This window comes from Saccostrea cucullata, unplaced genomic scaffold, assembly GCF_032062105.1.
Source record: "Saccostrea cucullata isolate Sc308-1 unplaced genomic scaffold, CSIRO_AGI_Scuc_v1 ctg1803, whole genome shotgun sequence".
NCBI lineage: Eukaryota > Metazoa > Mollusca > Bivalvia > Ostreida > Ostreidae > Saccostrea > Saccostrea cuccullata.
In genome coordinates, this window is record NW_026917940.1 from 72,391 (window position 1) to 136,659 (window position 64,269).

At 33.4% G+C, this 64,269-nt stretch overlaps 3 protein-coding genes and 2 pseudogenes across 3 annotated transcripts; all 5 read left to right on the plus strand.

Moving 5' to 3' along the window:
• Nucleotides 1-4,236: 4,236 nt before the first annotated feature.
• LOC134264840 (uncharacterized) lies at nt 4,237-21,714 on the plus strand. The gene is made up of 4 exons (XM_062747131.1): nt 4,237-4,346; nt 5,360-5,489; nt 7,674-7,780; nt 21,624-21,714. The coding sequence occupies exons 1-4, from the start codon at nt 4,277-4,279 to the stop codon at nt 21,698-21,700; spliced, it is 384 nt and encodes a 127-aa protein (XP_062603115.1). The 5' UTR covers nt 4,237-4,276; the 3' UTR covers nt 21,701-21,714.
• Nucleotides 12,331-14,566, plus strand: LOC134264740 (ATP-dependent DNA helicase RecQ-like; annotated as a pseudogene).
• Nucleotides 14,654-15,697, plus strand: LOC134264941 (uncharacterized; annotated as a pseudogene).
• Nucleotides 21,715-27,542: 5,828 nt separating the features above from the next.
• LOC134265434 (uncharacterized) lies at nt 27,543-37,320 on the plus strand. Its single transcript, XM_062747672.1, is given in 14 exon segments — nt 27,543-27,726; nt 28,148-28,349; nt 29,200-29,655; nt 32,948-33,416; nt 33,820-34,007; nt 34,220-34,379; nt 34,506-34,617; nt 34,730-34,886; nt 35,085-35,196; nt 35,199-35,225; nt 35,336-35,510; nt 36,180-36,262; nt 36,265-36,369; nt 36,661-37,320. Coding segments are annotated over 14 exon segments (2,280 nt in total). The 5' UTR covers nt 27,543-27,718; the 3' UTR covers nt 36,687-37,320.
• Nucleotides 37,321-46,234: 8,914 nt separating this feature from the next.
• LOC134265330 (uncharacterized) lies at nt 46,235-63,355 on the plus strand (the record flags this gene model as incomplete). The annotated part of the gene is made up of 7 exons (XM_062747583.1): nt 46,235-46,390; nt 49,974-50,040; nt 51,979-52,230; nt 54,768-54,917; nt 61,584-62,021; nt 62,651-62,821; nt 62,927-63,355. Coding segments are annotated over exons 1-7 (1,663 nt in total), but the record flags the coding sequence as incomplete, so codon positions are not given.
• Nucleotides 63,356-64,269: the final 914 nt, after the last annotated feature.

The window sequence follows — 64,269 nt, forward strand, 5'->3', positions numbered from 1 at the left end:
ATTCTTTCAGGGGGAATCATTCTTGTTCATGTGAAGAACATGTAATTTGATAGTAAAATATACATTATCAAGTGAATATGTAAAATAAATTTTAACAATGTAAACAAAGAACAATGATGATTATCTTACCCGTGTTCTCTTGTCTGTTTTCTCCGTGAGCTCCCTCAGAGTTTTATCTCTACTGGTCAGAGACCAGAAGAGCTTGTTGGAAAGTAATGCGTCCGTCTATCTGGTTGTCTGTAAACAATTTTTCATAATGCTACACTAAGACATAATTCTGTGTATCGGTTTTTTATTTCGATGAACGGTGTTTCCGTGGTTACTAAAATTCAAAATTTCTGTGAAATACTTAAAAAATGCTACTCCTCCTATAATTTTGGTATGTTTTCAGTATAACTTAGCAAGAAATTAGACTACACTAAGATACATAATTCTTTTTATCAGTTTTTGATTTTGATGAATGATGTTGCCGTGGTTACTAAAAATAGAAATTTCTGTGAAATACATTTAAAATGCTACTCCTCCTACAGTTTTGGTCGGATTTCAGTAAAACTTGACACAGAAGTAAACTACATTAAGAAACATAATTCTGTATATCGGTTTATTATTTCAATGAACGGTGTTGCCGTTGTTACTACAAATAGAAATTTCTGTCTAAAAATGCTCCTCCTCCTACAGTTTTGGTTTGATTTCACTATAACTTGACACAGAAGAAGACTACACTTACGATACATCGTTCTATTAATCGCTTTTTGATTTTATAAACAGTGTTGCCATGGTAACTGAAAATAGAAATTTCTGTGAAATATTTTCAAATATGCTACTCCTCCTAGTTTTAATCTGATTTCAGTATAACTTGGCACACAAGTAGACTACTCTAAGACACATAATTCTGTGTATCGGTTTTTGATTTCGGTGAACGGTGCTGCCGTGGTTACTAAAAATAGAAATTTCTGTGAAATACAATATAATTTGGCATGCAAGTAGACTACTGAGATACATAATCATCATTTTATGTTTTTGATGAACGATGTTGCCATGGTAAATAAAATGGAAAATACTGTAAAATTTTATGAAAAGCTTCTCCTATGAGGGGTGATCAAAAAGTTCGCAATCTATCTCTATATCTACAAAACCACAATTCAGATTAGAATGAAATTCGGTACACACATAGCTATACACAAGGTCTATAAATAGCATATGCTGAATAAAGGTTCTCTCCTTGTTTGTGACGTCACAATGTGTCACTAGGTAAAAATCTTCTTCTCAGGAACCACTGGGCCAGGAAAGATGAAACTCATGTGGAATCATCCTCAGGTAGTGTAAATTCAAGTTTGTTCAAATCATGACCCCCGAAGGTAGGGCGGGGCCACAATGGCCGATCAAGGATTTACATAGGAGTATCTGGGAAAAACCTTTTAAAATCTCCTTCTTAAGAACCACTAGTACTGGGTCAGGAAAGATGAAACTCATGTAGAATCATCCTCAGGTAGTGTAGATTCAAGTTTGTTCTAATCAAGACCAGGGGGTAGGGTGGGGCCACAATGGCCGATCAAAGTTTTACATAAGAGTATATAGGGAAAGTCTTTAAAAATCTTCTTCTCGAGAACCACTGGGCCAGAAAAGATGAATTTAAACTCATGTGGAATCATCCTCGGTAGTGTAGATTCAAGTTTGTTCAAATCATGACCCCTGGGGGTAGGGTGGGGCCACAATGGCCTACCAAAGTTTTACATAGGAATATGTAGGAAAAATATTTAAAAATCTTCTTCTCATGAACCACTGGGTCAGGAAAGATGAAACTCATGTGAAATTATCCTCAGGTAGTGTAGATTCAAGTTTGTTCAAATCATGACCCCTGGGGGTAGGGCGGGGCCACAATGGCCGATGAAAGTTTTACAGAGGAAGATATAGGGAAATCTTTTTAAATCTTCTTCGCAAGTACTTCAAAGCCATGATTTGTGATATCTATATGGAATCATCCTCCTTAGTGTAGATTTTATTTTGTTCAAATCATAACACCTCCCCCAAGGATAGGGTGGTGCCACAAAGGTTAATCAAAGTTTTACATGGAAAAATAAAGGAAAGATCCCAAGAACAGAAAAGCTATGTTTAGTCATACTGACATGTAAGCATCCTCATGAATTGAGATTTAAATTTGTTCAAATCATGGCCTTTTGGAATATGGAGGGTAGGACACAACCCCCCCCCCCCCTCTCCCTTCAGTAAACTTTTCAGTTCTAATCTGATCTGTGCTTTTTCCTAGCCGATGTGCTCTGATGAGCGATGTGGCCCCTGGACCTCTTGTTTGCTTTTGTAAAGTTTTATGCTCCAACTGCTACTTTTCTCTTCCTTTATTATAAGTACAAACCAGAAGAGATACAGTCTCGACAGAGACTTTTGGTTTCTGTCGGCAATGGGGATGCATTGTGTGTTGATGATGCACTTTCCATCCTCTGGATCAAATCAGGTAATGAAAGATATACCTTGAATATCAAATTAATCAACATATGAAACAAAACCTGATTAAAATATTCAAAAAAGAAGATAATTAATGAATGATAAATTGGCTGATTATTTGATAATTAAAAAAAAATAGATAAGTTGGAGGCTCCAGAAATTTCTCCCTTGCTGGAAAACTCTCCCACCATTTCATTTCCTCTGCACTTAGATCTAGAAGATCAGATGCCAACAATTTGGGACGGATCACCTTGATGATTTTTTTCAAGGTATATACCATTTTCCTTTGGAAGAACAAAAGGTTGAATTGATGTCTTCAGGAAATGCAAATCCTAAAATTTCAAAATAAGCAAATGTCTACTACTGATATATTTATTAGCATCTTTCAATACAATGCCCTCTGGCAAATGAGATACCCATTTTTGTAAGTGACAATATTACTATTGACCAATTAAAAAAAACCCATTCTATCACCTTAAAAATGTGTATGCCATGTTGGTCCCGCTCGCTTTCAAAAGTTGCAGAATCACTTGAGTCAGGCAACCATTTCTCTACATCACCTTTCCGATAGTGGAAAATTGGAATACGACTTCCTTCAAATATTAATTGTTCACTAATGAAGTTACATTATTTTAGGCAATGCCATGTTAATTCCTTGGTTCTCAGGCCTTTTTTCAAGAACTATGATGAGAGAGGGAGGCCCCCAAAACATGATGAGGCAGCGTTTTACATTGTACAAAACCTGAAAAAAAATGATGAGAAAGATGATTTGTTGTATTTATTTTTATTGATTTAGCAATAAAAAGGGTCAATGAGGCATCCTTGGAAGAGATGAGGGAGGGCCTGAGAACCAAGAAATTAAATTTTATGGCCTTTTTATGTTAGTGTATTGAGGAAAATTTAAACTTGTATAACGTCTTTGAAGTGTCCATTAACCTTTGTCCTGTGTATGGATACGGAATTCAAATCGGTCTCCAAGTCAATGGTTGTTTATCAAATGGCCCTGCAACCACTCCTTAAAGTTCCATACCAGTGTGACAAATCTTCCATTTCTCATATAACTGATTTTCTTGAAATAGTGAAGCAAACCTGAAACAAAAAATACAATACATTAACATTGCAACAGAGCATTATAATTAAAATTTTAGGGGCCAGAATGCTAAATCTTTGACTCAAAAGTGGGAAACATTTTGATAAATAATTTTGAACAAAAGATGCTCAAATTAATGTTCTAAATAAAATTAAACCTTTCAATTTTGTTAAACATCTTCATTAGGGAGTTGAACGGCCAAGCCCCTTAAATTCCTTTTGTATATTTTGTATTATTGGAATGACAAAATACCCCGAGAACTCCCAAACAAGTGCCTTTACATGTAGGTAAGATCAAGAGTTTCCGAATCTTTTATTTTCTTGGTTTGCACTTTATCAGCAGTTAAATGTATGTGGAAAATTAATTGAGTAAATACTATATTTCAGAACTTATTAAGTAACATTTCCTGTACAGAAAGGGCATTTCATTGAATGAAATTTTAACAAAGTTAAGCAATACTGGATTTATTTTTCACATTTTGACAGGGACATTTATTTCGAGAGAGATTAAAGAAATCGACACGACCGTGTAATAAAAATCAGAAAGAATAACACTTTATAGCACGTTATTGCACCTTGATAGACTACTTAATAAATCCAATTTCAGTGAATATAACACTACATATTTGATTAAAAGTACTCACATATCATTTTCAAATACCACCCTGACTTTCTGAATAACTCAATGTTGCAGAAGGAAGACCCGATCAGCTGCAAAGTAAAGACGATGGTAATTTTAGGGAGATTCTGTGTTGATACCTTGTTCTTTATGGCCATTCTGATCAGCAGCTTCAAAGGTAGATATTTTATCGTAAATGAACTTTTTTTTCTGAAACGTGTACGAAATTGTGTTATTTTAAAAAAGGGTGATGTCTTTTATGGAATTTTATATTAAAAGTAAAATCAAGACAGATTGGTTATCAAACAAAAACAATTTAGTTATTAGGTGTCAATAGATAGAATAGGCACACTTTTAAGGAACGACTTTTCTTAATTTATGTATAACTAAGTTTCAAAGAATCTTTTCAAGATTGATTTATCAATCTATCTTTATTTTTTATTGATTTATTTATTGATTTATCTTTATATTCATATACGTATTTAGGATTATAAGTAATATTTTTACCGCCATTTTTCTTTGACTTCACTTTTTAGCTCACCTGAGGTTTACCTGAGCTGAGAGCTGAAGTGAACTTTTCTGATCGACCGATGTCCGCCCATTTATAAACGTTAACTTTTCATATTATCAATTCAATTTCTTCTCAGGAACCACTGGGCCAATTTTAACCAAACTTCTTACAAAAAATGGGGGGGGGGGGTTCAACTGTAGAAAATGAAGGGCCTTCAGAAGGGATAATAAAAAAAGTGTGGGGTCATTAAAAAATCTCAAGAAAGCTGAAAATTGTGTGGAAACATCCTGGAATAGTGCAGATTCACAATAAAATTATTTTTCAAATCTTGACCCACGGGGGTAGGGCAGGGTCACAATACAAAATTCGAGTTTTACATTAAAATATTTTCTATTAAAACAATTTGCAAGAGCCACTGGGCCACAATTGGTATTACAAACTGGAAATCGGGTGAAGAAAGGCATGACCAATATCTTACTGAGATGAGCGTTTTCCCATGGGTCTCTTGTTTTATCTTGTCCTTTAATCATAACCTTTGAACAGGTGGTGCTAGGGTTTTACTTTAGATACCAACATATTTATCTGCATTTGAGAAAGCTTAACCTTTAATTCGCTATGTTGCCATACGGGGGCATCAGTGTGCTACAAAAACATCTTGTTTTTATTTTAATTTTCACCAGGTGCTCTTACTCAAGGTAGTCCATGTATTTCTTCCAAGAACTGTGACTTTACCTCCTCGAATGGTGTTTTGTCACATAAAGTATCTGATGGAATCCAAAAGCTCAATCCCTTAAGTGACTCTTCGTGCAGGTATAGTAAATATATTTGGTTAAAATATTAATGTAATTATTACAATAAGTAGAGGAACTACATGTAAGACATTATACAATTTTAATACATCTGGCGCACAGACACTTGATTCTGTATTAATTTTTTGAACCCATAGTGTAATAATAATGCACGGTATCCAACTCCAAAATACATTTCCTGATTGAATACATTTCTATTCTGCAAGCTGAATTTTGACGCTTTTTAACGGAGAAAAATGGAAAAAGAATGTCAAACTTGCCATATATGGTTGTGTAAGAAGGATATGGAGATAACGAACAGTATTCAACACCAAAGTCCATAAAATAATACAAAATAGGAGCAGAGCAAACACGGACCTTCGAAACATCAGAGGTGGGATCAGGTGCCATGGAGGAGTGAGCATATACCATGCTGACCGGTCACACCCGCCGTGTGCTCCTTGGCATGATCGGGTAATAAGGGAAAATTCCGTCGTCCATTCTGCATTTTTCTCAATGATAAATTGTATTTGCTGACAAGGTCATTGTATTGACCATAGAATTTATGAAATGATGACTTTAAACGAGACTGTTGATATTGTTGTTTCATCAACTTGCTTGTCAATAATTTACCTCGTTTTAGAAATTGTTCATACGTAGAGCATGTTCTTGCGTATCAAATCAACTGAGATACATACACTCCGTGTGCAGGTGATGACGGTATATTACTGCATAAGTAAGGGAAGTTGACGATAGAAAAGTTAAAGTCATCAAGTTTATCATATGCATAGAGCCTGGTTGTTAGATTACCATTAACGTCTTTTTCAAGTAAAATATCCAAGTATGAAACAGATGTGTCAGACTCTGTGGTCTCTTTTTTTCTCAAGCTCACCAGGATATATCGTATCGATGTAGGAATGGAAATGACCATTGTTAATTGAAAATACGTCGTCGATATATCTAAATGTGGAGTTGAAGGCCACAGCAAGTGTTTTCTTCTTTTCACGCATAAGATTTTGCACAAATTCTGCTTCATATGAATATAAAAATAGGTCTGCTAATAACGGATCGCAATTGGTACCCATGGGAATTCCAATAGATTGTTGGACATAGTCTCCAAAAACCACTAAGATATTGTCAATCAGAAACTCAAGCATCTCTTTGATGTCAACTTCAGAGTACTTGTTTGTGCAATCAGAATATGTTATAACAAAATAATTTTGCAAATGACCAATGACCAGTTAAGGAAATTTACAGTTCCATTTTTATTGAAAAAGCAACTGTCAAGAATATCAAAAAGCCTGGAATTTAAGTTATCGTGGGGAATGGTTGTGTATATAGTTGAAAATGCGTAAGTTTTTAAGCTGTCGATTTTGGTAAATTCTTTTGATTTCAAATTGTCCAAAAGTTCTTTGGAATTTTTGAGTGTCAACATCTGATTCACACCACTTCTTGAATATATTAAATATGTAAATAAGCTATCGTAAAAAGCAGTGGTTATGAACAGTTTCCAGTGCATTTCCTTTGAATGTGTAAATAAGTGCGATTTTGACCATGGAAGGGGGGGGATTACTTCATTGAACCAGCGTTCAACAGCTTGCATTCTTTAAACTAGTGGTGAATACATATACTTTCAAAGAACTTGGACCCTCACTCCCCAACTTCCCTTCTCCTCTGAAAATAAAATTTCGGAGTTAGGATTACACTTCCTTTTGTTTTAATAATCATAGCACCTTTCAGATGCCGAAAAATACTTAAAGGAGTAAATCTACATGTATGCAAAAATAAATTTGCATCTTGCCTGAGTGGATGCAAATTTACACTGGTTTATATGTGCACAAATGTATTTAGCATATGCAGTTGCGTTCACTTGCTCAAATATACGCCCATGTGCAGATCGAATTTGCATGATGCAAAATTTACACCTGGTGAGTAAATCAGCGCATGTGAAGGTGTTTTGTTACTGCGTTCCCCTCGCAACGAGCATATCGATCCCAATGCAAATTACGTCACTGTCACTTCTGTTCCCTGCGTGAAAACTATATCCCTTTTCAAATCTGTTGCGAGGGATAACAAAAGATGTATATCAGTACCATGAAATTCAATTACAGAGCCTCAAAATAACAATAATTAAGGTATATTAAATTTTATTGCTTTCAATCCATTCATGATGATGTTTGAAAAAATCTACCATTTGGTTTTTCAGAAACCTGCTTTCGGAGCTGTTTTGTAAAACAACTGCGTACTATGAGTGCAATGAAGATGGCCAGAGTGTACTCGGCGATATAACGAAAAGACTCTTAGATCGTGGATGTAAGTTAGTAATATGAAGCTTAAAGTTTATATTGTAAAGAAATCGCATGTTCATTAAATAAGCAGCACGCGCCTCTAAACGAATCACTATACTGACCAGAGGGTGTTTGTAAAAACCACTTTTGTTCAAAAGTTTAATTTTGAATAGAATGCATTTTTTTTTAAAATTCAGTCTTTTTAATTATATGGAAAATGACAAAAATCGTTGTTATATCTAGTTTTATAATAAGTTAGGGAGGTTAAAATAAAGGAACTTTCAAAAAGCTGGGACTGATGCAAAAATATCAGTAATTATAAGTTACAAAATTCATAAATTATCAAATAGCATTGAAAATTTTATCTTGATAAGTTAAACAATTTAACAGTACGCTTGAGAGCCAAATTAAAATTCTGTGGACATTTAAGAGATTTATTAAGATATAAGACATATCCAAAGGGAAATAATCTCAGAAGTCCTCTCTCCATACCCGAAATTTACCGAGATATAAGATTCAAATATCCAACTTCCAAGACAAGCTTGGAGACCCTACACTTCCTCTTTCACTTACCAAGCAAGACATAGACTTCTGAAATTGTCTCGGCTCCTGTTCCTCTTGTCAAAGTCACCTTTAGAATCTTAACAGACTTAAATTCTTTTCTGATGTTCTCACCCCCTTGAATGGTGCCACCATCTTTCAATTAAAACTGTAATCTAAAATTTCCATGCCAATTGCAAGTAACATTGGAGTTGAATTTTATGCATGTGACTACAAAAACAAGAGCTCTAATATAAATACTAGAGGTATTATGAGCAATGAGCTCACTAAATGAGACCCCCCGTCTCCCATATGGTTATAATGGTAAATTCCATATTTTGCTGTGGCCGGGAAATCCAAAATATGTGTCGGATTGAAAAGTAAAATATAAGGTGCTCAATGGCAATACCGGTATGTAATAAAGATTCTGTGAAAGTTTCATTAAATTTCACTCAGTGGTATAAGAGGAGTTATGGATAAGTGATGGGTACCCCACAGCTTAACAGACAGGCGGACGGACATACCGATTACTATATACCCTCCCGTTTTTCATATGGGGGTATAATAACTACACGCTTATTCAGCCAGTGTCTCATGTTGACAAGTCTCCGGATAGATCTTGGTCCCAGCTGGTTATACAGCTGGATGGACAATACTGCCCTCATCCAAATACCTTGAACTTACAGACTAACAGTAAAGCCAAAGAAAGGCGGTGCTGCCCAATGGATTTAGAAGGTTTCTTCACCGCAGGCAAAGGCAACATCAAATCAAAATTACCGGATACATACATCTAATCACACAAGGACTAGGATAGATGTATATTAGGCCTAACCTTGACTGATCTTAGCTCACTGGCTCCTCTTCAATGGTATCCCCTCACGCCAAAATACATTCAATGAAAGAAGCGATTCACGAATAAAAATAGACGATTAACCTACACTGCTAGCACTTACCTGTACCTTACAAACAAAAGGGGAAAAACTAGTCCCTGCTCCTTTAATTCCGAGTCTGTCTTCGCAGTCGGATGTTCCGGGGTCATCACATACGAGGTCTGAAACAGTACTTACTTTGATCTACCGGAATTTCTTCTCGTCTTTATTCTTCTCTCTTAAGAAACCGACCATCGTACCTTATCGCCATATGCATTAGGCTTTTGAACTTGACCCATAAAAAGCTACTAACTTCCCTGTAGCTTTTGTGGAGCAATCTGAAATGATCTACCTCTCTGCACTAAAACACACAGTGGGCTTCGGATCTCACCCCTTCCTTCCACCTGGGCCTTTTCAGGATGCAGCCTCCTGCTTCAAGCTTAAGGCATCCTCTTACATTTCCACCCTGCTCAGGAATATTTAAAGCTCAAAACTTGTTCAGTCGCACGGCCATCAATGCAAGAAAATACAAACCAGTTTATTGATCCTCGATTTCACAGCACGGGCTTAGTATTGGTACGTGTGCTCATTAGTAAAAGCTGGAATAGTCCTTTTAGTTCACTGTCGGAGCAATCTCCAGAGTTATAGCTGGCTGATTGGAAATTCAGCTGATGGATGAGGTCTAGTGCAGAGAAACTTGAGCCTCAAACCTCTGCAAAATGTCACAAAGGCAGAGATGACAGTTCGTTCTGTAACATATACCATACTATCTGCCATTTAAGAGAAAAACAAATCTGTAATTACTGCTCTTCCTCTGTGCACAACTGGCAACTTTTCAAACATTAGCAGGAATGCATTCCACCTCGACCTTCCATTATACTGCATGACGGCTTAATCCAACTCTTACCGAACACTGTTCTTGAAGTACCTATACCTAGGTAACCATGTTTGCGAGCTAAAAATGTTATGGTCAGTTGGCCAAAGCTTACTGACTAGCTGAACTTCATGCGTATTTGACTGGACATGTGCCCTCTTTTCACTTTCTCTTTCTGCCAACAGGGTACTGAGATGGTGGGGATAACAATTCCATGATTCTGTTTTCCTTACACAAACATTAATAATCTCTAGCTAACCTGAGCTGAAAGCTCAAGTGAGCTTCTCTTCCTTTTTCCGTTTTCCCATTTTCCGTCGTCCGTCCGTAAACTTTTCACATTTTCAACTTTTCTTTAGAACCACTGGGTCAATTTGAACTAAACACGGTACAAAGCATCCTTGGATGAGTAAAATGAAGAGCCAAGTCCACTTACAAGGGGACATAATCAAGAAAACACAAAAATAAGGTGGGTTCATTAAAACATCTTCTGAAGAACCACTGGACCAAAAAAGCTGAAACTAATGTGGAAGCATCCTAAGGTAGTGTAAATTCTAAATTGTTCAAATCATGACCCGCTGGAGTAGGGCGGGGCCTATCTGCAGATCTGTAGCTCTTTGGTTGAAAAAATTCGGTTAGACAAACCAGAGAGCTACAGATCGAAGCGTTGTAAAAGCCTTCGATTTAGGCGGATGTTTTTTCGTCGCTCGCTTCGGGCATGATATCTGAAGTTTTAAGCATTCAACCGCCTAAAGATTTATATTTATTAATTAAACATATATTTTACCACAACTCTGATTAGTTTATTTACCTTTCAATGGTTCCAAACGGCCATCCTTTGCATTGTAGTGTCATTGTTTTGAAAAAATGGCCTTCTGACAGCCATGTTTTCTTATTGGCAAGATCTCGGTATTTGGTCACGTGACGAAGGGGCATAACTCTAAATAGCGTTTCACGTGTTTACCTTCACAACAATCGGCATACGATTTGATTTCGGTCTCTATCTAAACAAATAAACACTGACAACTATTTTTAAGAGTTAACTTATTTGGTTTAGACATTAGTCGACGATATTAGCTCTTAATCAAGCATACTTTCTGTTAACTTTATAGTTCTATGCTTGTCTGAAAATGTATACACCATTTTTAGACGGGGTCACGTGACCCCGTCTATTAGTTTATTGTCAGAGCCCTCAAAACGGAAGACGGAAACCATGGTGATAACACAAATTAAATCTACGCTGTATGAAAGAGTGCAGAAATTGTTTTGATCAAAATATAAACATTCTGTATCAAACTAAAGAAAGTGATGTGAACTTTTTTCTAAATCAAATTAATGAAGCATTTTGTAAATGTAAACTCAAATTATTAATTGTAAAACACACTAGTAAACAAAGTACTCTCCTGCGTAGTATTACGACTGCGTAGGCATCATCCATTGTTTACTTTCGGCAGAATATTAATTCGGACGAGGTGAAATTCGGACAATTCAAAAAGGTTTCTAGACTTAACAATTATTGAAATTTCTACTTCATATTAAATGAAAAACGCGAATTTATATTATTCACAGTTTTGTTTTTAGTTTGTTAATTAAAAAATTTATCAAAACTCGTTAAAAAAATCATATTTGTGAAATCTAGCATGAAAATCATTTTGACCCCGTCTTTCTATATGAGATATGGATGCTGCTCATGTGATAAGCGTGCTACTATGACGTAATACTCAATCATTGAAAGACCATGCCGTTATGGATCCCAACAAGTGCATAAATTGTGAGCAGCCAATTGAAATGTAGAACAAAGGTTTTAAAAGACAATCGATTTAAAAATTGCCAATACCCTTAATCAACCTCAATGACATGTTAAACAAACAATTATCTCTTCCTTTCACACCAACCCAAAAGTTATAGTCTGAAAATGTGAACACATGAGCTATTTCTTGTGAAAGCAGAATTTATGAGGTTTTGCACAATTTTGACAAAACCATTTCACACTAAAATTAATCATAGCTGCTTTCAATGTGAAGAGGGTTTTCGATGAAAAGATTAAACCACGATTTCATTTCGAATTTGTGGGTGCTTTCCCTACCGGCTTCGAAAAGAGTGCATGTTTTTTACTGCCCCCTCTAATTTTTGATCAGCAGCATTCACGTTTGTATTGAAGGTATGACTTAATGTGTCCAGCTTTGAATAAATTGTACAGATTGCTTGAAAAAAAATAAAACACTTGCAATTTGAACTGAAAGGGTATCTTATATCTATATAGGCATAAAGACGGGTGCATATTCGATTCTATATATGTCTCCAGAGACACTTCTGAATTTTGAGTCCTAGGGAGACATAATACTGAATTCCAGCTTGTATCGTGACAGAGTTCCACTGATTGCCATAGATGAGGCACACATTTTGGAATCCTGGTAAGAGTTTTTATTAAATTTTGAAAATTTGACAAGTTTTCTGATTATTGTTAATTATCACACATTACATACTTTAACGGTCTTCTTTATAATTTGCTGGATCCTTCTCTATATTTTCCTATTACATATATCTAACGTCAAGAATATTACACATACTCCTACCCTTCTAAAATATATTAAATTAAAAATACACAAATCTGATGCGAAAACATTTATTAAATGTTAAAAGGGTGAAACTTTTCGACCAACATTTGCGAGGCTTGGAGAGCTTCGTTCACATTTTCCAAAGACTCCATTTCTTATGCTTACTGCAACCTGCACACCCCAGATTCTGAAGCACATAACCAGAGGAATCCATCTACCTGGTCTTAGATGTACACTGCATTACCTCCTGAGATGTAACTTTTCTTTTGTGTAATGCAGCAAATAATCACAACTTAAAATTTTATAGCTATAATATTCTTGTACTTTCAATGTGTTTTAAATCTTTTGCTATGATGTTTATGGTTTAATCTTTATTATCAACAGACCTAACATTTACCTTGGGTACAAAAGGTAAAAAGAAATGATTGAAGAGCTTGGGTGGCTATTTGATGACATAAAAGAAAATGGTTTCAAAACCAGGAAGACTTTAGTATACGTCAAGTAAAATATTAATAAGTCCTATAGCAAGATGTATGATCAAAGTCATTTGTAAGATAAAAAAGTTTGGGGTCATTCTTTAATTTATGTTTTTAAGTATTTATACTCTTCAAAATTGTAGGAGCTTGAGTCATGGTGCCGCCTCTACCGAGCTATATTGGGCCATTTAAAAGAAGGTGCCTATTTTCAACAAAGAAAAGTGCAGCGCAACAGCCATAGCCATATTGCTTTGCATCATGCTGGAATGGCCACCAATGATCTTGAGTACATACTGGATGTCAGAGACCAGAAGAGCTTATGCGATAGTAATGCGTCCGTCGTCCGTCCGTCTGTCTGTCTGTAAACAATGTTTCAAAATGCTACTCCTCCCACAGTTTTGGTCTGATTTCAATATAACTTGGCACACAAGTAGACTACACTAAGATATATCATTCTTTTTATCGGTTTTTGATTTCGATAAAGGGTGTTGTCGTGGTTACTAAAAATAGAAATTTCTTTGAAAAATATTCAAAATGCTCAAAATGATCAAAATATAAACATTCTGTATCAAACTAAAGAAAGTGATGTGAACTTTTTTCTAAATCAAATTAATGAAGCATTTTGTAAATGTAAACTCAAATTATTAATTGTAAAACACACTAGTAAACAAAGTACTCTCCTGCGTAGTATTACGACTGCGTAGGCATCATCCATTGTTTACTTTCGGCAGAATATTAATTCGGACGAGGTGAAATTCGGACAATTCAAAAAGGTTTCTAGACTTAACAATTATTGAAATTTCTACTTCATATTAAATGAAAAACGCGAATTTATATTATTCACAGTTTTGTTTTTAGTTTGTTAATTAAAAAATTTATCAAAACTCGTTAAAAAAATCATATTTGTGAAATCTAGCATGAAAATCATTTTGACCCCGTCTTTCTATATGAGATATGGATGCTGCTCATGTGATAAGCATACTACTATGACGTAATACACAATCATTGAAAGACCATGCCGTTATGGATCCCAACAAGTGCATAAATTGTGAGCAGCCATTTGAAATGTAGAACAAAGGTTTTAAAAGACAATCGATTTAAAAATTGCCAATACCCTTAATCAACCTCAATGACATGTTGAACAAACAATTAACTCTTCCTTTCACACCAACCCAAAAGTTATAGTCTGAAAATGTGAACACATGAGCTATTTCTTGTGAAAGCAGAATTTATGAGGTTTTGCACAATTTTGACAAAACCATTTCACACTAAAATTAATCATAGCTGCTTTCAATGTGAAGAGGGTTTTCGATGAAAAGATTAAACCACGATTTCATTTCGAATTTGTGGGTGTTTTCCCTACCGGCTTCGAAAAGAGTGCATGTTTTTTACTGCCCCCTCTAATTTTTTATCAACAGCATTCAGCCACAAGACACGTTTGTATTGAAGGTATGACTTAATGTGTCCAGCTTTGAATAAATTGTACAGATTGCTTGAAAAAAAATAAAACACTTGCAATTTGAACTGAAAGGGTATCTTAATATCTATATAGGCATAAAGACGGGTGCATATTCGGTTCTATATATGTCTCCAGAGACACTTCTGAATTTTGAGTCCTAGGGAGACATAATACTGAATTCCAGCTTGTATCGTGACAGAGTTACACTGATTGCCATAGATGAGGCACACATTTTGGAATCCTGGTAAGAGTTTTTATTAAATTTTGAAAATTTGACAAGTTTTCTGATTATTGTTAATTATCACACATTACATACTTTAACGGTCTTCTTTATAATTTGCTGGATCCTTCTCTATATTTTCCTATTACATATATCTAACGTCAAGAATATTACACATACTCCTACCCTTCTAAAATATATTAAATTAAAAATACACAAATCTGATGCGAAAACATTTATTAAATGTTAAAGGGGTGAAACTTTTCGACCAACATTTGCGAGGCTTGGAGAGCTTCGTTCACATTTTCCAAAGACTCCATTTCTTATGCTTACTGCAACCTGCACACCCCAGATTCTGAAGCACATAACCAGAGGAATCCATCTACCTGGTCTTAGATGTGCACTGCATTACCTCCTGAGATGTAACTTTTCTTTTGTGTAATGCAGCAAATAATCACAACTTAAAATTTTATAGCTATAATATTCTTGTACTTTCAATGTGTTTTAAATCTTTTGCTATGATGTTTATGGTTTAATCTTTATTATCAACAGACCTAACATTTACCTTGGGTACAAAAGGTAAAAAGAAATGATTGAAGAGCTTGGGTGGCTATTTGATGACATAAAAGAAAATGGTTTCAAAACCAGGAAGACTTTAGTATACGTCAAGTAAAATATTAATAAGTCCTATTGCAAGATGTATGATCAAAGTCATTTGTAAGATAAAAAAGTTTGGGGTCATTCTTTAATTTATGTTTTTAAGTATTTATACTCTTCAAAATTGTAGGAGCTTGAGTCATGGTGCCGCCTCTACCGAGCTATATTGGGCCATTTAAAAAAAGGTGCCTATTTTCAACAAAGAAAAGTGCAGCGCAACAGCCATATTGCTTTGCATCATGCTGGAATGGCCACCTATGATCTTGAGTACATACTGGATGTCAGAGACTAGAAGAGCTTATGCGATAGTAATGCGTCTGTCGTCCGTCCGTCTGTCTGTCTGTAAACAATGTTTCAAAATGCTACTCCTCCCACAGTTTTGATCTGATTTCAATATAACTTGGCACACAAGTAGACTACACTAAGATACATCATTCTTTGTATCGGTTTTTGATTTCGATAAAGGGTGTTGTCGTGGTTACTAAAAATAGAAATTTCTTTGAAAAACATTCAAAATGCTTCTCCTCCTACAGTTTTGGTCTGATTTCAATATAACTTGGCACTCAAGTAGACTACACTAAGATACATAACTCTTTTAATCGGTTTTTGATTTCGATGAAGGGTGTTGTCGTGCTTACTAAAAATAGAAATTTCTTTGAAAAACATTCAAAATGCTACTCCTTCTACAGTTTTGGTCCGATTTCAATATATCCCAGATAGCAAGACATAATTGGGCCAACGTTGGCCCAATTTATTCCAACGGTGGCCCACTGTTGGTAACCTTACGTTTGCCCACGGTAATTTTGCTCCTCGGCCCAACGTTGGTCCAACATGTTGGCATATTTTGGGCTAACGTAGGTATAATTGTATGCTAACTAACAGCCAACCTTCATAACTGGTTGGTTAGGTTGGCCCATTGTTGGCCCTTTGTTGAAATGTCAGATGGCATATTGTTGGGTCAACGTATGCCAACTAACAGCCAACCTTAACAACTGGTTGGTTAGGTTGGCCCTATGTTGAAATGTCAGATGGCATATTGTTGGGCCAACGTAGTTTTTAGTGTATGCCAACTAACAGCCAACCTTAACAACTGGTTGGTTAGGTTGGCCCAATGTTGATCCTTTGTTACAATGTCAGATGGCAAATTGTTGGGCCAACGTAGTTATTACATAGAAACATTTGCAATTGGTTAAGTGATTCTTTACATAAACCTATTTTATGACTGTTTAAAAAAATCAATACACAATTCAACCTGCATTCATAATCCATACATGGGCATGTTCAATGAAAACATTACTAATGATTCACTGTGGAAAATATTTTATATACATCAATTCAAACATAATTTACAAAATAAAGTTTAAAATAGACAATAGAGGTAAATTATGAAAAAATATCAATTCAAAGTTCTTAATCAGGGCTCATTTTCTCTATCACTGTCCGTTTGTTGTATTCCCGCTCTTTTTGCCGTCCCTTCGTCGCCTCCCGTTTTCTTCATCTTGATACTCGTACTTCATACACATATACAAACAACGATTTCATTGTTATTTACCGCCACAACTAAGTTTTCCTTTCAGTCTCTCATAAACATCTTTGAAACACCTAAACAAAAGAACACTCGTGCTAACATCGGGCCAAGGTTGGGCCAACATACTACTACAACTTGATAAGGCATTTTTTGAGGGTGTATTACATATGCAAACATTGGGCCAGCGTTGGGCCAACATACCACTACTACCTTGATAAGACACTTTCTTTAAGGGTGAATTACAAACATTAGGTCAACGTTTGGCCAACATACTACTACCAACTTGATAAGACCCATTCTTTATGGGTGTATTACAAACATCGGGCCAACGTTGGGCCAACAGACTACTCCCAACATTGAAAGACACTTTCTTTAAGGGTGTATTACCAACATTGGGCCAACGTTGGACCAACATAAACATCCCTCCTTCCTTGGAAAGTAAAGTGAATGGAAGTTGCTAACGTTGGACCAACGTTGGGCCAACATAAAAATTCTGTCATGGTCGAGAAGGTTGGCATGGTAACACTGGTCCAACGTTGTTCCCCAAACGCCAACCATACAACCTTTTGCCAGTGTTGGCCCAACATAGTCATACTATCTGGGAACTTGGCACACAAGTAGACTACACTAAGATACATAACTATGTGTGTCGGTTTTTGATTTCAATGAATCTGTTGCCATGGTTACTAAAAATAGTGATTTTTTTGAAAAACATTCAAAATGCTACTCCTCCTACAGTTTTGGTCTGATTTCCATATTACTTGGCACACAAGTAGACTACACTAAGATACATAATTTAAATTATCAGCTTTATGTTTTTGCTGATTGATGTTGCCATAGTAATTTAAATTGAAAGTTAAGTAAAGTTTTATTAAAAGCCACTCCTACAGTTGTAGTCTTATTGCAATCTTGCCACAAAAAGAGTCTTAATCAAGGACCATTACTCTATTTGTTGCTTTTGTAAAGTTTTAAGTCCCAACTGCAACCTTTACTCTTCCTTTATTATAAAAACAAACTAGTAAAGCTACAGTCTCAACAGAGCCTTCTGGTTTAAGATATACTTTTTTTCATGTGTGTATTTTTCATAGTACAATTTAGGTATTATTAAAATTGGCCGTCATGCTTTACGCCCTTTATTTTTGGTTTATGCAACATGTCAAGTTATTTAACTTACATGTCGGCATTTTTGTTCCAACGGCTTGACAATGATCCTTGCAAAAGTCCTGTCAAGAGAGGCATACTATGACTTCATTCTTATATAACCTGTTGCCATTGAAACTCCTGTAAATTAAAGACTTCAAACTTGATGGAATCTTGAGGGACGGAATGTTAACATTTTCACCTCCTTCTTAATCGTACGCCGTAGAACATTCACCAATGCATCCTTTGCACGCTTGCTTTTCTTTATCAAAATTCTCAAAGCATAGTCATAGTGTGAATCTTTGATGTACCTGCACACTTTGTCTTTGAACCCCTCTTTCTTAAAAATTTTTGATTTAATAGATTTTACTGGGGTAGAAGTCAGGCATTTTGGGGTAGAAATCAGACATTTTGGGGTAGAACTCTGGCATTTTCTTTTAACAAGCTTCACAAGAGTGAAATTAAATTTTATTTTTACATTTATTTTTTCTGGTTTAACAGAGGATTTCTTCTACGTGTCATGTTTATAAATGTTGATTGTCAAAGTTGCACAGTCATTGCACAAAACTTTTGGGTTGGTGTTTAAGGAAGAATTAATTGTTTGTTTAAAATGTCATTGAGGTGGATTAAGAGTATTGGCAATTTTTAAATTGTCTTTTAAAACCTTTGTTCTTAATTACAAATGGCTGCTCACAATTTATGCACTTGTTTGGATCCATGACGGCATGGTCTTTCAATGATTGTGTATTACGTCATAGTAGTATGCTTATCACATGAGCAGCATCCGTATCTCATATAGAAAAATGGTGTATACATTTTCAGACAAGCATAGAACTATAAAGTTATCAGAAAGGATACTTGATTAAGCGTTTATTTCGTCGATTAATGTCTAAACTAAAAAAGTAAACTTATAAATAGTTGTCAGTGTTTATTTGTTTAGATAGAGACCGAAATCAAATCGTATGCCGATTGTTGTGAAGGTAAACACGTGAAACGCTATTTGGAGTTATGCCCCTTCGTCACGTGACCAAATACCGAGATCTCGCCAGTTAGAAAACATGGCTGTCAGAAGGCGAATTTTTCAAAACATTCCACTGCGAAGGATGGCCGTTTGGAACCACTAAAGGTAAATAAACTAACCATAGTTGTGGTAAAATATATGTTTAATTAATAAATATAAATATTTAGGCGGTTGAATGCTTAAAAAGTCAGATATCATGCCCGAAGCGAGCGACGAAAAAAAAAAAACGTCGGCCTAAATTGAAGGTTTTTACAACGCTTGGATCTGTAGCTCTCTGGTTTGTATATCCGAATTTTTTCAACCAGAGAGCTACAGATCTGCATCTAGGGGGCCACAATAGTGAATCCAATTTTAACATTGAAAAACATAGGAAAACATTGAAAAATCTTCTCAAGAACCACTGGACCAGAAAAGCTGAACCGTATGTGGATGCAACCTTGGCTAGTGTAGATTCTTAAATGTTCAAATCATGACCCCTGGGGGTAGGGCGGAGCCACAATATGGAATTCAAATTTTTACATTGAAAAACATAGGAAAACACTTGAAAAATCTTCTTCTCAAAAACCACAGGACCAGAAAAGCTGAAACTTATGTGGAAGCATCCTGGGCTACTGTAGATTCTTAAATATTCAAATCATGACCCGCGGGGGTAGGGCGGGGCCACAATATGGAATCCAAATTTTACATTGAAAAATATATAGGAAAACACTTGAAAAATCTTCTTCTCAAGAACCACTGGACCAGCTGAAACTTATGTGGAAGCATATTAGGGTAGTGCAGATTTTATTTTTTGTTTTTGAAATCATGACCCCCTGGAGTAGGGCGAGGCCACAAAATAACAAGGTGAGAAATCTGTTCAAGAACAGAATGGTTAGAGTTTTTTAGGTCGGCGATGTGGCCCATCGACCTCTTGCTAATTATTACATGAACACTTGTTCTTAACTGTGTGGTAGCATTTATTAAGCGAATACATTAATTACATTTTGGTTGATTTTTCAACTATCCTACATAGTAAGTAAATGTAACAACAGTTAAAAACAGTTATTTTCACCCCTACTAATGTGTTCGGAACTTTTTTATTTTTCGGTGTTCTGCAAATTATAAAACCCGATGAGTTAGCTCTGGCAGTGGCTCTGGCGAGAGTTAGCGAGACTTCAGCGAGATAGGGTAAATAATTCACGAAAATGTGGCTAGGAAGTGACTAGCACGTGGAGGTATGGTAAACAGAAAAGTTATGTTGCGTTTCAGTTTTCACCACCTTAGAATCAGCTGATAATGTCTGTAGAAATGTACTTCAATCGATCGATCTCTCTTATATTCATTCAAACTTAAATAAATAATATTCTCTATAATTGCAATTTTTTGGACAGATATATTTGCATGGGAACCGGGACTATATTTTTTGGCGTCAGATTTGCAAATGAGGCACCAGCTTGATTTTAACTGACCAATCAGCTGAATGAGTATTGCATTATGGGTTACTACGAATACTACAGGAATTTTACGCTTGAGAAAAAAGGAAATCTTATGGTAAATGAAAAACATTCTTAAAAATATTATTTTCCTGCTCATAATAAAAAACAATTCATTTGTTAATAAATGATGGAAATCTAGATTTCTGAAAGCCATACTGCAAAAGAGATTTGCGTCTGTATTAATTCCTTTGTTGTACTATCAGTGAATACTATTGCCAGGTGGATTCCCTGGCCGAACACGTGAACACGAACGTAAACAAAGTATTGTCCATTTAAATGCATATTAATAGATGCTGCTCGTTTTCCTTACCCTTGAAGCGCTGGTGTTTTGAACTAGACACAAACTACATTTTATTAAACATTTCTTTCAGTTAACAACAAATTAAAACGCCCGTAACATCTTTCATAGTTTCTTTCCTTTGTATTTTGTTCGTAAGAACATTTTTTTTTATTTTGCAGCCCATTGACATGATCCTAGATTGGCCTGAACCACGTGTTCGAAGTAAAATGTAAACATGTATTTGGCGTAAACGTTGCTATTCATTCAACGATTGGTCAGATGCTCGTGATAAGATCGTCTGTGCGCATTTATTACAATAGCCATATAAGGCAAACAAAGGTGTGTCAGTGTAGATGATATTACAAATTTTTTTTACTAGCGAATCGGTCACTTGTGGGCTCTAATTTTCGCCGAAAAGTATAAGATATAATGTTATTTTAACACCCCCTCCTTTAGCCACCTTTTTGTTCTGTTGAAAATCATGAAAGTCTTTCAGAAAGGTCTGGAAAAATTTATTGCAGGACATGTTCTCAAAAGAAACAGGCTATAGCAATGTCATGCTTACTGCCAATTTTATTTATAAAACCGGTTCTACCCTTTAACCTTTAAATAGATCAACCTAAACCACGTGTCTTGAATTTAAATCACAATAACATTAGTAGGGGTGATTTTACTAGGCCCTATAAAATCATATCTATTCACTCTTGTAAAAGAATAACAAATCTTGTTAGTATATGTAGGTGCAATAAATAAATTTATATTTTTATTCTTTAGGTTCTGCCGCGGCGGGCGTTCCGGTGTTGAGCATCATGTGTCTTCTGACAGCTGCGCTCTTCCACGCGATAAAATAAATAAGATTTTCCTGACCAGTTTTCATATATTGCTGTCTTACTATGATTTGATATTTTTGTTTGTTTGTTTGTTTTTTGTTTTTTTTTTGTGTTACATTTCATGCATTTGTATTTGTTTTCTTTATTATTAAAAGTTGTGTTCAGGTAAAAATGTTTATATTTATACATTTGTATTTGCATTACACATGTATTTTGTATAAAAAGTATTAGGAAATTTACGGCATTAAAAACACCATGACCGTGAAAACTCAATGTCATAAGCGAAAATCAAATATCACGCGATAGTCTCATAACTGCAACGGTGTGTGCAAACAAATTGAATAATACACGTTAACAAATCGGATGTTAAAATAATATATGCATGTATTTATTTCGGTTTCCTGCTATCTTTATGTTTTATGTACATGTTCTAGACATTGATTTTAGATTTAGTTTTTTCCTTTTCTTCTTCAATAAAACACGAAGAGAAATGAATTAGCTTGTTTGATTTCCTTTGTGCATCGGAAGCATATCGATAGTATTATGTTTTCAGATATTCTATAAGTAGTAGCCATTAAAAGATCGATCGGAAGATGAAGTTAAAATAACATTGGTGAACAAGCTGTGGGAAATGCCCATAGCTTCCAAAGCCCAGTTTACAAAAATCACAGTCAGTTTGGGAATTTTGAATACTTTTTTTTATTATTCAGTAATTTCTAGGATCTTCTTACCCCCCCCCCCCCCCACCCCCCCCCCCCCCCAAAAAAAAATCAAATAAAAATATTTAATTCCTACAAAACTTCTTACTAATTTGGTATAAAAAAAATGCCATGAAATGCTTAATAATGATACGAAGTATTTAATTAACGAGATCAATAGTTTACATTAAGTATTTTGTTTATTATTTTGTTCTTCCAATTCATATAATGCATAATTTGTATATACATGTATTAGTTAAAAAACATTAAAATTAATGATATCTTTTTCTTTGAGAAGATATAAATTGACATTTGTGTCGACAGATAATTTTGTTGACCTCGGGTTTGGACAGTTGATTAAAGCTTATCATATCGCCAAAATCAGATTTGATCAGATGTTTTAAATAAATTACTTTCCATTCCTCGAAGCACAGTTTCGCTCCAGTTATTATGGAGTGAATCATTTAAACAGCTGATAAATTTAATTGAATTATTTTTTAATGAGGTAAATAAAGCTTACGGATGGCTTAAGATTGTCCTGTAGCGTTCCAAACGATAGTATAATCTTAACTCTTTATTTTGTTAGCATACACACCACTCACCAACAACTTCTAATCATGCAATCTCTGCGTTCTTGTAACAGGGGTTACGGTAGGGATTGGGGTTGGCAGGAGGCCGGGTCCTCTTTTTCCCAAGTATAAGTTTTTTGTGGTAATTTCTTTACTTAAGGATATACGCAAGGTACCTTACCTACTGATAATTTTTCAAGATATTCTAAATTTAAACTTATAATTCCAGTACATGTTCATAGACAAAAAATCAGCATGCGTTACCAGGGGTTTGGAAAAGATATCAAATTTTGAAAAAATTTGTATTATCCAAAGAAAAATGTACAAAAAATACAAAACATTTATTCAAGATTTTTTTTCCATCAGAAATTGTTTTAGAAGAGGTGTACAAATCCATATATATGCATTAATGATATTGCACACAGGCCTAGTTCCTTCTTTTAGTGGAACTCTTCAACCCCAGGGAAGAACCCAATAAAGTTCAAACTACGTTGCGTATGACCTTAAATTATTATTATTTGATGCTGGTAATCCAAACGTCCCTTTTTGTTGCTGATAGGTCAAACATTGGCAAAGTTTAGCATTAAGATGCATTGACACATTTTTGAAGTTAGTATTTTCTGTATAATATATTTTAATAGCATTTCACACAAAAAATATATTAAAAATTTTATTTCGTCTTAAAGATATTGAAACTTAAAATATTTGGATGGGTTTGATTGACACATCCTTGCACTCTCACAAATTTTACTTTTATTCTTAATGCTTAGGAAAAGTGGCAATTTTGTTGTGTATTAATGAAAAATATTAAAACTTTAATCCAGAAAAATTATAATTTTATTCAGAGGAGAAATGTTAGAAAACTAAACCCATTCACAAGTATCGTCATTTCGCGCTAAGTGTTGTGTACAGAATTTAGCAAATTGATCACACCCGTGAAACGTACACAGTTTTTGTAAACAGGGAACGAGCGTTGTGATTTTTGATGTTTACGATTCACCGTGCGTGTTCAATTGTTAAAGTCTGTTCACCACATGCACGGACTGACAATATACTGTGTGTATGTTTTGCTCACTAACATTTCTACTCTGAATTTTCTGGATTATAGTTTTAATATTTTTCATTTATACACAAGATTGCTACTTTTCCTAAGTATGAAGAATAAAATTTAAATTTGTGAAAGATTGCTACTTTTCCTAAGTATGAAGAATAAAATTTAAATTTGTGAAAGTGCAAGGATGTGTCAATTAAACCCGTCTTAAAAAGTTTTAATAACTTTCAGATCAAATAAGATTTTTAATATATTTTTGTGTCGTAACATTATACAGAAAATATTAACTTCAAATCTGTGTCCATGCACCTTTAAGAAAATGTACCAAAATGTTAGAGAGTGGTCGAATCAAAAATAATATTTTTCGATTTGAACTGGTTACGTTTTTATTTACTCATTGTCAATTTAATTTGCTTGTCGAACCGCTCTTTTCTAAGGGTCTGCACTCATTTTTCCTCCAATGAACTTCTCTCCCCCCTCCCCAATAGCTGAAAAGTTTCTAACAGTCACTGCTTTTATGGGATTAATGAATTTAGCCAAATTTTTCATAAATTTCAGTAATATTAAAATTCAACGGACATACAATACATGTATTAGCAATATTTATTCTAACCAGAGGTCTCTGTCGAGACTGTAGCTCTACTGGTTTATACTTAAAACAGAGGAAGAGAAAAGTAGATGTTGAAACTTGAAACTTTAAAACAGCAATAAATAGAAAAATGATCCTTGCCACTCATCAATATAAAACCGATGCACAGAATTATGTATCTTAGTGTAGTCTACTTGTGTGCCAATTTATATTAAAATCGGACCATAACTGTCGGAGGAGTAGCATTTTGAAAGAATTTCACAGAAATTTTTATTTTTAGTAACCACAGCAACACCGTTCATCGAAATCAAAAACCAATGCATAGAATTATGTATCTCAGTGTAGTCTACTTGTGTGCCATGTTATACTGAAATCAGACCAAAACTGTAGGAGGAGTAGCATTTTGAAAGAATTTCACAGAAATTTCTATTTTTAGTAACCATGGCAACACCGTTCGAAATCACAAACCAAGGCACAGAATTATGTATCTTAGTATAGCTTACTTGTGTGTCAAGTTATATAGAAATCAGACCAAAACTGTAGGAGGAGTAGCATTTTGAAAGAATTTCACAGAAATTTCTATTTTTAGTAACCACGGCAACACCATTCATCGAAATCAAAAACCGATGCACAGAATTATGTATCTTAGAGTCTACTTGTATGCCAAGTTATATTGAAATCGGACCAAAACTGTAGGAGGAGTAGCATTTTTAAAAACTGTTTACAGACACACAGACGGACAGACAGACCGACGGACGCATTACTATCGCATAAGCTCTTCTGGTCTCTGACCAGTAGAGCTAAAAATGAGGCCGTTTTGCGAAAGAAAACAAAGTTCCTAGATAATTAAATATGAAACTTGTGCAGGCATTGAAAAATCTTTAGATTATAAAGGATGTTTTAAAGCTACTTGGACACAGATTTGAAGTTAATATTTTCTGTATAATATCACGAATTATATATTTTGATAGCATTTCACACACAAATTAATTAAAAATCTTGTTTCATTTAAAAGTTCAAATTTTTTGGCGGGTTTGATTGATACATCCTTTCACTTTCACAAATTTTAACTTTATTCTTACTCGTTAGGAAAAGTGGCAATCTTGTTGTGTATAAACGAGAAATATTGAAACTTAAATCAAGAAAAATAATTTTATTCAGAGTAGAAATGTTAGAAAGCAAAACTCCTTCACAAGTAGTCATTCCGAGCCAAATGTGATGTACAGAGTTACACTCGTGTTATGTACACAGTTTTTGTAAACAGGACACGATCTCTGTTATTATTGATGTTTACAATTCACCGGGTGTGTTCATTCGTCAGAGTCTGTTCACCACAACTGCAAGGACTGACAATATATTATGTGTTTGTTTTACTTTTGAACATGTCTACTCTGAATTTTCTGGATTATAGTTTTATTATTTTTCATTTATACACAACAAGATTGCCACTTTTCCTAAGTATGAAGAATAAAATTAAAATTTGTGAAAGTGCAAGGATGTGTCAATCAAACCCGCCAAAAAATTTGAAGTTTTAATAACTTTTAGTTGAAATAAGATTTTAAATTAATTTCTGTGTGAAATGCTATTAAAATATATAAGTCGTAATATTATAAGGAAAATATTAACTTCAAATATGTTTCCAAGTACCTTTAATTTGTTAAGAAAGTTCACCCCATACAATGAGAACATATTTCATGTTCACAGAGTCCATTCTTGCTACTGATAAGGTGTAAACTGTATTTTGTTTATTTGGTTTCTATTCTGAAAAATAGGGACGCAGCATTTTTGTGACATATATATTATGCACACAGGTCAAAACATCCTTTCAAAACCTATGCAAAATTTATCCAGTCAGTAATTAAAAGAATTTCAATATGGGAAACCCATCTTTCTTATACCTAAGCTCATCAGTTTTGTGTGATGTAAGATTAGCTGTGAAGAAAAAAGTAATTAATACTATATTTTCACACGAAAAAGACCAGCATTTCTATCATTTAAGTGCTTTAAATATTTCTTTTTCATATGGAAGAAAAACTCTGTAACTTCCTGCTAAAAATGAATTGCTACAAATTTAAGGTACAATCAATTCTTTCATTAAACACTACTTTTACATTTTCGAAAATATTTCACCATGAAACGAACTTTAACATTCCTTAGAAGTAAGGCATAATATATATAAACTGATTTGTTTGAAAATGTTTGGAGTAAACATTTAAATTCTGGGGGTGAGAAATACATGTCTGATAAAATTATTTAGTGAAAATAAGATTCAAAGGAAATGGTGAATCTGGAAAGGGGATGTCAGTAGGTCCTTCTCCCCTCTTGGAATGTTCTGATATTCCAAATTTTGTGTTAAACGTTGCGTAATTGTTGGGTAAAAATACCTTTTTTCTTAAAAAAATGCTTCTCCTTACTTATTTTTTTTTTAAATTAGGCTACATCACAGTTTCGTGACTTTGAAATCATGAGTGCAATAACGATATCGTGCCCTCATTTTCTTGTTTACATCAACAATTTTAACATAAAGCTGTCAGTGGAAAATAAAACCAATAATGAAGTCATCCTGTGACCTTGCTGACCCCAACAACTTAAACGTAAGTACAGGATGGACATATAATGAAATAAACCAATCAAGTAGAAAAATTATACAAAGAAAAATATATATTTTGAGGATTTTTTCTTCTGTTTTCGATGAAAAATTAACTTATATTTAAAGTTACATAATTTACGGTTCGGATGGCAATTTGAAAGTTTCATATTTAAATTTCTTATACTGAAAATAAATTTAAATGTCTTTATAATCTCCGGATCTTTCTCTATGAAACGTGACTCACAAGCGGTGTTTACCTGTTGATTTCGTTTGAGGTAAACACGAATACTATAAATACACTTAAAATACCCTGTTTGAAGTTAATATTTGATTGAAAGGGAGAAAATTGCGAGGTTTGCAAAAAGAATCTTAAATCGGTCCATTTAAGCGAACGTTGGCATTTATGCTCATTTTGCGTATTTATTTAATTTATATATTTATTAAATGCTTTGAATGCATAACGATAAAGGAGCTGATTTTGGTATAAATATCTGAGCCTACTGTATAAATATCAGCTGAGCAGTTTTGGCAACACCAGCAACATGTTCAAGTAAGTATTGTTAAAAAAAATGAAAGACTAAGGAAAAAAATGATTTTGTTTTTTTTGCTTGTAAAGAGCCATATAAAAATTATGTGCAAGCAAAATTTTCAATTTAATCAGGTGAAAGGGGGGTAGGGACTTGTACGATAAGGAAGGCGCAGCTTATAATTGCCACGATTTTTTAAATTTAAAAATTAAGGCAAGAATTTTACCAATGAGCAGAAAATTTAAAAAAAAAAAAATGAAATTTAAAATGTATTGGCAGTGTTTTTTTTTTTGGACCAATAGTAGAGAAAAAAAATGAAAATATAAATATTAAATTTTATAGAGGCTCTAACTGACCGTGTAAACTTCTGTATATTGAACTTAAAACGCATTTTAAATTGTGAACTTTATACTTTAATTATTTAATGAATACATTTTTTTCCAGGTGTTGTTTAATCATTGCATTGTCTTCGATAACCCTCGGCGTAGACGCCTTATACCGAGTCGACGTCCAAAAATTATCAGTTTGGACGGAGGGCTCAGTGCAATATTTCAATGGTCAGTGCGAGCTTCTTGTAGACAAGTCCTATCAAATAGGACAGGTGGTGGTGGAAATGATACTTGACACACCTACAACAAACTTGCAAGTAAGTGCCCATACATACATGAATACAATAAAGAATGAATAAGCCATGTGAAATGACTGTGATTTGACAAAAAGTTTATTTCAATCGTTGCAAATATTTCTTTTGGTTTCAGTATACTATTATTCAAATATTATTTTAAATACTAGTATCCAAAGATTATTTTCTAAAGTCTCACGAGTATTGAAACTATTCGTCTCTGAAATGCATGTACACATGTAGTGTTCACATACCAAATAGAGTCTTCATTCTTTGACATATTTTCTCAATATGTGTAAATATTTGCTCCATTTTTTTTTTTATTTTGAAAGCACATCTTTAAAGTATGCGTAAATTATTAATTTATTAAATTGGAATACAAAATCATGCTGCAATAAACCACTACATGCACGATAACATCTTTTTTAACGAACAGGAATCCCTTGCTGTACTAGAATTATTTGAAGTTTGATGACTAAATTACAATCACGATTTAATGGCATGACCTCTTAACCTTGGCAAAACTATACAGAACCTTTTATTTTTTCATTGCATGTCTCACAGATTTCTAATTCACCCAAATTACTTTAAAATAGATTAAATATTTGTTGAGAGAATTTCTTGCTGAAAAATGTAACTTTTCATTTTTCCTATAAGAAATTTTCTCAACAGTTGAAAATTTTTTAAATACAAGAAGCTACCTTGGGTGACATGGCATTCCTCGCGCTTTGTCCGGTTTTCTTACAAAGAAATCATTCCATTGCCCGTGCTACATGTAATTCTGAATCAAAATATTAAGTAAACATTTAAAATATCAGTTTTAATAAGATTGTAAAAATTAAATGAATATCTATTTTGCGCATATTTAATGTAGATATGGAAGTTGGAAGTGTCCGATGCCAGTAGTGACGGAACGGTATATTTACTGGACAATAAATATGAAATGCACGCGGGAGTGGAGACAGTAGATTTTATTTTTCAATATAGCGGTAACAGCATTCCTACTGGGGAATGTATTGTAAATCTTCCCTCCCCTAATCAGTCAACAACTTCGTCAACAACTTCCTCAACGACTTCCTCAACAACTTCCTCAACTAGTCCTCAATCCACTACCACCACTACTACCACTACCACAACGCCGTCACCAATTACGTCACAATCTACAGGAAGTGACGTCTACCAGGTGCCCGTTGTAAAGGTCCAGGATCCATGGTCTAGTGGATCTTCTTGGACATTTAAGGCCAAGTGCACCTTTGACGTCTCCAGCTCCTTTCCAACTGGGACCCTTTTCGTTGATTTGATGCTAAACCAGGAAACTTCTAATTTACAGGTAAACCAGTATATCAAGAATATCGAATCAATCACCTCTTTACAAACTTTTGATATAAGATATTTAGTACACCACATTTTGACTTGTTTAAGGGATATTGCAAATATATAGCACCGGCCAGTGTTTATATGTGCTCGGCTAGTAAAATATGCTCAAAGCCATGCATCTTTATGTTCCCCAAACGAAGTTGGGGAACATATTGTTTTTACTCTGTTTCTTATTATTATTTTTCTTCTTCCTGGGCACTTTTTTGTCCGCGAATGATCTCGTAAACTACATATCCAACTAAGGTGAAATGTTTTTAGGGTCAGTAGACATGTTATGTAGATTTGCGGAACGAAGGTCATTTTGCGCGCACGTGCTTGCAAGTGCGCGCACGTGCTTGCAAGTGCGCGCACGTGCAACACGTGAATGACCAATATAATGTATATTGCCGTAACTTTTCTATTTTTTGATGAAATGTTTTGAAACTCATAATGTAAGGATGTATTAGTAGTATAAACAAGATGACGTGGTCAATATGGCAAGATCTCACGCGCATGCACGTGCGCTACGCTCTGATTGGTTGAAACTTAAGTCTCAATATCTTTCTTGTTTTTTGACGAAATCCTTTGAAATTTTGAACATAACCATGCATTAGGATATCCTACAAAATGATGTATTGCAATTATCATGAAATCACGTGCATGCACGTGCGCTGCAATCTGATTGGCTGAAACTTTAAATAGCTATAACTCCCTTAGTTTTTCAACCAAACAGGATGGGATTTGGAACATAGATATATATAATGAACTTCTACAAGAAGGTATGGTCATCTTGCACATGCAAACGCGTGCGTGTACGAATGCTGCAATCTGATTGGCTGAAACTTTAAACAGCTATAACTCCCTTGGTTTTCAACCAAACAGGTTGGGATTTTGAACAAAGATATATTTGATGGACTTCCATAAGAAGATATGGTCACCCTGCACATACATACACGTGCGTGTACGTGCGCTGCAATCTGATTGGCTGAAACTTTAAACAGCTATAACTCCCTTGGTTTTCAACCAAACAGGGTGGGATTTAGAACATAGATAGATGTAATGGACTTCTACAAGAAGGTATGGTCACCATGCTCATAAATGCACGTGCGTGCACGTGAAATGGGTAAAATCTAAAATACACTTGAATGAGCGTTGTTGTTTTTTTTTTTTTAATACTTTTGGATTAAGTACTTTAATATTTAGCATAATAGAATATATAGATTGTGTAGAGAATATGATATGGTCATTACGCACATGCATCAACATGCGCAAGTGTTCAATGATAAAATTTGAATGAACATGGTACACTTCTGGGTAAACGTTGTTAAAGTCTCAAATGCATAAAGTTTGTCTTATTTAATTACGCTTACAGGTAATATGACTATAAAAGGGAGTTGGGGAGCGTTTGGGGAACATCTGTAACGGTCCCCGTTACAATTAGCACTAGTTTTTAAATATCACAGAATGTAAAGTGATTGAAAGATCCTAATTTATTTTTAAAAAAACCACTTTACGATGGACTAATGGATTAGATAATTTACATATTTGTAATGACATCTTAAACGAGCGAAAAGATATTCTGGATGCTCATAAAATTTACGATTTAACTGAATCCTTCACTTTATGGTGAGTTGTACATCAATATTACACTTGTAAGAAATATTGCATTAAATATAATATTAAAATCCTTTATAATACTATACTTGTACATGAGAATAAATTTCGCGAGTAGACGGAATCGCATAATCACGCGAAAATGAAGTTCTCGAGATAAAAAGTGATTTACAGTATCTACATGTATTCTAATGGATGCGTCCATTTTCTTCAAATTTTCATTGTCACGAGTTAATCCCCTCGTACCCTTTCCTTGGAATGGTTTATTGTTTAGGTTGATGGCTTCCGTAGCAGTATACAGTGTAGATGAAAATACAATACTTATCCCTATAATGATGGGAAATTTCACAGGAACTAATTAACTGTATTGTGCCGATTTTTGAAAATTTGGTAAACCGGTAAAGGCAAGTAAGTTTCTGCCTCTTTTAACTTCATGAGTATAGAATTCATGGTAAATTTAATTTTATGAAAAGAAAAGTCGCATTCGGCAGAGTCGTTAAAAGAGAAATTTAACCCATAATATTTCATTTTTGAAAAATCGTGATACAATTACTTTAAGAGAAAGTGAAGTGATAAAGATAAAATAAATTGAAACCGGATACCTCTATACAGGTAAAATAGATTAAAGTATATCCTTGTATTTAACTAACATTATTTAAGTCTGAGCGTACTTATTTGTAAGCAAAATGTACCTTAGTAAAATGTCAACTTATACACACGATTAAAACATTAATTTTTTGTCGCTTTTACGGTTTCCTTTAATGTTATTGGAATTTTATTACATGTGATGATCTTCTCTGATGGAAATGACTATGAATTATGTTTTTCATACTTCCGAGTGGAGAAGATATTGCTTATACAGTATATACCGCTTTTCTGGTTTAACTGAAACTGGATAATACATATATATGTTACACGAATCGGAAAATACCAATCAATCCGGAATAAGAGAGTCAATAATTTAAGCAAAATTTATATAAATTTATTTTTATCTTCTGATATGGATACAAAATTTTGTTTTTCTTCAATGATAATAGCGTGTTACGATAAACAGATGAGACCTAAAGTATATGCATCATAAATAGCATATATGAAAAATAATAATTCAAATTTAAATATCCAAAAATGTTAAATAATACATGTGTCACATAATAAAAATCATGAACTTGAAAAATGTTTCTTTGAATTTAAAATTGTTACAAGAAATAGTAGATCTGTGTCATATGTGAAGCCTGATCCTCACAACATCAAAGGTCCTGAGTCCACGAATAACCGTAGGACCCCCAACAACTTTTACTGCAACTTTTACTACTGTACAACGGGCTGACATTTTTCAGCAAAATTTGCAGATACTTATATATTTTTTAAAATCTTGACGAATCTGAGAAACTATTTCCATAAATTACAATATATGTCAAGTACTCAATTAACATTTTAAAATGTGTTGACATTTTATGCCAACACATGGAAACTCCAAATTAACATGACTGGTGCCTGTTAGTGAGAAAAGCTGTCTCGGGGGTAAACTAAATTTCAGGCCTCTCACAACAAGTGAACTCGGGACCCCTAACGCTGAGAGAAAAGGAAAGCCCTTTGGATTTTAGAAAAGAAAAAATGTCATTGATAGTTCATGAGAGAATGTATCGTTTCAGATTTGGAAAATGAATATCTTAAGCGATAATTTAAATGGTATTTATTATGAACTCGTCAACAAATACTGGGTATCCCCTGGGTTGTTTGAATTTAATTTCATCATCACCTACAACGGCAACAGGGATGATTATCCTAGAGGATCTTGTTCCACTAGAAACCTCACGCCTGGATCAACACAATCAACTTCTACAACAACGCAGTCAACTTCCACAACAAGTACGACAACAACGACGACACCAACAACAAGTACAACAACGACATCTAGTGGTGCCTCTAGTACCACCACCACCACCTTACCCCCGAACACATCACATAACTATGGCCTTGTCCTGGAAAAATCAATCCTGTTTTATGAGGCTCAGCAGTCTGGAGCTCTTCCTCCTGATCACCGAATATCCTGGAGAGGGGACTCAGCTCTTAATGACTTGGGAATAAACGGAGAGGACCTAACAGGAGGATGGTATGATGGTAAGATCATTCTGTTGAAAATGCTATAACATAAAGTTTTGTTTGACAAAGCTAGAAGAGTCAATAAATCAATAAGTTGACAAAAGAATCATTTATTTAGTAAGATGTAAATTCGTTGGTAAGGATGAACCATGAAATCCACGAACATTGGTCACCCAGGAACAAAGATTAAACCACAGTACAGACATGAACTTTTTTAATATTAAGCTTAATATATCTTGTCGTAGTGTTTTTTTCAAAGATGTTTTTCCCAGTTGAAATTGTGAAAAAAAAAATATATTTAGGATAAATAGATACCAGATTTCCTTCCTTTAAAAAGGGACAATATCGCTCTCATCTAGAATCTGTTGATTATATCAGAAACATTTACACTGTATACAGTTTACAGTATATGTTTTTTTAGCTGGGGATGGTGTCAAGTTTAACTTGCCTATGTCTGCGTCAGTAATAAACCTTGCTGTGGGTTTATACAAATGGAGAGACGCCTACGCTGCATCTCAACAACTCCAATATATGTACAAATCATTAAAATGGCCGCTCGACTACTTCCTCAAATGCTGGCAAAGTGATAGTCAAATTTACTATGCACAGGTACATATTCTGATTTTTCTTCTACAGTCATATACTTCATTCACACATTATGCAGACATGTGTTCAACTACATTGTAATAAAGTGAATTTATCATATGGGATTGATTCGTAGTAACTTGAAAGTATTTATATCTTACATTCGTTCATTAAAATATTTCATCTGCCGTTAATATTAATGGCTTATGAATAAATAAAAACATTTTCGATTTCAGGTAGGTAATGGTGATCTGGACCATGCTTACTGGGGTCGACCAGAAGATATGAACATGGACCGACCGCCATATTATCTCACCAGTTCCAAGAGAGGAAGTGACGTTGCAGGAGGAACTGCAGCTGCGCTAGCAGCAGGCGCCATCGCCTTTAAAAATGAAGGTCAGTCCTTTCATTATTTTAAAAGTCTAGGCAGCAAAAAAAAAATTCTGAAAAAATGTGTTATTTTGACTGTGTGCACTCATGCCACTCTGGGTACTGATTTTTCGGCAATTTCTGTCTCCATAGATCCTTCTTATTCATCTACTCTTCTGGCCAGTGCTGAGAGCCTCTATGCATTTGCAAAGGCACATCCAGGGACATACAACACCGATATTCCACAAGGTGCCCAGTTTTATCGGTAAGTCATTAGCAATACAACTATAAACTAAATTTGATTGTAGGCTTTTGTGTACATTATATGGAAGAAGAGAATTTTGTTGAAACAGTCATTTGTTTAATCTCTGTTGTAGTTCATCAGAGTATAAAGACGAGATATGTGTTAGTGCTGCTCTTCTCTACAATGCCACACAGAATCAACAGTATCTCAGTGACTCGGTAGACTTCTACAACAGCTATTCTCACAGCGGCTGGGCATACGACTGGGACGACAAAACCATGCTCTGTGACGTAGGGAATATTAAATTATTTTAAGGACAATTCAATTGTAATATCCGAAATGATTTTTATTTTTAATCAATATGATCAATTTCTACAGTATTTAAAAATGGCTAAAAGATAATGCATCTTAAATAATTTGAAAAAAAAGTGAAGAACGATTCTAGTTATTTTGGAATGATTAAGCAGCATTTAATTTTTTATTTCAAGATTCTTCTTTATGAAATAACCAAAGAATCAAGATATAAAACAGCTGTGCAGAACTTCATTACTTCTTACATGCCGGGGGGATCTGTGACCTACACACCCGGTGGTCTTGCCTGGAGGAATGGGGGCCACTGAGATACTCTGGTGAGGATCTAAGTTAAAAATGTAGCTTGTAAATGTGTGTGTGTGAATGCAATTTATTTGCACCCTTGTATAATTTAAACTTAATATGATCATTTTGTTTTTGTTTTCAGCAAATGCTGCTTTTATCGCCCTCCTGGCGGCTGATGCTGGCATTGGTAACGCAGCAACATATCGCCAGTGGGCGGAGTCACAGATTCATTATATGCTGGGCGATAACAATAGTGGCTTTAGTTATGTTATTGGTTATGGTGCTAACTATCCACTGAGACCGCATCATCGGGGAAGGTAAAATAACTGGTATTCATGGCAAACTGTAGAATGTTTCTTTTTTTTAAGACATATCTCCCATTATTTTTTTCATCAAAGACAAGGTAGGAAGGAGTGCTTTCCTCAACTTGCATAATAAATGAGTCTTCAAATCCATGTATTAGTTTGAATCATGTAGAAAATCAATTACCGGTATATCAAAGTTGAATTAAGAGTGGTTCCACTGTTCTATCCTTGATATCTCATCTTGTTTAATTAGTTTGCTTATTTTCTTGTATCCTTTGATTGTATGCATTGTCGCAATTGTTGTTGTCAGCTGTAAGATTCATGAACTCTGACTATTTATCATATAAGTGTATATTTTCGCACATTGATAAGATAAATTACATCTTGATCATTGGAATCAAAATATATATATATATATATATATATATATATATATATATATATATATATATATATATATATATATATATATATATATATATTACAACAAACAAGTGACTTAAATTTGTTTTTTCTGTAGTGTGAATATATAGTTGAAAATATAAATATATACTAGTATATATCTATATTTTTAACATAAGCCAAATTTTGTAATTAAGTCGAACAAGAAGAACTGATTTTAAATATCTGTCCAACATAAGAATTAATTTTGAAATGTAGTCTTGAACCTTTTTATTACAGTTCTTGTAAAGATGTTCCGGCTTCGTGTACCTGGGCAGATTTCAACAGTCCTGGCCCTAATCCACAGGTCCTACAGGGGGCGCTGGTGGGGGTCCCAGTTCGGATGATTTTTATGAGGACAAAAGAGACAAATACGTGACCAATGAAGTAGCATGTGACTACAATGCTGGTTTCCAGTCTGCTGTGGCAGGTTTGTATATGTCTTAATTACAATCATGTCTTAATTAAACTACAAACAATGGTCCTATACGCTTAACCCCGTTTTGGCCGTAGTTATACTCCAATATCTAATTCTGAATATGAAAAATGCGATATAGGTGAGCATTTGTCTTTTTGATTAAGTATTCATGCATTTAATACTTTATTTAAAAAAAATTAGTGTTGATAAGAGACAAATATTGCTTTGTTGTAAATATAAATTTTAAATATCTAATCAATGGATGAATCATGCCATAACACAAAATTTAACTCTAATTTTCAGGACTTCTTCACTTTGCAATGAACTAACTGTCTCCGGAAAATGCACTGGAAGGAAAAAGATATCTGCTGTGGTGCTCAAACATTGTTCTAATTATTTATTTCATAATTCTTCTACGCTATTTATGCTTGACTTTATTGTTATGTATAATTTTTCAACATATCGATTTGTGATCTAAAAAAGGAAATTTTGACAGTTTCACTGGAAAAAAACACCGATGACTTGTTAAAGCTGTTTTCTCATTTTTGTGGAACATCCATTTCATTTGTAAAAAAATATATGAGAATTTTGTTTTCGTATTTTTAATTTACAGTGTTATCTTTACCGAGTAGGAGCATACATACTTTGATATTGATATTAAAGCATAGCTTCTGAAAGGATTAATTAGCAATTTTGGAGAAAAAAAACCAAACAAGTAAAACTGTAATAGAGGCGATCTCAATGCTGTAGAATGTTAAGATACCTGTATTCCCTCCTTTAAAACAATATTAAAAATTGCATATTACAAGTATTAAAACTGTTCTAAATGTAACTCTTAAATTTTGAATGGATAATTTGTTGAGCATTATCTTGTATAGCTTATGATTATGAAAACCTATTAGCGCATAATATATACTTGTCGGTTTCGTACATCTTAAATAATTTCTGTTCATAATTTAATCATAAAATTATTATTATTAGTCTACTAAGTCATTCGCCTAAAGTGAACAGTAATATGTTAAACAATTTGTACTTTCAAATCTTTTTGAATGAATTTTGTTTACATTAACGTTTAAAAATCTTTTTCCTGTTTTTCACAGTTAATAAATTTATTTATTACTACATTAAATTGGAAGTAATCACTTTTTAAAATACAGAAGGTTTGATATTTTTTATGCAAAACTAGTATGTGACACGTAATTTGAGAGATATTACTTATCATAATAACGTTACAATACTTCATTTTTAGTCTGCCAAACAATGTTAAAAAATACAAATTTAAAATAAATAATTGTTAAATGTAAATCTTCAATGAAATAAGTATTTATAAATGAAAGAATCTTTGATTTTTTTTTATTTCACTTAAGCCCCCACATGAGGTATGTTAGTACAATAATTGTTTAACAATTGAACAAATAAACATGTGAACAGATAGTATGATAAACTACTAAAATATCTTTGATATGGACAGTACTGACGCTTGTCAAAAACTGAAAATAAATATTTACATTGTAGGAAGTTCAGGCATGCAAAAATTAAAGAGCAGATTTACAACACTTATCTAAGCCTATTAGTTCATATACATGTATATCAGAAGTATTCATCAAATCACAAAAAGATATTCTGTTTGGGTTCATGTTAATATAACATGTCTTAAATTTCTGTATTTCATTCTTTAAAATAGGACAATTAAACAAATAGTGAAACTCATCACCAAGTTCATTAATTGTTATTCTAGAGGTTACAGTGTCTATCAGATCTATCAATACTACAAAATCTACCAGCTTTAATTGGCAACTTATGACTGAGTCATACAAGGAAATTTACATATAAGAGGTTTGATCCAAAAGTTCGTAGAATTTCTTCATATTTTATTTATTTATGCCTGAAAGTTGTTGAAAATTACAAATTAAAATATAGAGACATGTGAAATATTTTTTTATGATAGTAACACTATGGAAGTTGCCATAGAAACGGATGTTTGAAAATGCGAGGAGACATTTACTCGTTCATTATCATTTTGTTCTTAATACGTGAAATGAAGGGAAAAAAGCACAGAAAGGTTTTAAAAAACGAAAATTATGGCACTATAATGAATGCTTGACTTTCATAAACCTTTGTGTGAACGTTTTATTAATTTAACTGTACGTTTATTGGTTGATTATTTATTATTCATTTTTAAATTGTTAGACAACGTAGAATTTCGGTGACTTTATAAGTTTTTGAAATGCTGAAAATCAGAGTAAAAAATACTAGAAATAATTATACAACCAAATGGCTTTTTAATAAAAAAATGAAAATAAATATTCATTGGAAAACTCTTCCACAAGCACTTTAAAGCGTGAATAGAGGGTGGCATTTGTTTATTGTAAGAAAGAGACTTTTTAAATTGTTACTGAATGACAGAAAACTGGCAAAAATGCACTAAGTAACTGGTTTCCAGTGGCGTGAGAAATTTAACAAAAGTAGAATTTCCATAGAAATTGATTAAAGGTATGGTCGACTTGTGAAGGATCAATTGTTCCTCGTACACAAATTAAGCGTCAATAGACGTTGACCGCTGACTGTGCTTGACATTGCTACTGAAATTGGAACATCATGCAAAGATGGGGAGTATTTTTGAAATATGAAAGTGATATGAAGTTCAGTCGATGTGAGAGGATGACCAGATTTTTCTTGAGAGAAAAAGGAAGCATTTCGAAGAATTATTTAGTCTAATTGGACATACTCATCTTGACGTTACGTCGAAGTCTCCCCCGGATTTTTCAACTATCCATGTTCAGAAAGCTCGTTTGATCTCATTGGTAGTTGGAACGTGGTGAAATTTTCCAGTATTGTTGCACAATATAACTCTATATAATAAATACGCCTATTATTTGCTTTCATCAAATCACGATAAAATTTTAGAAAGAAATTCCAAGACACACTCGTATATATAATCTAAGATCATTTGAAAAAGGCCTAAGTAACAGTCAGCGCTGTTAAAAGGGGTTGTCTTTCTTTCTGTTGTACTTTTTTGCATTACGAGGACGTAAAGACGTTAGACAGAACCCTCGTCTGATCATTTAGTTCGCGTGCTAATATGAACTTAACTGTATCTTTTCAATGTGATCTCAGTTGTGCCTATGCACTTTGAATATAACTTATAAAATATAACTTTGAGTCCTAACGTTAAATTTGAAAGGCGATGGTTTTTTTTTTTTTTTATAGAAATACTACGTAAAAACCTAGAATATTTACCGTGTAAAACCAGACTTGGATTTCATTTTGAAAAAAAAAAATAAAGAACCTACATGACATTATTTACTGATAAACTCTTTAAATATATATAAATGAGTGTACAAGCTCGTAATGTCACATCACACCGTATAATTTAATGCATAATAATGCATTGTCTTTGACTCCATGTTTTTTCATAAAGTGAAAAAAAATGTTAACCTCAGTACTTTCAATCTCCATCCCTCCCTCCCTTCCACAAAAAAGACTAGTGAAATTTTCGTATGGAATTTTGTTAATTATATATAATTACTAGGTAATTAGGCAGCTTTTATACTTTGGCCGACTGACAATGAACTCCTGCTGTGAATGGACACTATTATCATGACATAGATCTAAAGTGTGATTTATCAATCTAAAATCATTACAGGTTTTTAAATAAGAATAGCTCAACTAATTAAACTGTGTTTTATAATTCCTAAAATATCTTTATTTTCTAAATGATGAAGAACAGCTATTTGATGCATGATCACATCGTTTTAAATTACCAAATTCGTTTCAGTTTTAAAAAAAAATAATTGAAAGCACGGATTCCTTAAATTGGGCAACTTTTAAAATTTAATTGATGATAAATCCCCTTGTACAAAAAGGTTCATCATAATTGTTAAAAAAAATAGATTATATATTTTAAAAAAAAATTAATACATTTTAACACCAACGACTCTGGAGTGAGAATTAGATCGTTGGATTTTTAACTCCATGAACTTGAACTTCTTAATAAACGATGTTTCCTTCTCTCTTAAATTAATTAATTGTTTTTAATTAAAGTACTATTAGTGATAAAAAAGATTTTAAAAAAGCACTACATATTTTCAAACTTTGGAGTCTTAGTAGGCTTTGACACTAGAAAAATTATTTATATGAATTGAAAACAGTTTGAACTATTCAAAAGAAATATATTCAATAAATAATAATAATGATAATAATAATAATACTTTATTTAAAGAGGGTGACTCAATTAGTGCGAGCACTATTCTTCCTTGAGGCCCTCTATGACAAGTTAAAAAAGGCAGTTAAATGTAGAATACACCATTTATTATGTTATTAATTTTTATACATCAGATGCACGGAATCTTTCAGATCTTCGTGTTTGTGTTACATATATTGCCAAAATACGACAAAGCATTTCAGCATTTAAATTTGTTTTAATTAACGTATCTATCACTTAAGCTGATCAAAGTTCGATGTGGAGCTATTCTTTGTCCCAAATCAGGGTTACTCGTGTTGATTCTGATTGTATCATTTAAATTTGTCAAAGCACCCTGTATTCTTTAACGTTGTGCAATTTTTCAAAGTAATCAAGGTGTTGGATATTATTTTCTGGGTCAAGTGGGGAAAATGAACTGTATATACGTGATTTAGAAAAATGAAAAATATATACTTCTCATCTTGGATTTTTGTAATATTGCTTTTAATTGAAGAAATCGGTGAGTACAAATTTCATTTATTTATTTGATATCCCAAAAGACACCTTTTTTTTATCTAATCATTTCTTAAGATCATTTCTTTTATTTCTAATCTTGGTCAACTAATTGTTGTAAAGCATATAGTAGAGTTCAATTACTTTTTTTGCTATTTTTTCTGCCATACTATTTTTAGAAGGTTTTATCATATAGGCGGAATCTTCTATTCTAATATTGAAAGCCCGCCATTTGATTTCATGAAAAAAAATAGCAAGTTACTTGTTTGATTTATTCACAATCAAATCATTGCATTATTGAGGCATATGAATTTATTTCTGAGGTGAACAATACACGCCATCGGGGTTTGGCTGATTTCAAATGATTGTATATATAATCTTTAAAAAGTAAATTTAGTTTATAGAAGCATGTATGACCCATGGGCCAAAAATGGGGTCCAATAAGGTAAAATTCTTCAAAAATCTTTTCTAGAAAGAAATGAGGCTAAATTTTTGCACCAAATAATTTGTAAAGAAATCGATTCTAATATTATGAAATGGAATAAAGATCCCTTATCATGTTGCAGGGCGATGATGAAAGTTTAAAATAAATCAAATTATGAAGTTTTGATTTGAAAAAAAAAAAACCAAAAACATTTGCATTGGCCATTATGTACTTTTTTCAAATGAAGTTTTTTTTCCTTTTTGTGAAAATGATTCTTAAAATTTCCTCTTTTCATAGTAAACCATGCTTTTATTTTTATTTTTTAATATAAAACACAAATTGAACATTTATAAGCAAAAAAATATGTCATATTTCATACTTGTTTATTCGCGTTTGCACACACAGAAAAAAAATACATGAAAAAAGGTGAATGCAGATGATATCGAACAGTGATCGATCTCCAAAAAAAAGACCCCAGCATAAACACACGCCACTGGAAACTCCATAACTGGGTCGTAATATAGAGGGTAGGGTGAATTCACCATGCATCGGACACCCTTGTACTTCGACAAGTTCTAGTGATAGCGCTACCGACGGAAAATTATCAAAATGGAGTTTAACATTTAGTATGTAATTAAAATATAAATTTTGGACACAATTATATGCTTTTTATTGAGAAAATATTATCAAAAATCGAGTTTTTAAAAATAACTCAGAATTCAACGACCATTTTCATACAGAACCCTACTGACAGCCGTTTTTGTTGGAAATAGAAAATAAAAACTCTAAATTTTCAGTCAAAATCTTCATATGAGGTTTAGAATCAATTTATTTCTACAAACCAGAGTATGATAACAAATGAGAAAAAGGCGCGAATTACCGCATTACAAGCATTTTAAAGCACTTCTAAGACAAAGTGAGGCATCTTGAATCGTTCTACATTTGTGCAACAATATCGTCAATTATATTTAAGTTGAGGGTTATTTCTTAGATAAACGGTAAAAGTATATCCATATCAAGGAATTTAAAGCACTGAAATAAAGGTATGATATTTTCCTAGTCCAAATACCGTCTGTCCGATGCATGGTAAACAATGTCCGATCCGATTACCTTTGCATCGAAAAGCGTCCGATGCATGGTTAATTTGTGTCCGATGTACGGAGAAATGAACATACTAGTAAAAACCAGCTCTTAAAAGAATTATACAAACATTGAAGAGAAATTTCTTTAAGATTTATGTAAAATTGCCAATCTTTGACAAAATTCACCAAAGTCTGACTGATTCCGTTGAAGTCGAATTTAAAGAACGATAACTCTAAAAATTGCAAAACCATAAATTTCTGGTTATTCCCCTCTAATGATGTAAAATGACGTAACTTCAAGGCCACTATCGGGGTATTTTTATCACAACATGATAATAACAATCGGCATCATTAAAAAATTTAAATCTTCATCAAGGCAGAAACAAATAAATACATTTATTAGTTCAGTTCAGTTTTATTGAAGTCGAGAGACATACATCTCATAGACATAACACATGTAATAATGAAATAAACATACATGGAACTCTAATTAAGTTGAAAGAGAGTTTATTGCCGAAGGTTGTCCGAAGCAAGGTATGTGTCCGATGCATGGTGAACTCACCCTACTAAAGTCTAAGGCTATAAATCATACTTTTTTAAATATCAAATGTTCCTATATATTGGATGTGTGTTCTTTACAATGTACATTAATTAAACTTAAGACCGTAACTATAGTCCATGTGTTAATTCGTAAAAACATCTAATAATTGCTTAATTGAAAAGTTTCATCTAATAAAGAAGGTCAATTACCTGATTTACTATATACATATTTTATTGAATAATGATAATAAAGACAATATTATAGCTAGAAATCAGATGATATAAGATAAATATGGCCAAACTTTGTCTGAATTTTACCTTAAAAATATTAATGATATTCATGAAAGTAAAATAAAAACATGCCGTTGTCCTTGAACATGTAAAAAATAAAATATAATGTAACAAGTAATCATTGAAGGAAATACAGATGTAATTGAACTTAGTAATCGATTACTTTTAAAATGTCCTCTCCAACACAACCAAATTAACAAAATTAAAACGCGATGTACAAGCAAGAAATACACAATAATATTAAAAAGAAGAAGGACGAGGGTGCAGAGGAATAAGAAAGGAAGGGAATGGGAGTGCAAGGAGAGAAGAAAGAAGGAAGGGGGTTGTAAAAGATACAGAATGGTTACGCTGGTTATTCGTAAAATCTTTTTTATTTTTAATATATTTATGTACAGTTTTAACAATATTGATATTACTTTGTTGACCCAAATTTGGGTCCCCAAATAAGATAATGTAGTGAGCCCTGTCTAAATTACAGACACTTCTTATTACTCTTTTGTTCATCATCCTCTTTCTTTTCTGTTTTTCAAAATTTATTTTAACTCATATTTTCAAAGTGAACATACAGTTCCTTGATTTATTACTGTGTTCAATTTGTTTCTATTACCGAGTTCCCACAAATTTCAGACGTATCCCTAAAATAAATTTGTATTTTCATGTATGCTGTGTTGAGAGTGATATTGTGTTCAGTGATCAGTCCCCCCCCCCCCCCAAGGAAAAACTAAAATTCTAAAATCAGCGTCGAATAGAGATAATTATTTTCTTTAATAAATAATATGAATAGAGGAATGTTTTAACATCGAAAATCAACATTAAATAATTCTAAATATATGTATTAAGATATACTTAAGTCACCTCTACCAGCCGCCTAAGTTTTGCTTAGATTCCCAAATCTTCGTACGCTTCTAGTTATGGTGTTAAGTTTTAGACTGTACTTAAGTCCTACTTAATATACAGATTGTACCTTACACCGTTCAAGGACATCTCATTCTGTAAACCAGAGAGGCTCGGGCGCCATCGGACGCGGGCAGCTCAAAAGAGGCGACTAAAGCGTCGTCACCATAGTCGATCTCCCAGCCGCAGTGTGACTGATACTGACAGTTATATACCTGCTGTGAACTCGTGTGAATGTTGTGACAAGCCGTGTACACGTGACTTTATTTCAACTGATATTGACAGTTCCTCGCGCAGCAGTGTGACTGATATTGACAGTTGTGATACTGATATTGACAGTTGTTACTTGCAGACAATTTTCGTGAATCTTACAAGCCGTGTGCGTGTGACTTTACTTCCACTTTGTCATCACTTCGATGTGTCTTGGGCATGGTGGAGTGGTTTCGAAAGTATATTCCAAATTTTTCCTCAATTGCCGATCCACTTTTCCTCCTTCTCAAGAAAAGTGTGCATTTTCGGTGGATCACACGACATGAGGAATCATTTCAAGAACTAAACAAACAACTCTTAAACTCACCAGTACTTGCATACCCTTGTTTTGATCTACAGTTTCGCATTGCTGTGGATACGTCTAGTCGGTGCATTGGTTTCATGCTGTATCAATTTCACCCAGGGGAGGATAATTCGATTGCCGTACGTTATGGTTTCAAAGGACTGTCCAAATGGCAGCGTTCATATGGAATAACAAAGTTGGAACTGTTGGGAATGACATATGCTGTTTTGGAATGTGAGTCATACATCAGAGGAACCCATGTTATTCTGGAATGTGACCACCAAGCTCTGAAACCCCTATACCAGAAAAAAAAATTCAAGGGTACCATTTATGACCGCTGATTAGCCTTTCTACAGGAGTTCAATTTTGACATTGTTTACAAGCCGGCTAAAGAAATTTGTGTACCTGATGCATTGTCTCGTGACCTACCAGATAACAGTGACACTAGTTTTGACAGTCCAGATCAGGACGATCTCTTTTTCCCCACATTAAAGAGGACACTGGACAAACTCATTTTGTATTTTGTCGAAAAATGACCCAAGCAAAGACCAAGGCCAATATAGTGTCTTTTTCTACTTCAAGTAAACCATTTGATGTTTGGCAAATTGATCTACAAGGTCCACTGCCTGTGTCATATAAGGGAAATACATACATATTTACTGCTACTTGTATGTTCAGCAAATTTTTGTTCGATGTACCCATACCAGCTAAGGATGCTATTACTGTGTCTTCTGCCTTGTATCAGCGCTTTACTACATTTGGTGGATGCGACACCATACTCAGTGACCAAGGTACTGAATTTACTGCACAGGTAACAACAGAAGTTTGCAAGTTGTTAGGCATATCTCAACAATTTACTCCTAGTTTTGCCCACCATTGTCTCGGTGCATGTGAAAGAATGCACAGAACACTACAAGAACGACTTACTCCGTCTATGGACAAATAAAGACAAAACTGGGATGAGAAGCTCTCATCTATTGTGTTTGCCATTAATCAGAGCATAAACTGTACTTCAGTATATTCCTCATTTGAGATAGTGCTTGGATACAGACCAAGGTTTCCACTGTCACCAGTGACTCTTAATTCTGAATTTCATACTTTACCGAAAGGATGTCAGGAGTATATGCATGCTTTTCTTGACAAACTCCCTACAATCCGCACAGAAGTACGGAACAAGATTGAGGCTAATAAGGAGCAAACCAAAACTCTCATCTTTTACACCTCATGAAAGGTGATTGTGCTTACCTGTCCATTCCTGCAGTAGGCCCTGCACAGAAGCTTCAAGCCAAGTTCTCTGGACCTCATATAGTGCATCAAGTATGCTCAGACTCTCGTGTATTACTCTTAGATCAGAACACTGGGAAATTTTTTTAGTGAACCCATTGAGCAGATTAAAGATGGCTTTTGTTCGTGCACCATCACTACAACCTTATCTACTTGGTCCAGTTATAACTCACACGACAGTCTCGCCTGCTTGTACTGATAAACAGAATCAGATAGACACTCAGACCAGACAGGATTTCAACCAAACATCAGAGCTCCAGAATCCCATGGTAAATACCCAAGGTGATGACCCTTTGACCCAGAATTCTCAGGGAGAAAAACCTTGAAAAGAACACTACACTTGCAGATGGTTCAAAGAAGTGTGCACCTACGGTACCTGTGTTACCCGAACGAGTGCGACTTCGCCGTGTGTGTAAGAAGCCTCTTCGCTATAGAGACTCTGACCAAGATCCTTTCTCAGTTGAAGTTAGTTCAATGTCGGACACTGGAACACTTTACAAGGTTAAACGAGTGCTACTGACACACGCCGAGCGCCGTCAATTCAGCGAAATTCCCCCCATGCATAAAAAAAAATTCTGGGGAAAACACTGTGCTTGGACAAAGAGGATCAGGTAATTCCAATGAGTTCCTAGTGCATTTTTCTGGGGAACCAGCTTAGAATTCTATGTGCTTACCTTAGGAAGCATCGAACACTAAAACACAAAAATAAATCAAACAAAAACCTCCCCCAATGTAAATGTAATTTTTTTTTACTATAATTGAGTTGTATTTTTTTCATGTATTATGAAATTGCTGTGGATGCATGACTGTATTACATTTGAGGATGTAATGATGTCTGAATTTTGAAGGAAATGTATGACATGGTAATTCACCTAAAATTGGTCAGTTGATATCAACATGGTAATTAACACTCATGTGCTACATAGTATTTGATGATGATATTAAAATTTTTGATTTAAATTTTTTTTTTACAGGAGATACCTGTTGTCATGTAATTATTTTTTAAATTTTCAAAAGTTTGCTCGTGACCACTCTGTTTGAGGTCTACTTTACTGTGGATTTATCACTAAAGTGGCATGGAATTACTTGTAGTTGTATGATGTAATGATCTACATTTAGTAAATATATACTTTAGTCACTCAGGCTCAAGAATGTTGTACAAGTTTTTACACCATGACATGTGTTTGCATAGGTTGATGCTTGAAAGAGGTAATGTTCATGTCATTGATGTCATATCAGTTTTGACTGAGTTATCACTTACTTGAATAGCCTTAAATTCAGCTTGTATGATCATGAATCTTTTGTATTTTGGTGTATTTGACTGTATCTCATTTATCATCTACAATTTACTTACATATGCTATGTGATATATGGATATACATTATTGTCATTGTATTTGTATGTGTATACTCAGATTGCTTTGCCAATGACATGGTTCTTATAAAATTGATCAATTATATTTTTGTGGGGGGATGTTGTATTATTGACCATGGCATTGCATAGCAATCTGGATATATGACCGTCCAAGTTTGAGTTGTATAATTTTGAGACTAGAGAGTTCCGATAACAAAATGAAGTAAAAAAAACGTGCTGAAGTCGGAGTCAATTTATTAAAAGAATTGTTTAAATATGTGTAGCCAAGCGAGTATCCATACATATAACATAAGTTTGGGTGTACATATTTTGCCAGACTGTTTTTAATAGACGACTTTCACATTCCTCAATAATATGTTGTAAGCGGCCCGTGTCAAAGGTCAATCGGCGTAAAGTCTTTAACCTAAGCGGCCTTATTGCTAAAACAATACTGAGAGAGATAATTTCACTTGTTTATTTATCGAAAATTTTGAGCCATTTTACGTATACACAATTTGATATAGACTTACACTATGGATCCTGGAGATAGATTTACACCGTGCAAGAATTCCAAACGTGGAAAACAGAAAATTTGAAGGCCTATTTAACCAAGAGGGGTCTGTTAAAGAAATACTAAAGAAGAACTTGTAGCTCTTTGTTTTTCTGCTTCCAAGTTAAATCTACCATTATTCCAACAGCTCGTATATTTTAGAACATAATGCTAAGTGCTATGAAAGTATTTTACTGCTTGTGGAATCCAAGACCCCCTGAAAATCGAAGGATGGATGGACGAGAAGAGTGCAATAGATAAGTGGCCACCGACATTTTTGTCTGACATTACTCAGTTTTTATTAAAGCATGGAGATGTCTCCCTTACAAATTCACTTCTCAAAGATTACAAGGTTGGCAAAGCATATATAACAAGTGGCTGGCTCCAAGAAGTTTTTTATTACCGTTTGACAAGCGAAAAGAAATGCATCTTAAGAGCAAAGTGCACCCTCTCCCAACGAATTCGAGATGATTTACATGACTGCTGGGCAGCAATTTTGAAGAGGTTGAATTTTTTGGGAGCCTACTGTACATGTACTGCAGGGTATGAAAATTTACATTTCAGTGAAACTATATGTAATGGTCAAATTTATTTAAAGATAAAGTGTGTCATACATGTTTTAAATTATACAACATAAATCAATATTGTAGAATGGGGCAAACATGCAAGATGTTATGCATTACTTTTTCACAACGAGTCTGCTAATCAGTATGGGCAAGTCATGTACTATGGCCAGATATGGGTGCAGCCAAAGGTGATGAAAGATACTGGAGCCCTGAAAATATCAGCCTTATGTACCAGCCTGAAGAAATCTTCTCGAGCTAAATATGGTCTATCATTTAAACTATGATTTCATAACATACTTCCATATTGTTGTTTACTTAAATATTCTGTAACCTGAAAAAATTATCCAGTGTCCTTGATAAATACATATTTTTTAAAACTTTAGCTGTTTTTTTTTCATGGTTCATATACAACAAAAACACTAATGAAAGGCTAAATATATATCTTTTTTGAAAAGATTATGAATCAATTTTGTGTTTATATATGATTTAATTTTATAGCTAAAAGCAAATTGGCCACTGAAAAGAAAAAGTACAACCCTCTTGAAATTAGGAGTCCAACACCGCCATACTTGACAGTTTGAGCATGTGCACTTTTTTTTGTTGTCAACTGTTTATTCAAAGGTAAATTATTTCTAACATTATGGACTCTTTATAACAGGGGATTCAAAAATAAGCTGCTACAGTTGACACCTGAGATTGTGCCAAAGGGCATACAACCCTACTCGGACCTGATAATTAGTGATGGTCCCCTTCTTAGTCCATGATGTTTTATTATTATAAAGAATCTTATATTAAGATCGCATAAGATTAGAAAACATTAGTCAAATCATTTTTAGTTTTGCTCCAATTCCATATACCTTTGTCCTCACTGTTAAAATTAATTGTTTACCAATCCGTAAACAAATTTAATTATGTAATTATAAATATGAGTCATCTTGTTTATGACACCTATTTTAAACTTAGTGAAGACAACAGAGTTGTTACAATTAAAACTTGAGCTATTTTATTGTCATTTGAAAGGCAACACAGGTGTCACCCTGCGGAGCATGAATAAGACTTCACAAATTGTCTCCTCACATTTGACAATAAACCAATTAGCATGACTGTATAATTCTGAAATGTATTATTACTAATTAATTAAAAAAATCTATATAAGTTTATAACATAGTTATAAAATTTGTAAGATGGAAATAGAAATGTTTTTTTGTAATGATGTTCACTGACATTCCTGGCACATTACTATGTTGCTTAATAGGGGTGAGGTGTTTTGGTTTGCCCAGTTCTGGAAGTTCATTGGTACATCAAAATATACAATATATCTACTTTAAAAGGATAAATTTTACACCATTCAAAGAATTATGAAAGTTTTGTTTATTAATATAGGTTTACCTCGGACTGGTGTATGTTCCAATTTCAGCTCAGGAAGCAGAGGGAGCCATAAATATACGAAGTAAATACAGGCCATGAAGACCTTTCTGGGATTGATAAATTTGATTTATACCATATCAAAACTTATGGTTCTCAAAATACTTGTTATGAACTTTTAAATTTTTTACCGAAAAGGATTCATGAAATTTCAACTATTGAGAAATTTTCTGTTGGACAACATGAAAATGAAAATTGGCACCGCTTTAAAAACTCAAAGGACGGATAACTGCTTCTAAATTTTATCAAGTATATACAAAATTGAACTTGTTTGGATGGTTTTAGAAAAATGTACAATAGATTTTCCACTTACCAAGTCTATCATGTGCTATACAAAATGTAATCCCAATATCAAATCTTTAAATGTATGGTAAGAAATGAGCCATTAGCAATCTGTTCATTTGAAAAATTATGAAAAAACAACATGTCAATGTGTCATCAAGAATAGTGTGGTCTGTTTATAGACAAGAGAAATATTTTATTTTGCTACAAGATTTACTGGTTTCTTGTTCATGTTGTATCTTCTTGATTAAGTGTCCTTTTGTACCGGAGTGTAAAAAAGTAAATCTTTTTGTGTTTCATATTTCCAGAATATGTAAAAATTTGTAATGATGGTTTTTGTGTTAAAAAAAATCATGCATATTTTACCCAGCATTCAGGGTCAGCTCGGCATAACATCGCAATTGGTGTGATTTATATATATACACAAAAAATGGCCCATTACAATTAGAATCAAATTTGATCAGGAACATATTCAAAATTTTTGTTACCAAATTTAGTTATATTTTTCACTGATTACATTGTACCTGAACTATTACAAGGTAAACTTAATGAATGTCAAGAGAATATAGAACCTATGGATGTTGATGTCGGTACAAGTAACAGTTCTCGATATTTTTGTCCAGTGTGTAGAAACATCATAAAAGAAACAGGGTCTATTACATCCTATAGTGACAGAAGCATTGCTTGTGATGAATGCAATTTGTGGTTTCATTTTAAGTGTGTAAATGTAACACAAACAGTTTAAAAAGAAAGATAAGTGGTTTTGTTTGAAATGTTCAACATCCAAGTAAATTATGTTATTTATTGAAACTGTTTATTGAGGGAGTGTTAAATATTATTTCATTGTCCAGTTTGTTTTTTGAAGTTTAACTGTTACTGTGAAAAAAAATGTTTTACTTGTTCTTTAGGTGCTATGACATAAAAGAAAATTTTGGAATAATTTTTTGTATTTAGGCAAGGGATATATTGCAAATGCCAGCAACAGTTTTAATTATATCATCTAAATGCTGAATAAAGTACACACATGCTTCAGAATTTGTACTTCATTGCGAATGGCTTGCTCAACATATATACGCCTGTTTGCTATTTGCTTTGTTTGCCAATGTCATAATGCTCCTTATAAAATTGAAAATTAATTTTTTTAACCTGTTCTAAGAATTGAATCCTCATTGCATAACAGTCTGGAATAAACTGTCCAAGTTTATTTGTATGTTTTTTTGAGATCTAGAGAGTTCACCGATATAAAAGAATAAAAACACGTGCTGAAGTCGGATTCAATTTATAAGTATGATTGTTTAAATAACTGAATTCAATTTTGGGAGTATCTCTAAAAATATATACATAAGATATGGCGCACAGATAATATTTTTTGTCTGAAGGAGGTTTTTAATTCACACACTTTTTTGTTTTCAAGAAATTTATATAATCCTATTTTGCAATATAAATGACGTAGATAAGAATCTTTAGGTATTTGTCCACAAAAAAAGGATGAAAGATACTATAAAACCCCAAGCGTCAAAGACCAGTAAAACTTTTGCCTTGCATTGTTTTAGTTTTTCTCTCCGTCTGCCTAGCTGTTCATCTGTAAACTATATGTGATCAATTATTTAAAAGAATTAAATTTCATGAAAAAGATAATCATATGATCATCTTGCCTTGAAGAGACTGATATTTTTTTCAGACTGTATTACAACAGCGCAGGGAAGTTCCACTAGCAGATCATGCTCAGCAGGGAACTATCTGGATATCACGTATGGGTACTGGAAAAAAATGGCTTTGCGGTGCATAGTCGAAATTCCATTCACAAAAATGGATTCTAACTGTAATTATCCTATTGGCAGTAGCTGTACTATATATGCCACCAACTCCTGGCTGGGTGGAAATCCATGTTCAGGGTGTACTAAATCATTGGTGTGGTATTACAGTTGCAAAAGTAAGTATCACTTCTTTTTCTATTATTTTCTTTATAGTTTCAGAAATTTCAGTATTTTAAGTTCAAGAGTTTTTTTTAAAACTGCATCGACTCTTATATAGCGTAATGAAAATTTATAATGTAGCCTTATATGATGAAAAAAAAGCACAATATCTTGGATTAATTACATTTACTACAAATATTGTACATAAAGTATACTGATGTTTTCTTAAAATGTGTATTTCCATGCCAGTCCAAAATTTATCTTTACTTTTTTGTCACCCGCTTTTGCGAAAGCGAGGGGACATTAAATATCATTCAATCCTCTGTCAGTCTATCTCGCACAAAAAACTTAAAGTTTGGTCATAACTTTTGAAAGAGAAAAGATAAGGCTTTTATATTTCATATGTACATTACCTACAACAATACCTTTCCAAATATCCTATGATTTTTGACCCCGTGACCTTGAAGTTTGATCTAATTTTCAAAATTTAACATTACTTTAAATTGGCTATGACTTTAGAATGAGAAGAGAAAGGACTTTTATAATATATTATACATGTACATGTATATTAAATTACCTTCGACAAGACCAAAATATACTTTTTTTTTGACCCCTTGATTTTAATATTTGATTTACTTTTCAAAACTTTTATCTTTGCTTATAACTTTTAATTAGAAGGGATAGGATTCCATATTTTAAATGTACATTATCTGTGACTGGTTCTTTCCAAATATACTATGATTTTTCACCCTTGCCTTGAAGTATGACGTTTCTAAAAAATAATTTTACCTGAAATTGGTCTTAAAATTTGAATAAGTAAAGATAGGGCTTTCATATTACACTATCTGTGATAAGACCAATCCAAATATACTATGTTTTTGTATCCCGTGCCTTTATCTTGAAGTTTGACCTACTCTGCAAAATTTTATCTTTGCTTAAACTTTTTTTTGAGAAAAGATGTGCTTTCATATTTGACATGTATATTACTAGTATATCTGTGATAAGATGTTTCCGAGCATGCTATGATTTTTGACGTCTTGGCCTTGAACTTCATATTTGACATAATTTTCAAACATATTAACTTTGGTGATCACATTTGATACGTGAATTACCTGTGTCAAAATGTTACCAAATGTGCTATGATATTTGCCCCTAACATCAGGGATAGACATTAACTTTAATATTTACTTGTCCTTCGGGCAAGTGAACTACAATTTTGACTTGTCCGAAGGTAAAACTTGGTTGCCCAAAATTTTTAAAGAAGAAAATACCAGTTACGGTATCTCAGTTTGTTGTTGTAAATATTGAAGAGTGACGAAATAATTTCCATTTTGAAGTTAACTGCTGGAAAAAAAAAAGTTCATTATCATATGACGTCAATGCTACATTTTGTAAATATATAAACCACTTTCCTGTCATTCACTATGCTGAAATGACACAGAGTATTGCAGGATTACTAGTATTATTTTCAATAATTTTAACTTTTTCCCTGGGCTAAGAATTGAGGTCATGCTAAAAGGAAAAAGTTCCAATGTTTTGAATTAAGATACATCGTTCACCGAGAATAACTGCTGTTCTTTATATTCCATTAGTGAGTAAATAAACTATTCTGTATTAAGAATATAAAGTACGTTAATTGTTTCAGAAAGTATTTTAATTCAAGAGAGCGCCTTTTTTACTACAAATATTGTACATAAAGTATACTGATGTTTTCTTAGTCCAAAATTTTTTTACTTTTTTGTCACTCGCTTTTTTTTCAATCCTCTGTCAGTTATCTCGCACAAAACAGAATAACGAAAGAGAAAAGAAATTTATTTGATATCATTATACAAAATACAAAAAAAAACCCGTAAAGTTTGATCTAATTTTCAAAATTTAACATTACTATTAAATTGGTGTGACTTTATGTGTGTGAAAGGAAGATAATATATTGCAAAAACAATAATCCCGTATTTATAACTTTTAAAGGGATAGGATTCCATATTTTAAATGTACTTGGACTGGTTTTTGAAATTTATTGTGTTGTTTTACCTAAACTTCTTAAAATTTGAATAAGTAAAGATTAATTAAAATTGTTTGTGTCAAAATTTTATCTTTGTTTAAAGAAATATTTACTTACTAGTATATCTGTGATAAGATGTTTCCGAGCATGCTATGATTTTTGACGTCTTGGCCTTGAACTTCATATTTGACCTAATTTTCAAACATATTAACTTTGGTGATCATATTTGATACGTGAATTACCTGTGTCAAAATGTTACCAAATGTGGTATGATATTTGCCCTCTAACCTCACCTTGACCTTCATGTCTGATCTCCCATCTACTAAGACACCCAAAGCGGTGGACCACAATTCTTTGAATTTGCTTGATCTTTATATATAATCCATGTAATTTCGATTAATAAATGGCCTCTTTGCTAAATCTCTGACATGCTGGAATTTTAATTGAATGTACTGTTATAGAAAGATTTCTGCTTGTAATTTGTTATACATTTATAGTGAACTTGTATCTTATTTTTTATAGACATAATTAATATATTTGTTGTGTATTCAGCAATATGGGGAAATTGGGGATCATGGTCGTCATGTCCCGGTGACTGCTCGACTCAGTCAATAGTTAGATACAGATCTTGTGTCAGGCCAGGAGGAGGATGTGGAACAGCTCCTTCACAATCCATGGGCTGTCTAAGATATGGCTGTACTTGTAAGTAAATAAACTTGGTTGTTTTGAGTAGAGCATTTCACTTTAATATTTGACCATTAAGTGCGTATTTACCTGCTTAATCAAACTAGTTGATTTTTTAAACTTACCTTTTTTGAAGCCATAGTTATGAAAACATATATTCTTATTTTTCACCAACTCCGCCAAAACACAATTACCAGTTAAGTTGTTTAAGGTAAGGCGAGTTAACTATGCATCGGACTCATACCTTGCTTCGGACAACTTTCGGCAATAAAATCTCTGAACCTGAGAGTCTTGTTGTTTTTACTTGTTTCTGTCTTCAAGCTGAAGATTTAAATTTTCATGATGCCAATTTTTATTATCATGTGATAAAATTACCCCAAGAATGGCCTTGAAATTACGTCATATTGGCTTCAATGGGAAATAACCAGATGTTTATGAATTTGCAATTTTTAGAGTTGTCGTTCTTTGAATTCGACTTAAACGGAACGAGTAGGACCTATGTGAATTTTTTCAATGATTTGTAATTTAACGTTAATTTAACGTTTCACTTCAATATTTGTAAAAAAAAAAAAAAAAAAAAAAATTACAGTTGGTTTTTACTTCAGGCGCGGATCCGGAATTTTTTCCGGGGGGGGGGGGGTCCACCCCAGTTAAATAATTTCCAACCCAGAAATTTCTTGACAAGGCATATAAAAATACAAAAAAAAACTCCCGTAAATTGTTTCCCAAACGTGAAAAACCTATTTCATGTGTGTGCGTATGTGTGTGTCACAGGCACCTGACGTTACTTATTTTTCTTTTGATAAAAAAATATACACATAACTAATAATAAACATTAGTTATGTGTGTGTGTAACGTCAGGTGGTGTGTGTGTGTGAGTGAGGGTGTGTGTGTGTTGGGGGATGGGGGGGGGGGTAGTGCATCATGCTTCCTTCCATGCAAAACTCTAAACTGTGAGGGAAAATACAAGTTATCAATATATGACGTCTAGTGTCTGACTCAATTTATGTCTACAAACCAGAGTATGATAAGCCACGAGAAAAAGGTGCAATTTTGTCCTATTGCACGTACTTTAAAGCCTTTCTGAGTCACATTTGTGCAACAATATCTTCAATTAAATTTAAGTTAATGTCAGTTTTTATAGAAAAGATAAAAGTATACCCATACTCAAAAAATAAATCAATGTGATAAAGATATGACATTTCCCAGTTCAAATAGCGTTTGTCCGATTCATTTTAAATAATGTCCAATCCATGGTGAATTCTTAGTCATTTACCAAAAAATCGGTTTTTAATTATATTTTCTCAATAAATAACATGCAATTGTATACCAAAGAACAAGGTATGGTTTCCATACAAATCTTGCCCTGTGGTTTCTAAAAAAAATGAAACTGGTGTAAAAGATAAAAACTAATGCTTTCTGAATCATTGAAATGCTATACAGAAAAATCATACAAATCAAAGGCCTTTTCTGTTAAAAATACAGAAGTGCAACACATTAATGACGTCATATTTGCAGAATGGTAATCCTTTGTGCCATATTCTTTCCTGATTTATCACAGTCATATACTTAAATGATATTAAAGCCGGTTTCAAAACTTTTCGATGACATTACATTTTTAGGGCACAATAAAGCTAAAACCATACCTTCTTCTTTATATTCTAATCACATACTAAATGTTTAGCTCCATTTTGATAATTTTCCGTTGGTAGTGATATCGCTAGAAGTTATTGAATTAAATACTTAGGTGTCCGATGCATGGTAAGTGCACCCTATATCACTCGTCAGCTTTAAAAAAAACTTTTACTTCAAAACGATTAATTACGTACAATTCAATTTTTATGAATTATAAAATATATACAAATCATTCATTATTAAAAACCGTTCAAAAATTCATAAAATAACAAGATTTATGATGGATTATTTTTTGTGGTGTAAGGATATTTGGCAGGTAATTCTTCAATTCAACACATTTATCAAATTTCATATCGTGAAACTTTGTCCCCATGTGCTTTCACTCGGAGGATATTTTACGTAAAGATATGCTACAAATATTAAATATAGTCTCAATTGATTTTTTTAAAACAAGTTTTACACCTCTCAACAAACCTTGCCAAGAAATGAAGATATATAATTAAGGAAATCAAGATAAAATTTACACAGTCATAAAAAGTTTCATACAAGAATACATTTTATTGCATATTTAGATTTTTAATACCTCAAATATGATATTCTTTAGTACAAAAAATTCACAAAATAATTTATGCGCATTAATTTGAATGTTCAATGATAAATATATTATTGAATGTTCAATGATAAATATATTATTCAAACTATTTTAGATAAAATAAGATTATATTTATTGTCATGATTTCATCTGATAAAATATGACCAAGGTTATGTGATTAATCAAGGAGTGACAATTTAAGTGGAAAAAGGTCTAACTATATTGAACCGTACATATGTAGCTCAGTCAGATGCACACTGACCCCCTCCCTCCCTTTTCTTTGCGATTTTTAGTCATACTACATGATTAATTATCAAAATTACGAGGGGTGATCAAAAAGTTCGCGAACAAATTGAATAACTTCCATAAAACAAATAAAATTGCGTTTCAGTGTTCATTATTTTTTAAAGTAGCCCTCTCTGATTTTAATGCACATCTGCCACCGTTCTGCCCATGCGTGAATCACGTGGTCCAGGTGGTCACGTGACATGCTCCGAAAGCAGTCTGTTCAAAGACGCTAACATATTTTCCGAGTCTTATATGTCTTACCTTGCAAGTAAATTTTTATAACAAGAACAGTCCATTTGTCAGAAATGACCAAATCTCGGAAATAGGATGGTTCGGTAAGGATATGCTTCGCTAGAAAGAGCACTGTGACCATCACAACCTGAGTCATCTGTCTGAGGAACGTCGTTTATCCTATATGAATAAATAGCATGGGGGTGTTATTTTTATCATATTTTATATATTTAAAGTCTAAAGTAAACAATATTTCAGGGATTTAACTATTATAATTATAATTGTTAAGATATTCAACTATTTTTTGTAGCTGTAACTTTGCGATCTTTCTTAACAAATTGCCTAACAACAGACACATCTCTTACCGAGCTTGCCTTCGCTGGGCTACAAAACAAAAATAATTTTGAACCATCTCCCACCCTTCGCTAAAACAATCAATCCAATTTATTATTGAACGTCTGGAAAGTATATTGTCTTCATAAACATTGTACAAATTATTATAAATTACTTCAAAGGAATTTTTAAGTTATACGCTAAACTTTACAGCCGTTCGTTCTTTGAGTAAGACTGGGGCAACCATTTTTCGTCGTGAGTCACCTGCATATTGACGTCATTTTCACATTGTGACGTCACAATGATGGAGAAAATAATTACTTTTCATATGCTATTTATAGAACATGTGCATGACTTTAGGTGTGCCAAATTTCATTCTGATCTATATTGTAGTTTTGTAAATATTGAGATAGTTCGCTTTTTGATCACCCCTCGTATTCTTCTAAAAAATCCTTGATATTACAAATTTCACGAGTTACATAATTTAATAGATTTAAACATTGCAGTTGTCACTGGGGACAGTTTAGTCATGTAATCATTCATTTGGCAATTTCAGTAGTAGTGTTGAATTAAAGCAAAATATAACATTGGGATGATATAATTTAAGCCCCTTAAGGTAGGATTTTTCTCACAAAAAACTGTATTTCTTGTTTTTAAAAATTAATGAAATTTTCACAGAATCATGAAGACAATATGATAAGTGATGGTATTAGTTTGATTAGTTTTGACCGTTTTATATTAGATTCAAGGTCAGGTCAAGGTTTAACCTTTTCCCTGGTCATTAAATATAAATGCATCCAATCATGAGATAGGGTCTTCTATTTCAAAAGATTAAATGTTTTTCTTTTTGCATAAAAAGATATTACCATATAGGGTCTATAAGATGATATTACCAAATTGACACAAATAGTTTAAATTAACAAAAATGGATTTTGGCTAATCCGAATTTTCTCTATTTTTCTGAATTTTTAGGATATTTAAGTTATTTTTATGTGCGCCCTATATTTAACTTTTTCTTATTTTTAGCCGGGCTCATTGCTCGTAGAGCAATGCCCGGCTATTGCGACGGTGAGCAACAGAAAATGCTGCTTCTTCACCGCCAAATTGAGTTTACGAGTAAAAATATAGTACGTACGCCCAGCTGCTGTTGAGAAAACAAAATCCGTTCAAACACCTTAAGAAATAGTAAATCTAATATTTTTATCCAAATACTAAATTGTTTAATATTTTTCCTGGCTCCTTTGACTAATATTTTACAAAGCGATTCAAAAGGTGCGAAAGGTTTTCATCAGGTATCCATGAATGCGTAATATTCTATAAATAAAGGTTGTACTATCAGGCTAACACAAATGCAGGGAACATCATTAATGACTTGATGCAAAACTCCCCGCTGAGGACACATCAGTGCATCGTCGTTTGACCTTAATTAATCTTGCTGCATCGGTGTTTATTTACTTCTGTTTGTATATAAAACCCCGAAACGATACATGTGATAAATATTTTACGCTGATAATTTCTAGCTATATTTTATTTAATTTTTAAAACTTTTTAATACTATACATGCCATTGAGATATTTTTGTGTGTAACATATCCTCTAAACGTCTGAACTTGATTTCAAAACTGTCACCACGGTCTTTGTTCAATACCCTGTAAATGAGCCCGGCTTTCAGTACTTCTGAGTACTTTGATTACATATAGTAAAGCAGTCATATAGAGATACAAAATGAAACAAAAACAAAAAGTTTTGACCGTTTAGTAAGAGAGTAAAACCACGATTTTTGGCTCATATCTGTACTTAGAGTCGAAACTTTTAAAAGCAAATATAATTGTAGTTTGTTTGGAAAATCATATTTATTTGATATATTTTAAAACTTTAGTTCCTTATTATTAATTTAGCTAACATTTGAAAAATTCTTCTGGTCTTTGATTGTGTAAAAATTATAACTAAATTCGTAGTTCAATAATAATTTTGAGAGGCAGTAAAGAAGATATTTTCATACGCCACCATTCCGCCAAAAATATAGTCCCTGCTAGTTTTCAAACACAATTGACCATTTCTATTTAAAGTTGTACAATTGTGACGAGGAAAGAAAAATATGGTCTTTTAAATCTCTTTCACCTAAATATATAAGACATATAAGTAAATATACATTGAATATTTCCTTTACTCAGAAACCAGAGAAGAATCCTACCTTAAGTCCGCCTCTCTTCGAGCATGTAAACTGCTGATAAATTACAATGTTCTTTTCTCCCATTCTTTCAATACATATTTTAGTTGAGTTTTTAAAAGTACAAGGAAATTGCCCTTCTATGGCATTTTAAAACAGTTGTTTTGATAAGTTAATCAATTAATACTTAACATTTTAGGGCCACACTTGGCTTAAGAAATTTTGCTTTACGGTATGCTACTCCTGAATGCTAGCTTCAATGCGAAATAAATGTTTGCTAGAACGTTCTTGCTTGGTCATATTGGGATATAATTTCATATCCATGTATTTATAAATTTATAGTTATACAAACTTAGGAATGAATACGATAGCCGGAAAGGCTTTCAGTAGATACATGTATGACATTTGAACAAACATGTAATAACTTTACCCAAGAATTTTGATTCATATCGGCCCAGGAGTTAAAAAAAATGCGAGAAGTTTAGATATAAACAAACGGACGCCGGACAAAATGTGTTAAGAAAAGTTCAGTTGAGCTTTTAGATTAGGTAAACTGAAAATGATGTAATTATTTTTTATCACTTACTTTTAAAAAGCGGCATTACCAAACTTTAAAAGTTGTTTGTGAATTGAAAAATGTCATAGAAAGCAAGTTTACAATTTTTCGATAATAACGAAATATGTCCAATCTAATTATTAGTCCCCTACCGATGGAGCAGGGCGGGAATATAGGTTTCATATGCCTCTGTCCGTCCGTCTGTCTGTCCCTCTTGGTTTTCGGCACTTTTTTCCAAAACCTTGCAGATATTGAGCTGAATTTTGGTATGCGAGTGTATCTTGATGATTTACAGATCAAGTTTGCATTTAGTTCCGGTTCAATGACCTAATTGAAAAACGACCTTTTCACTTTTTCTGGGTTTTCCGCACTTTTTTTTCTAAACGCTTACATAGGAGTTAATTTTTGGTATGTGATTTTACCTTGATGAGTTAAAGGTCAAGTTTGCATTTCGTTCCACTTCATTGAATTTTCACAGAATTATGGAATTTAACTTTTTTTATTATGGGGTTTATGATCGGGATCGTGTTGCATGAAATAAATGTACAGTTCCAAAGGAGATTTTCATGTTAAAAATTATTGATTTGAAACTTGCTGGGTAGCTTTATGGTGAAAAACCGAATCAAATTGATATTTTTTAAGTATGAAATTGTTTTGTGGCATTTTTTCATTAAATGAAGCGGGATCCGGGTAGGGGACATGTATTGTTTATGCAATACTCTCAGAATGCTTGTTTAAAATTATTCACGTTTTTTTTTAAATTTTGATATAATTCATTTCGGAATTGATAAAACAGAATTTTGCAGATTTACAGTCCATGCATTATATGTTTTGGACTGACTAATGGTATAATATTTTTTTAAATTTTCTTTTTTACCAGCATCTGCAGAATTCAGCAGGTCTACACCAAATGACCAAGTCTACAAAACGCTTTCACCAAATTGTTTCCTTGCCTTGGGGAGAACTTCCTTTACTTTTAGAGCGAAGGCTAACAATGACATTCATGTGTTGCTGAATACTGTGGATTCCAGCTCTGTTGCTGCCAGCTATGAAGCTATCATTGCCGGATGGGCCAATACTAAGACTGAACTAAGGATAGATGGAGCTATGTGTGCTGAACATTATCAAGCACTTTTGAGCCAATCCTGGTACGACGAGTTCTGGATCTCATGGTCTTCGAACACAATCAAAATGGGCACTGGAAAGTCAGTCGGCAGTAACACGAAATTGAGCTGTACACATTCCCCGATGTATGACATCAAGTACATTTTGATCAGAACAGGATGGGGTTCAACAGGACAATGGAGGTTCCCTAACGGTATGTATTTAAAGACACATAAAAATAGCGCTCAAAATAAAACAATTATTGGTCATATATCTAAGTATATACTTTTATATTGGGGGAATAAGCACAAAACTTCAGGCCAGAAGAAAATTGTTAAACGATTTATATAGAACATACGCCTCCCTGTTGAATGTAGCTTACGTTGTATTTTGAATACGATAAAAGACCAAATAATCATTACGAATACAAATTAAAGCCTGATATTGTAGAATTCTTGTATGTACTTATTTTGCACATACCAAGAACCATTAAAAGATCGCTTCATGATTTCTTTAACTAGACAATTTCCCCTGGTCATGATGATAAACATAAAGCTGTGTTTTATCTTCCTGTGTAACAGCAAAAGTGACACCCATAGGATATTGACCAGGGTCAAATTTCAACGTAGAAAAGTGACTTAGGGTCAAACTGCAAGACTACGTGAATTATGATTTTAAATTTTTAATAAATGATTTAAAAACATTAATTTATTAATCATATTGAATTATTACATGTAACATATTTTTTCTACATACATGTGTATTCTAGTACTTCCGCGCAAGTATCGAGTTCTATATTACATACACTGTACATGTACTGTTTTTCTCACAATTTTCTTCCAGATGTTTCCTGTACCCATGAATTAAACGGCAACGTGAACGTTCCCACAAGTTCTACAGGTTGTAATGGAGTCAGCACTTACGCATGTAACTCAGGGTACAAACAGGTTGCTGGGAACACACAGCGAACATGTTACGGAAAGTTCTGGACGGGATACCCGCTTGTCTGTTCCGGTCAGGATTTAGCTTTTGTTTTTTAATGCTTACTTAAGTTGATTGAAATGATTAAAATATAGGTTTCAAACAAGAATTCAGATGCATGTTTAATTTTTTTTTCAGTTTCAACCTGCAAGATTGACATCCTGTTTATTATAGAGGCTTCCTCATACACCTCTTCTATATACTCAGAATTAGTATCGGTTATTGGTGATTTGGTGAGGACTATGCAAATTTCAACCAGTAATATACAAGTTGGGGTGATATCCTATGACAATGCTATCGACCAGAATTTCAAGTTTAACGTTTATACTACAGCGGCATCGTTGGACACCGCAATTACGGCATTAACAATACCAAGCGCCTCTACAACGGTTAACCTGGCCGAGGCATTGCGTGTTGCATTTTACGATTTTTTTAAACTGTCAAATGGAAACAGATTTCAAGCATATAAATATTTCGTTATTGTTGGTAAATCAAGCCCTACAAATGCCGGTTCAGCTATTGGACTCAATATACGACAGGTGGCAAAGAATCGGGTGTTCGGAATCGGTAAGAAATTAAAATTTTCTTTTTCTACTGAAATTAAATTTTCATACTAAGTGTTTTTTTTCTCTATAGATTCACAGTAAAAGACATAAAAACAGAACATTGTCTGGTTCCGTCCTCTACAGTTGATGGAAGTATATAACACTATAAGATTGTAGAAACTCTATATGGATTTAATTGTATGCATTTGAAGGATTTTTCTTCATATTTCTTGTATTTGTGAAAAAAGATTCGAGAAGATATTATCACTGAGTTATGATGTGAATTAGATTAAATTTGATCGTTGTATTTTAAAAATAAGGTCAGATCGTAAGAACGAAAAGTATTTTTTTTTCTCATTTTATAATATATAATTTTTTATACTTTGACGATTTAATACAGCTCAGCGGCCATGAGAGTGGCTTTTGTTATTCCCACTTATTAGTCACATGCCATCTATCGCCTATACCAAGTTGTAAAAACAACGTATATAAAGGTTACATCATGGAAGTTCTAAAGTGAAAGCAAATTGTCACATTACCCGTATCTGGTGACGTATGCATCAGGAGTTCAAATTCTAGTTATTTACAAGTTGTGAGGGAACATGGCGGTCGTTATGGAAATGGAGAAGATCTGACAGTTTGGTATTTAAAAAAAACGGATGATGATTTAAAGAATTACATGTAACTCTTCTAACGTTAAAGTAAAACACAACACAAACATACAATGTCTGACAGCCAGACGTGATTGCTGGACATCCGTAATTAGTCCCCTACCGGTGAAACCGGAGGAGACTATAGATTTCCTCTGAGTCTGTCCGTCTGTCTGTCCCGCCATCTGTCAGTCTGTCCCATTTGGTTTTCCGGTTGCAGATATTGAGCTGATTTTTGGTATGTAGGCGTATATCTTGATAAGGTATAGATCAAGTTTGAATTTCG

Coding starts and splice junctions, on each gene's coding strand:
- LOC134264840 (XM_062747131.1), top strand. CDS start 4,277: ATGGTAATTTTAGGGAGATTCTGTGTTGATACCTTGTTCTTTATGGCC. Junction 4,347..5,359: donor TCTGATCAGCAGCTTCAAAG/GTAGATATTTTA, acceptor AATTTTCACCAG/GTGCTCTTACTCAAGGTAGT. Junction 5,490..7,673: donor TTAAGTGACTCTTCGTGCAG/GTATAGTAAATA, acceptor TTGGTTTTTCAG/AAACCTGCTTTCGGAGCTGT.